This window comes from Chenopodium album, chromosome 13 (assembly GCF_948465745.1).
Source record: "Chenopodium album chromosome 13, dcCheAlbu1.1, whole genome shotgun sequence".
NCBI lineage: Eukaryota > Viridiplantae > Streptophyta > Magnoliopsida > Caryophyllales > Amaranthaceae > Chenopodium > Chenopodium album.
Genome location: NC_137846.1, coordinates 48634827 through 48706915, shown reverse-complemented (window position 1 = coordinate 48706915; position 72089 = coordinate 48634827). Strand labels below are relative to the sequence as shown.

General features: G+C 32.0%; 1 protein-coding gene and 1 non-coding gene across 2 annotated transcripts; both read left to right on the top strand.

Moving 5' to 3' along the window:
- The first annotated feature begins 41528 nt into the window (after positions 1-41528).
- Positions 41529-41600, top strand: TRNAE-UUC (transfer RNA glutamic acid (anticodon UUC)). The gene has a single exon. It is a non-coding gene; the product is annotated as a tRNA-Glu (tRNA).
- A 5605-nt stretch (positions 41601-47205) lies between these two features.
- On the top strand, positions 47206-52169 carry LOC145576783 (CBS domain-containing protein CBSX5-like). The gene is made up of 3 exons (XM_081634487.1): positions 47206-47362; positions 47429-47612; positions 51180-52169. The coding sequence occupies exons 1-3, from the start codon at positions 47206-47208 to the stop codon at positions 52036-52038; spliced, it is 1200 nt and encodes a 399-aa protein (XP_081490613.1). The 3' UTR covers positions 52039-52169.
- The last annotated feature ends 19920 nt before the right edge of the window (positions 52170-72089 follow it).

The window sequence follows — 72089 nt, the reverse complement described above, 5'->3', positions numbered from 1 at the left end:
AACTTAACATAACCTTAGTCTTATTTCAAAATTAGTAAAAAATAAGTTAATTTCAATAAAATTCATTAACTATATATATAAAATAGAAATTAAGTAGGAAAAATAATTTAAGTTTAGCAAAAATAAAGTAAAGTACAAGAAATAATATTATATTATATATACTCCCTCCACCTCCAAAACTTTGACCCTTTTGGCCTAATTTTAGTCCAAAAATAATCGACCTATTTGCATTAAAATACCCACCAATTTACAACAATATTTGTGCAAAATTAGCTATCCCATATAAAATTTTGTTTTTTCATGTATTTTTAATGCTTTATCTCTCTACTTTTTTACAAACCCCATGTAAATTTATCTTTCCAATGTGTTTTTTTTTTTTTTTTTTTTTTTTTATATATATAAGTTTCTTAATAACCGCGAAATCAACCCAAAAGGGTCGAAGTTTTAGGGACGGAGGAAGTAGTATATATATAATTGGCATTTCCACTAGATTAACTCCTTTGATACATATAGAATAAGCTGAAATGCTGAATTGATTTGGACATACTTTTTTTGGAATGAAATTATGATACTGTAATACTTACGAAATAATTACTTATCAAGTTATGGTTTGATAATTGATAGTATAAAACTAATAGTACGTACTTCGTACATTCTAAAATGGGAAGGGTAGTTTTTACCTGATTCATGGCGGCTTCCATTTGATTTTTCAGGTGAGAGAAAGGGATAGAGGATTTGCAGCAAGATAGAAGGCAGACACCAAACACGTTAAGAGGTATTGAGCTCAGTGATGAGTGATGAACGAAAACAAATAGACAAATATATAGGACAGTTGCAAGTGAATGGGAGACAACTCAGACAAGAATATGTACCCACTAATAAAGGAAGGTAATACTTAAATGTCAAATTAACTGATACACGAGAGATAATGTGACTATGTGAGTGATTAGTGGCCTATAATTACTCGTGGGAAGCAGTGATTGGATTCATGAAAGTCATTCATGATGCTTTTTCCCAATTTAATTTCAACATCTTTACTTAGGTAATATTTTGTTAGAACAACTAGCTAGTATTTTAAATATAATCGAGGAATATGTACTGGACTCCACTAGTAAAGGAAGTTGGGGAGGTTTTATGTCAAATTAGCCCCTACAGCCAGAACCATAGTTAGTAGAAAATGTGTCATTTTTAACAATTTGGGTAAGAAAAAGAAAGATGACACCTAGGTATTGTAGTGGATGATATCGGTGCCGATATGATTACAGTATAATCAGATCGGATTTTGACTTTTGAATCACTTTTTATAACAGCATCTTATCTATATCCATATCACGGCGACCACGTGGACAATTGCAATTGCATGACCACGTGGACACCCACCACTCACTTGACATACAAGTCACGTGGACCCACACGGCCACACGTGGTACCCGCTTGGTTATCTTCCTATAAATACTCATGGTACATTCATCTCTAACATACAATTCTTTTCTCTCTCTCTCTCTCTCTCTCTCTCCCTAGAATTCTCTTATCTCCTTTCTTATTCTTATAAACTTTAAACTGACTTTATCATCGGATCGGTTATTCCTGAATGCATCCCGAGGTTAGCTAATCCATGTTGACTTTGTAGGTACTCAGTTGGACGCTAAACAAAACCGATCCCAAACACGAGTTAACGTAGCTTATCGGAACAATTATTATACTAACGTGGTGTAGGGTTTAGGTACTATAAGCATAATTACATTAATTATATTCATAAGCACCTAAACAGGATCTACAAGCATAACACGAGTGATCGAGCAAGAACAATAAGGAGAATAAGAACCCTAAACGTGATTCCTATACTTAGTCCAGGGCCAAAGATTGAACCTCCACTAATGCAAGATAGTTGTGATTGAACCCTTCAATCAACCATCTACGGAGAGGAGAGGAACGAACAAACCACGAACCACCACCACCGAGCAACCACTTTGCGCCGACGTCTGTAATACAGACAGGGAGGAGGGGAGAGAGAGGCGTGTGAGAGAGAGGGGGGGTTGGGAGTTACTTGCTTGCTTCACAACTTACTATATGGTTAATTTTGACTTATCATCAAAACCTAGGTAAGGACTCTATTTATACATCTCATACATAACTAGAGTCTATGTGAAGCCCAAACTCCTAATCCAATCCAATCTACTCTAGCCCTTCTACTCACATGGCTTGTCATTACCTCATGAGGCCCATTAACGGGCTTCATACTTGTTCAATCCAATACCCTTGTGTGTGACCTCATAGGATCCATTGTATTGGGCTTTGGACTATTTGACTAGCCCAAAGATCATTTATCATATCTAACAACAGACAATGACGACCCAAAAGAATGAACTAATTATCTCCATAATAGTGATCCTTGATATATCTAGTAATTGCATTTGATGAAGACATAGATCCTTCACGTGGACCAAGCAATTGGTACTAAGGAGCAAGAGTTGGATTATTTTGTATTAGGTAGTATACCATAAGGCCATGTCCAGGCTAGGTATAGTGTTTACATTTCTGATGAGGCATCGTTGGGGTTGAGCCATTTTGTATTAGGTTCAAGTCAATATATAGGTAAGTTAGGTTAAGTTTTTTTCGGATTATTTCAAGTCAGGACACTTTGTGTCAGGTCACTTCGGATCGAGCCAATATTAAGGTCAAGATATTAAGTCTAGATCAAGCTGAGTTAAGTTCTAATTATTCCATTTTAGGATGAAACTTCAGTTAAGATCCGAACGATAAGTTTAGTATTGTTAGTTTTTTTGAGAATATAATTATGGGTTAATATTGAAATAATAATAATAATAATAATAATAATAATAATAATAATTATTATTATTATTATTATTATTATTATGGGTTATATTCGGTGATCACGCAGTGTCTTTTGCTGGCATTGTGGGCATTAAATATCGGCATAATGTTGTTCGGGATACCCTTGTTGATGTTTGCTATATGTCAGGGATTTCAGCTAAAAATAAGGTGGACATTGGGTTATCTGGAGGGAACGACGAGGCTCTCAGACTTGTAGATATGTTACTTTATTCCTGGGATCGTGGTCATGATGTATGTGTTGACTTGACGGGGTCTTCTCCATTGACACAGTCTGGGCTTTCTGACTTTGTTCCTGGACAGGTAGTGACTGATGCGGCTAATCGGAAACGGGTCAAGTACGAATCCAATTGTCGGGCAATTGGATATGGCTTCCTTCCTTTCTCTTTCTCTTCTCTTGGGGAGTTAGAAAAGGAAGCTGTTGCATTAATGAAGCCGATCCAGAAGTTCTCGAAGACTCAGGACATTGGGGCACATGCTGCAGCTCATATCTTTACTAGAATCAGTTTTCTATAGCTAGAGGAGTGGGGGCCTAGATTGTATCTCGGCTTCCCACTAATTTACTATAGGTTGTATACCTTTGTCTGTTTTTAAGATAAAGTAATAATAATAATAATAATAATAATAATAATAATAATAATAATAATAATGACTATTAAAGAGTTAATAAATAATAAATAATAATAATAATAATGAAAATAATAATAATAATAATTCTAGGTCTTCGGTAAAACGTCGGCATCAAGAAGAGAGTATTTCCCGTGCTATTTGTTCTTGGAGTGCACCAGGTGGTAATTTTCAGCTTGTGAGGGATACTTTGGTAGAGGATTCTCCTACTTTCTCAGTAGTTGATGATGAGGACCTTGATTTGGAGGGGCGTAATATCAAGCAGTGTCGTAGGAAGATTTGTGATGGCCATTACACTGCTGCAGTCCGGGTACTTTCTTTTCAGACGTTGCTCCTTATAATGAGGCCACTTTCGTGGATTTATGGTATAAAAACCCTACTTCTCTAGCTCTAGCCAAGGAGTTTGCCTGACGTAACTTCAAATACACACTTTGCTGGATTCAATCTCATGTTGTATTTGCGGAGTCTTTCAAAGAATTTGCGAAGTGCAATGATGTGGCCTGGTCGATCTTTTGATTTGACGATCATATCATCAACATAGACCTCCACCTCTTTATGCATCATATCGTGTAACAATTGCTCTTTGGTAGGTGGCACCCGCGTTTTTCAACCTGAATGGCATTACTATATAGCAATATGTACCCCATTGTGTGATAAATGTGGTTTTCTTCATGTCTTCCTCGGCCATCAATACTTGATTATATCCAGCGTAACCGTCCATGAAGGAGAGGAGTGCATGGTTTGCTGTGTTATCGACTACAATGTCAATGTGAGGTAGAGGGAACCCATCTTTTGGGCTTGCCTTGTTGAGATCCCTGTAATCAACACACATTCCGACCCTTCCATATTTCTTTGGAACTGGAACCACATTAGCTATCCACTCTGGATACTTGGATGCTTTGATGAAACCTGCAGCCAGTTGCTTTCTTATTTCTTCTTTGATTTTGAGAGCCACATCCGGTTTCATACGGCGTAGCTTTTATCTGAAAGGCTTCATACCTGGAATGAGTTGTATCGTATGCTGAGCTATATCCCTGTCGATACCTGGCATAAATACATCAACAAATTCACTAAGCAAGTTAATTAGCTCTTTGCGTTCGTCTTGACTTAGTAATAATCCAATTTTAACTTCTTTGATAATCGTATCATTGGAAATATTAACTGTTTCTGTATCTTCAATAATTGCAGTTTTATTTTCATGCTCTTCCATTGCTTTTATTATTTCTTTGTCATTTTTATCATTAGCAAAGCAATATTGATTAGGATTAGGGGAACGACTCGCATCGTAAGCAAAGGTACTCATCTTATTGAATTCATTAAACATTACATCAGAGAGGGCAAGGTCAGCTGCGACCTCACCGGAATTATTTGGGATAGAGGGAGAAGGAGACTTGACAAGAGGCTCAACACTAGGAAGAACTACAGAAAAAGACTCAACAGCAGAAGGGGGTCGGCCTTAGATCCTACACACTCATCAACAGACTCAAACTCGTACTCTGACCCAGATGATTCAGATTCATCAAACATAGGGCCTACGCCAGTGGTTACTTCCAGCTTTTCTCCACTCGGCGTAGTGATCTTCACTGTCTTGCGCCACCCCTTTTGAACACAATCAGATGGGACAATTAACTCAGTGGGGTCGAAATCTTTGCTTGACATGATAGCTTGAATGAGCTCAAAATTATCATTGTCAATGTGCTTAGGTTCATTCCTTTCCAGCCCAAAAAGAAGATTAATATTCATATCATCAGAGCCTAGACTAGTTGGTTTCTCATCTGTTGAGAACACATCGCCTTCGTCGATGAAATCACAATCCATGAACACCTCGAACCCTGGCTCACGTTTCCCATTGTGGATGAAAGGCTCGAGAAATTCATAGCATGGGAAGTCTTCCCCTTCTTTGATGTACTGGCCATTGAGAGTGAAGGGATAAGGATCCATAGTCATTTCTATCTTCATGGTTCGAGCATTGTTGCGAGCCTTCGTCTTCAATAGAGCTTGTTTTGTATCTTCTTTTGTTGGCTTGAATCCCAAGCCAAATGTGTCTTTCTTGGGTGCACTTGGGTGGCCCTAAATTTCAGCTATTTTCTTCTTAAGCCCAAGGGTCATTCCAGGGAAATGCCCTTGCTTCTTCATAATTGCATTTATGTTGGTATTCGGATAGGGATCAAAGTCGAGATGACACTTCTCCTCTTCTTCGATCATGAGAACGTCTTCTAGAGAGAAACCCTAGAGATCTTCATCTTCCTCATCGTGTTCGACATGTACGATGGGAGTATCAATGACTTGAATACACATAGGAGAGGCATCAATGGTGATTGGAACCCCTCAATTTATGGCTTTGACTTTCTGGTGCAGCGAAGATGGGATCGCCTTTAGCTCATGAAGCCAAGGATGACCTAACAATAGATTGAAAGAAGTTTTAATGTCCACCACCTGAAACTTGGTGCGACGTTCAATGGCTTCAGTAGTTATGTTTAACATGATGGTACCCACGGCCTGACAGCGGGTATTATCATAAGCACGAATCCCTTGAGTAGGGGGAATCAATTCTTCATCTTTTATGCCCAACTTCTTCGCAGTGCGTAGTGGGCATACATTGATTGTTGAGCCATTATCAACTAGGCTCATGGGAACATTCATCTGCCTACACACCAAAGTGAGAAAGCTGACTAGCCCTTGAGGAGTCATGTCACTATCAACCCCTATCTTCACAAGAGCATTCATTACAGCCTTTCGATGCTCGTGGGAGGTAGCCAAAAGCTTCCAAACATTCATTTCCACCTTAGTCTTTTGCAGTTTCTTAATCACATCGTTTCTTATAGGGTCGATGGGATCGACTATTGGTTGTGCTTGCGGTAGAGGTGGAGGTGGACTAGGTTGATGTAACCTTCCATTCCTGGTGAGAACCTTGACCTCAAGGTCCCCCAAACATTTTTGTTATCTTCATGGTTGACAGCGCCAAGAGATGAACCGACTATATCTTTGAGATAGACGTCTTCGTCATCACTATCCCAAATTCCATTAACTTCTTCATAGCATGAAACAAAAACAACTTCTGGTAGAGGTTCATCCACAGATTGGATGAGTAGTGACAGATCAAAGGAGATTTCATCTCCCGTGATAGCCAAAGCATCAGAAAGAGGACCTGTTTGAATATTACGCTTTTTGCCCCCTAGAGGAACAGGAAGCTGATTAGCATCAATCAAGTCTTGAATCGCATCCTTTAACTTCCAACATTTCTCAATAATATGACCTTTGCCTTGGTGAAACTTACAATAAGTATTGGGGTCATAGCTAGCAGTTCTGTTATCTGGTCTGGGTTCTGGAAACGGCCCAATAGGCATGATCAATCCTTGACTGTGCACGCGATCAAAAGCAGCGTCATAGCTCATTCCCTAAGGTGTGTAAACCCTCCTTTGCCTTTGGAATCTCTGAGTGGGAGCACTAAGTGCCAACACATCATTGAGGTTAATGTTATTGGTAACATTATTGGGCTTGCAAGACGAAGAAGAAGGACTATCGTTCTTCTTATTTTTCCAAGTGTTGTTGTTGTTATTGTTGCTACCAGCAGTCTTCATCAACTCATCCTCAATATTAATCCCAATATCGTACACATCTTCAAAGGTGTTCAAAGGAAGAAACTTCAAATGTTTCTTGTACTTATGGGTCAAATTCTGAATGAAGAGACGAACCATCTCCTTTTCTTTGGGAGGATCCACCAAGAGTGCAACTGTTTCTCTCCACCAGTTCAAATATGTAGTGAAGCCTTCATTCTCTTTCTATTTGAGAATGGAGAGTTCACGTCAAGAAGTCTTGGCTTGGATGTTACATTTGTAACGAGTCATAAAGCTTTCAGTAACATCCTCCCAAGTCGTAGTATGCTTGAAATCCAAAAAGTAAAACCACTGTTGACAAGCATCCTCAAAGGAAAGAGGGAACATAGTAGGGAAGAGTGCTACACCTAATCCTTTGAGAGCCATAATTGTAGAAAAAGCCTTCGAGTGAAACATGGGGTTATCAATAGGCTTGAATTTTAGGATGTCAGCAGTAGAAAACATCTTAGGAAGCTTGTCCTTGACATTCAGAGAAGTGGCAGGTTGCTACACATAGGTGAAGTCTTCAAAAATCTTACTCACTTGTTCTTTGATCTTGTCCATTGCAGCCATAGTGACATTATTATTTTGTTCCATGGTGGAGACTTTAGTAGTAAGCGTTTGCACCATAGCAGCGAGTGCTTCAATGGTCTTGTTGAGGTTCTCGACGTCTTCCTTACTGGCCATTGGAATGAACATAAAATGAACCAGAGACGAAGGTGGATTCTGTGGAGATGATTGTGCAGGTTTCCTTGTATGCCTCTTAGGTTTAAGAGGTTGTTAAGGTATGATTCGAACCATAACAATCTACCTTTGCTTCTCGACTAAGTGCTTCGATATTAAAAACAAACGCACCTTTAACGACCTTGACCCATCCGGAAAAGAAAAAAAGGCAAGAAATTTGTCGAATTTTTTTTTTTAAAGTAAAAGTATGTACAGGAGGATACCATCCAACTTACTCCCTAAAAAAAAGGGAAAAAAGACAAGACCTTCCTAATGTACGGTCATGAACGAAAATGGTGTGCGACTCAAAGTGTGTGAACTCGACTTGACTTGTGTGTGTTTAAGTGAGGTTATGGACACGTGTTATAACCGTACGGCTAGACATGGTACTAAACCAGACAAACGAACCACATAATTACGCACAAAAACCAAAAAAGGACTGACAGAGGACTGTTCCTGGGCACCGTGTCACGGTGCTAACTGTCGTGACACGGTGCTCCATACCGTCAGACGGTACAAGGCACCGTGTCACGGCACTGCACACCGTGGCACGGCATATCTGCCGTGACACAGTGCACGATTCCAGGGTCCAGTTTTGTGATTTTCCAGATTTTATTCGATTTAAGTCCGTACTAAATTCTATGTGGAATTAAAAAAACCCTCGGTCATAGGTTAGTCCAAAAACAAAATGAACAAACACATATGGGGTTAGTTACAAATAAACCACGTAGCACTTAGTCACGATGATACGAAGTAAGTTCGCAACCTAAGGTCAAGATCTATGTTCAACTATGGTCAAGCTTTTTGGTGTCAAAGGGTACCATGGTTAAGAGTTTGGACGCGTTGGCAAGGCATCCCTCCCTTGAGGGTGTATGCCAACGGGCGGCTCCACGAGTTCGTGATGAAATCGAACTCGACTCCATGGTTTGGGTGGATTTAATAACTCGGATAAACCCTTATTGCCATGAGCGTTTTTAGGTTGATAGAGCTTAAATCCCTCGGGGCTAAGACGTATGTAGAACACACATGTTTTTTCAGAAAAATCAAAGGAAGTTGACTGTGAGAAGAAAAATAACGCCACTAGAAAGATTTCAGGACTGCCGCGACACGGCAGAATATACCGTGTCACATTGCTAAACACCGCGTGACGGTTCCCAGCGCCGTGACACGCCAAGCTCTACCATGGCGCGGTAGTCAGGAAATCTGACTGGTGCCCCAATTTTCTTCGTTCATGACCAGGTTATCCAATTTTTCCTACGGGACAGACCTGAAATACGACGTTAAAACGTCTATGCATATGCAAAATGCCAATTTAATCACAGCAATATTTTCAAGAATCTTTCAAGTCTCATCCACTCATCCTAATTAAATACCGATCACTCAAATCAATAAATAACCAAGAATCCTCCCTAGTGGAGTCGCCAAATTGTAGGCGTCGTTCGAAGTGCGCCTACGTTAAGCCACTACTAAAATTCGACTAAATTGCGACCGTTTTTCTACGACCGTCAAAAAAACAGTCGCAAAATATGAAATCTGCGACCGTTTTTGAAACGGTCGCAATATTACGACCGTTTTAAAGGCGGTCGCAAATTTGCGACTGTTTTGCGATCGTTTTTGGCTTTTAAACGGTCGCAAAGATGTTTGAACAATTAAAAATAATTCTAAAATAAAATAACCCTTTTGCGACTGCCAAAACGGTCGTAAAAATAATCCTATTACGACCATTTATCTGACAATCGCAATTTTGCGACCGCTAAAAGCGATCGCAAAAGGGGTTTTTTTTTTAAGAAAAAAAAAGCAGGGTATAAATAAAACGCCTCATATTCCCAAACCCTATCTTCTTTACACGCAGCCGCTTATCTCTTTCTCTTTCCTTTCCGTCCTCTTCTCTTTCCATTCTCTCTCCTCTTTCCCCTCCATCTCCCCTTTCTTCCTTTCCTTTCTCACATGCCCCCTCCATCTCCTTTTCTTTCCTTTTCCTTTCTTTCTCCTTCTTCTCTTTCGTTATTACAGCACCATTTCCTCCATTTTCGTTCTCTTTTTCTTCTTCATTCAATTTCTTTTTCTTTGATTTTTTGTAACCAAACGATTTTGGGTGTTCATACGAAGAAGCTTTGGAAATTCCGTCACCGTCACAAGCACGAGCCCACCGCCGCGATCTCCGCCGTCACAAGCTCATGACTAAACAATTTAACGGGTTTTTAAGGTCATATTCGACCATGGAAAGTCTAGATCTAGACTTTCCATGGTCGAATTTGGCCTTATTAAACCAAATTCGAGGTTGAATTTAAAGTCAATTAGGGGTTTAAGCCTTTAAGGTATGTTATCGTGTTTAAATTTTTGTTTGATTTTTCTTCGAATTTGGTTTGATTTTCTGTTTGAATGATTTTTTTTGTTTGATTTTTGTTCATTTTGGGTTTTTTTTTTTTGTTAATTTTGGGTTTGATTTTTGTGGTTTGTTTTTAGTGGGTAATTTTGTGAATTTACTTTTATGGGTTCTATTTTTTGTGGTTTTTTATTTGTTAATTTTGTGGGTTTTATTTTCTGAATTTTTTGGGTTGAGGTTGGCGGTGGGTAGAAGTGGTTTAGGGTGGGAGGTTGGCGGTGGTGGTGGGTAGAGGTGGTTTAGGGTAGGTTGGTTGTGGTGGTGGAGAGTGTAAATGTATACGTGATGGGTTTCGATGGGTACAGGGGTTAGGGTGCTGCTGGGTTTCTAGGTTTCTTTTTTTTTCCTGAAAACTTTTAGCAACCGCCTAAAGCCATCGCAAATGGCAATTTTTGCGACCGCTTAAATACCTGTCGCAATTAATTTGATTTGCAACCGTTTTGGTACCGGTCATTGAAAATAAAGGAAACGGTCGCAATAAAATTGCGACCGTCAAACAGTCATAATATTGGTTTTCTGCGACTAAGGGAATAACGACCACCGCTTTACGACCGTTGACGGTCGTAATTAGTTTTTGCGACCGTTTTTGCTATTTTTACGACCATTTGTGGCTGTCGTAAAAACCTTAATTTTTAGTAGTGAGCATGTGTGAATATCCTTGGCACTCATAGGAAGTGGGAATTGACGTATACGATTAGGGACAAATAAAGTAGGGAGCCGCCAACAAGTTTTTAAGAAACTTGTAAACCGTTCACGAATCATAAAAGGCAACCACAATTAGGGGACAACGATTGACCCGTGAAGGTTACACCCCATTCATATTGGCCTCTACTCGATTCTTATAGCGAAAAGTATTCCTGCAATCTCAAAGGCATGCAATCAAAGATTCAATTTGCTCCAAACTATTATTATGCTAAATTGGTTGAATATTAATGAAATACATAATTCTAAAATATTTGTAATCACTTCAATTAACAACAAGATTAAAAAGGAACCTAAACCGGCTGTTCAAATTATCTTATTAGGCGTGATTTTCAATTACATATTCCCTTTAAACATGCAATATGGTGATCAATAATAATAACAAAATTAACATTAATATTGGAAGCAATTCAACAATAAATTGTTAGTTAAATCAAATATAAATTAACCTAATCATGATACAAGCAATATAAAAATAAAATAAGTAATTAATTAATTACTCACATTTCGCGCGCTCCTTTAAATTGCTACATCATGAATAAATTGTTAGTAACTTCAATAAAAATATTAATCAAATAGAAATTAAATTACATAATTGTAGAGTTGATTTGGTCCAAACCCTCAGTTATTTGTACCTTTCACGCCTTGGTTTAAGGACGGAACCTCGGATGTTGTAAGGACTCCTTGGAGTGCTTAAGGAAGGAATGATGTAGATAGGAATATAAGTTTAAGGCTTAGAGTATGAGAAAGAGAGAAGAGAATGATTTTTTTTTATGTAAAAGAGAGGAAGAGAGAATGATTTGGTGCCCCGAACTGCATAAATTAGGGTCATATTTATAGGGAAAATGAGTAGAAGGAACACACGGAACCCTAAAAAGATAAAACCCTTGTAGGGAATATTTCAAGCCATTAACCCCAAGCTTGAACCCCAGTATGATCATACACTTAAGCATGGTGGCGTCCAAAGGGAAGGAAGCTAGAGCAAAAGAGTCGCCAACAAGTTTTAGGAACTTGTAAACCGTTCACAAGGTGAAGATTACACCCCTTAACAATCCATGAGATCGTCAACTCCAAAAGGTCTTGAACCAAATAGGGTTCAGGGATGAAGGTACAAATCCAACTAAAAGAGATTGAACCTGCCCTAAATAGGCCTCTACTTCATTCTTCTCGTATTCATGTGTGCTTTCTGACTAACATGAAATCAACAGATTAACCCTAAACCTGTTTATCTATGTTGGTTGAATTTAATGCACAAATAAAACTATTATTGGCAATCACTTGAATTATAATCAAATTAGCCCTAAACAAGATTATTAATTATCTTATTAAGCGTGATTACAAGTACAAATTCCCTTTAATCCTGCAAGATAGGGCGTGATCAAGCAATAACAATAAATAAGCATCAAGCAACATAATAACAATCATCATAATCATAAAATAACAATTATAATCAAAATAATAATAATCATAATTATCATAATCATGTTAAAGCATAATATTAATTGCAAGATCCTAGGCATGATACTAACAAGATTAATAACAAATCCTAGCATGTCACTAAGCAATAAAGATCAAAGCTTTAGCCCTAACATGATACTAACATGATATTAGGAAAGAAAATAGGAAGCATCCTAAACATGATTCTAGAAAGCAATAAAGACATCCTAACATGATACTAGGAATTAAACAAATTTAAACATGCTTTCTACAAGAAAGAGCAATAAGATTACATACTTTGATGCCTCGTATCTCTTTCTAATAACAAAATACACGCGTTAGTAACTTCAAGGAAAATAATAAAATCAAACAATCAAATTAAATAATTGAAATAGAGATTAGGGACCAAACCCTCAAAAATTATAACCTTTCACGTCTAGGGCGAAGGCAACTTCGAACTTGGCTAGGTGTTTCTAAATCTCGTGAATGCGGAATTTTGTTAGAGGGAAGGTTTAGAAAAAGAATAGAGAGAGAAAGCTTCTAGCTTTTGAGAGATGATGATTGTTGATTATTGGTGATTGTAGATGATTAAAAACGGAGGTTTAGGACCCTATTTATAAGAAAACGGTCCGGAAATAAGTAGAATTTGATAAGGAATAAAACTTCACGCTGTCGCTGCAAAACCGACCTTGTCGCCAGGCGACAGGGTCTGTCGTGTGGCGACAGGTCTGTCGTCTAGCGACAGGCCTGTCGTCTAGCGACAGCCTGGATTCCTACGCGCTTTCAAACACGGAGTCCTCATATGAATCAAAATCGATTTATAAAGTCCGTATGAAAACCGAAATCGTATTTTTCATAAAATAATATTTTATTCCAAATAAAACTTATCAAAATATAATTATTAATTCTAATCTTATTAGGATTAAAGAGAACCTTCTAAAGAATTCTAGAAGACTATAATCAATTCTAATAACTTTAGGAATAATAATTATTGGGCCCTCCCCTAGATCATTGGGCCGCATGTAAAGATCAAACCGGGCCTAGTTTAGTGTTTTGGCCATAACTTCCTCATTATTCATCGGAATTGGGCTTATAATATATCGTTGGAAAGATCTTTGCAAGCCCCATCCAACTACACTATTATTGGACCCTTGTCGTGGACCAAACTAAAATGGATTGGCTATTTTCCTAAAATAGAGTTGTTTTTCGAAAACAGAAAGAAAGAATTTTTAATAAAAACTAACAACATTAGACTTTTCACACTTTCACCTTATTCGATAATCATTCGACGCAAAAGGTATTCATCACTAGGTTCGGTTTTGGGGAGACACATTGGGTGTCGTGACACGTTAGAGGTTTGTTGGACACGACAAATGTGTCGTCGGATAAAGCGCGTGCAGGTTTTACGCGGAAGAAACACGGGAAAATCCCGTGTCGCGGCATGGGTTCCGTGACACGACAGAATATGCCGCGACGCGGCAAATTCCACCGTGGCGCGTCACGTGATGCCGTGACACGGTGGACATTTTTTCCATTTTTGCGTCCAAATTCATTTTTAACCTATTTACACTCAACATTTTTAAGTGTCGTTTCATAATTTCGGACTATTTAAGTTTATTATTAATAAATAATATGAAATGGATTAAAAAGGTTCGGGCCAAAATATAAATTGGACTTAACATTAGCACTGACCCGTTGACTATTTTGTGAACTAAGTTTAATTGAACATGGATTTTAAGCACCCCTGGGATTAAATACTCAACCCGACCAATAATGGCAGTGAAAGATTGTTCATCATCGGGTTTGTTTTCGGGGAGACATTTTTAGGTGTCTACACTTGGTATTTGGATGACGGCACTGTTAATGGTGACACGTTGGTGAGGAAGGGGCTCGTTTTGGGTTACATCTTTAAAGTGGAAAAAAATGAAGTTTTCTGGCCTACGGAAAACCCTTGAAATAAGCTTGTGGGTGTCTTTTCATATAATATTGCTCGTCCTTTGCATGGAGTTATGTTGCTTGGTGGTCCCGCTAGTTCCGATTCTGGTTTTAGTGGTGAGCTTTGATGCAGAGGTTTACCAAGACCATTGCGCTTATGGATAAGGTTGCTATGCTGAATGATCCTCTGTAACACCCCCCTCCCCCAAAAAAAATTACTCTCCAATAATAATTATTATAAAAAATATGATTTAGAGAGTAACTTAGGGATATTACCGCCACGTTATCACGTAAGGCTTAACAGATACATACAGCAGAAGAAAGTATTTATCTTTTATTATTATTATTACTACTATTATTATAATAATAATAGTAATAGTAATAGTAATAGTAATAGTAATAATAGTAATAATAATAATAATAGTTCAAAATATTTCCGAAATAACTAAATACTTAGACTAAGCTTCAACATTAAATTAAACTAGGTGATCACCGCCTGTATGGAATATTTCAAGCATTAACCTCAAGCTTGAACCCCACTGTGATCATACACTTGAGCATGGTGGCGTCCAAAGGGAAGGAAGCTAGAGCAAAAGAGTCGCCAACAAGTTTTAGGAACTTGTAAACCGTTCACGAGGTGAAGGTTACACCCCTTAACGATCCATGAAATCGTCAACTCCAATAGGTCTGGAACCAAGTAGGGTTCGGGGATGAAGGTACAAATCCAACCTAAAAGATATTGAACCTGCCCTAAAAATAGGCCTCTACTTCATTCTTCTCGTATTCATGTGCGCTTTCTGACTAACATGCAATTAACAGATTAACCCTAAACCTGTTTAGTCTATGTTGGTTGAATTTAATGCACAAGAAAACTATTATTGGCGATCACTTGAATTATAATCAAATTAGCCCTAAACAAGATTATTAATTATCTTATTAAGCGTGATTACAAGTACAAATTCCCTTTAAACATGCATAAAAGGTGTGATCAAGTAATAACAATGAATAAGCATAATATCAAGCAACATAATAACAATCATCATAATAATCATAACAATAATCATAATCATGTTAATAATAAAGCTTAAATATAATAGCAAGATCCTAGGCATGATACTAACAAGATTAATAACAAACCCTAGCATGTCACTAAGCAATAAAAATCAAAGCTTTAGCCCTAGCATGATACTAACATGATATTAGAAAAGAGTAAAAGGCACCGTAAACATGATACTAGAAATCAATAATAACATCCTAACATGATGCTAGGAATTAAACAAACATTCTTTCTACAAGAATAGAGCAATAAGATTACATACTTTGATGCCTCGTGCCTCTTCAAGGAAACCCTCAGAATAGAGCAATAAGATTACATACCCGTTAGTAACTTCAAGGAAAATATAAAATAATTAAATCAAGTTAAATAATTGAAATAGAGGTTAGGGACCAAACCCTCAGAAATTATAGCCTTTCCCGTCTAGGGCGAAGGCAACTTCGAACTTGGCTAGGTGTGTCTAGATCTCGTGTATGCGGAATTTTGTTTGCGAAAAGCTAGAGAGATGATGATTGTAGATGAGAATTGATTGTAGATGAGAATTGATGATAATTGATGATTGTTGATGAATAAAAATGGAGGTTCAGGACCCTATTTATAAGAAAACAGTTCGGAAATAGGTAGAATTTGATAAGGAATAAAACTCCACGCTGTCGCCGAAAAACCAACCTTGTCGCTTGGAGACAAGGTCTGTCGCATGGCGACAGACCTGTCGTTTGGCGACATCCTGGATTCCTACGCGCTTTCAAACACGGAGTCCACTTATCAATCAAAATTGACTCGTAAAGTCCGTATGAAAACTGAAATCGTATTTTTCATAAAATAATATTTTATTCTAAGTAAAACTTATCAAAATATAATTATTAATTCTAATTTTATTAGGACTTAAAAGAACCTTCTAGAGAGTTCTAGAAGACTATAATTAATTCTAATAACTTTAGGAATAATAGTTAACATTGGGCCCTTCCCTAGATCATTGAGCCGCATGTAAAGACCAACCGGGCCCAGTTTAGTATTTTGGCCATAACTTCCTCATTATTCATCGGAATTGGGCTTATAATATATCGTTGGAAAGCTCTTTGCAAGCCCTATCCAACTACACTATTATTAGACCCTTTTCGTGGACCAAAATAAACTGGATTGGCTGTTTTCATAAAATAGAGTTGTTTTCGAAAACAGAAAAAAAGAATTTTTAATAAAAACCAACCGCAACACCTGACCTTTCACACTTTCACCTCGTTCGATTATCATTCGACGCAAAATGTATTTATCACTGGGTTTGGTTTTGGGGAGACACATTTGGGTGTCTACACCGCCCATCGTCCCCAATGCAGCATTTCGTTCACCTTGTCCGATCGCCATCACCTATCTACTCATCGTTAACGATAAGTAGGGCCAAACCAAAACAAAAGAGAAAAATGTATTAGCCAAAATGCTAAGTACATACAAATGCTAGACATGTAAAACCAATTTAGTTAATTAAACATGCTTTAAAAAAAATTCAACTTCAATAAATCATAATTTATCCAAACCACTCTTGAGTAGAAATTCATGTATAAAAAATTGTCAAAGAACAACTTTCTTGAAATCAACGACTTTCCAAAGATAATTCCGAATAGAATGGATCAAACCACATTTTTATAGACCATTTTACCTTGCACACCCCCCAAGCTAGTAACTCCTTTACATAGTTGTAGGGAATATTTCAAGCATCCTACACTTGAGCTCCACTGTGATCATACACTTAAGCATGGTGTCGTCCAAAGGGAAGGAAGCTAGAGTAAAAGAGTCGCCAACAAGTTTTAGGAACTTGTAAACCGTTCACATGGTGAAGGTTACACCCCTTAACGATCCAGGAGATCGTTAACTCCAATAGGTCTGGAACCATGACTGGAAGTTTGGGGATGAAGGTACAAATCCAACCTAAAAGAGATTGAACCTGCCCTAAATAGGCCTCTACTTTATTCTTCTTGTATTCATGTGCGCTTTCTGACTAACATACAACCAGTAAATTAACCCTAAACCTGTTTAATCTATGTTGGTTGAATACTAATGCACAAACAAAACTATTATTGGCGATCACTTGAATTATAATCATATTAGCCTAAACAAGATTATTAATTATCTTATTAAGCGTGATTACAAGTACAAATTCCCTTTAATCTTACAAGAGAGGGCGTGATCAAGCAATAACAACAATATAATAAATATCAAGCAACATAATAATGACAATCATTATCAATCATAATAATCTTCTCAATCTCAAAGCATAATAATATTAGCAAGATCCTAGTCATGATACTAACAAGATTAATAACAAACCCTAGCATGTCACTAAACATTAAAATCAAAGCTTTATCCCTAACATGACACTAACATGATATAAAGAAGAGTAGGAAGCATCATAAACATGATACTAGAAACATACATGATATTAGAAATATTAGTTAACCCTAAACATGATACTAGAAATTAACAAAATAATCTAAGCATGATTTCTATATCAAAAGATCAACAAAGTAATTAAATTACTTACTTCGATGCCTCGTACCTCTTTCTAATAACAAAATACACACGTTAGTAACTTCAAGGAAAATAATAAACAAACAATTAAATCAAATAATTGAAATAGAGATTTGGGACCAAACCCTCAGAAATATTCAACCTTTCACGTCTAGGGTGAAGGCAACTTCGAACTTGGCTAGGTGTGTCTAGAACTCGTGAATGTGAAATTTTGTGAGAGGGAAGGTTTAGGAAAAGAATAGATAGAGAAGGAAATCTTCTAGCTTTTTCATAGAGAGAATAGAGAGAGATGATTGATGTGAATCCTTAAAAACGGGGAAATACGACCCCTATTTATAGAAAAATAGTTCGGAAACGATAGAAAATACTTCAAGTTCTATACGGAATAAAACTGGAATATGTCGCCAGGCGACAGACGTTAGCGCCAGGCGACAGACTTTGTCGTTTGGCGCTAATTAAAAGATAAAACGCGCTTTTGTACGGAATCCTCTTCTTAATATGATTAAGCAGCAAATTCCGTGTTTATCAGATTAAAATCAGGTTTATCATAAAACACTTATTTTATTCCAAATAAAATTCTTTAAAATATAATTATTAATCCTAATATTATTAGAATTAAAAAGAACCTTCTAGATATTTCTAGAAGATTAAAATCAATCATAATAACTTTAGGAATAATAATTAATAGGTCCTCCTCTAGATCATTGGGTCGCATATAAAATTCATTTCGAGCCCAATTTAATATAATCCATAACTTCCTCATTATTCATCGGAATTGGGCTTATAATATATCGTTGGAAAGCCCTTTTCGAGCCCAATCCAACTACACTATTATTGGACCTTTATCATGGACCAAACCAAATTGGACTGGCTATTTTCATAAATAGAGCAAGAGAAGAAATGTTTTCAAAAACAGAATGAGAGATATTTTAATAAAAACATCCACATCACTAGACTTTTCACACTTTTACTTCGTTCGATAATTAAATGACGTGAAAGGTATTCATCACTGAGTTTGGTTTTGGAAAGACACATTTGGGTGTCTACAATAGTGCTATCAAGAGGAAAGACTAGGTCATACATAGCCCATTGTCTTCAATTTTTATCTCCGCATAGTGGGATTCATAAATCCAAAAATCCAATAAATAAATCCGATAGATAAACTTTCCAATATCTCATACTCGGAATAATTTAAACAATAAAACTTCCTTTTAAAACATCTCAAATATCAACACGAGTTTACAATCAATCATATAAAATATTTAAACATTTAAGTTCAAACATTTAAAACATGCTACACCGAAATATATATTTCATAATCATTCAAACATGGTTCAAAATCATAAAAGATCTAGCCACATGTACGTACCTCGATCTTTGCAAAACAAACACGGAGTTCCTAGTTACGAACCGGAAATTCCTCCTACATCAAACCAATAATCCTAATCAAATACTTTTCAACCCTTAGACACCATGACTTAAAATACCGACTTTAACTAGTTGTGCATGAACAATTGATTATTTTAAACCCCTTTATAAATTTAGTATTTGCTTTTATTAATAATCCATTAATAATAATAATAATAATAATAATAATAAAAGGTAGTAGTAATAGTACGTAGGTAGGAGTAGTAGTTTAGGTGTAAGTAGTAATGAATAGTGTTAGTAATTATTTATAGTAGTTGTAAGTAATAATAACAATAATAATCATATTATTAATAAGGATTTTTTGACTTTTACCAACAAAAAAAAAATCAAAAAATTGTTTATTATCACCAAAACTTCTAAAACTTTTATTTTACCACCAAATAAATAATGAAAAATTATTTTTTACCACATGTCATTAAAAACCTAACGGTATTTTTTAAATTCTTTGATTTTCATGTCAAACACATGCTCTTTAGGGGTTTGGGGGGCATTTTGGCCCTATGGATCCAATTTGAGGTCAAAATTGACAAAAAAATTATGGAAAATGCCTCATTTGGCGCGTTTAAAAATACCTCGATTTGCGTGAAACACGCAAAATGAGGCATTTTCGATCATTTTTTTAAATTCTAACCTCAAATTGGGCCCTTTGGGCCAAAATGCCCCCCTAAACCTATGAAGAACGTGTTTTGTACACGAAATTCGAAGAAATTTTTTTTAACCGTTAGATTTAACGGTTTTCTAGACGTGAGGTGGTAAAAAACAATTTTTAGAATTTTTTTTGGTAGTAAAATAAAAGTTTTAGAAGTTTTGGTGGTAAAAAACATTTTTTTGATTTTTTTTTTTTTTTTTTGTGGTAAAAGTCAAAATTTCCTATTAATAATAATAGTAAAAATATAGGAATATGAGATATTAGGCCATATTAATGAAGAGTTCAGCTTATGCTTTCATTATTACCAAGGAACAAAGACCCACTTGGTCTTTTGGTTGAAGCAGGTGCACGGAGGAAGAATAGGGGAGGAAGGAGAAGGGGTTGTCGTGGGTAGATATCCAGCTGGTGGCAGGGCAGCAAAGAGTAGCCGGCCAGGCGGTGGTGGTGTGTGACTGGTGGTGGTGCGGAGGAGAGATCAGCTAATAGGAGAAGGAAAGTGAGAAGAGGGACTTAAAGAAGGAAATGGAGTGAAGTAGTGATATGTTCCCATGGCTATTTATAGCAATATTTTGGTACTATTTCATCTATAATCTTTAATATAGAAGGCAAGTGGATGGTTAATCCCCCCCCCCCTCCATGGCTATTTATAACAAAGTGAAGGGTATGTGATTAAGGATAGGAGAGAGAAATGGGGATAATTAATTATTCAAGGGCCACCACTACCAACTACCATCCTCTCCCTGACACCACCTTTACCACCAATACGCCACCAACACCACTAGAACACCGTAGCACCAGAACACCAATCAACCATATTATAACCACTCTTAGCACTACCACCCATCCCGTAACCACTTTCTCACCACCACCATGATATGAAATCCCATCATAACCACCCAAAATCCACCCCAAACAACTCACACCAACACCACAACCCGTAATCCAGTCACCACCACCAAAATCTGAAACCCTAAATCAGCCAATTCACAGCCACAACCAAGATCTGAAACCCCTCCATAACCACCGAAAACCAACCTCAGCCAACTCGCAGTCACAACAAAACCACCCCTTAATAAGGGGAAAATGAGCCGGCGACGACTTTGACAGGGGAAAAGGAGGCTGTTGACTCAATCGGCGATGGTTGTGAGAGAAGATCAAGTGAAGAAAGAGAAGATCGGCGGTAAGGCGGTTTTGAGAGAAGGTCGACAGTAAGGCGGTTGTGAGAGAAGATCGGCTGTGGTCGGAGGTTTTCTGGAATTAATTTGGCGCGGCAGGGGTACGTTGGGGCGGCAACTCGGTAGGGGAATTCGGGGCAACAGAGGTGGAGTAGAGGTGGATGGCCGGCTGGGTGGGGGATTTCGGGCTGGATGTGGGTTAGGGTCGTGGTAGTGAGAGGAGAGAGGGAAAAGTAGTGGTGGTTGTGGTGGTGGTGGTGGTGGTGGTGGCTAAGAGGGAGGTGAGAGAAAACTTGGTGATGATGGTGGTGGTGGCTGTGGTTGTGAGGGAGGAGAGAGATTGAGATTAGGAGTTAAATCATAAATGAATTAATTTAGTTTAACATGTTAATAACATATAATTTTATTCATTTAATGTGTGTTATTGAAGTTAAGTAAGGATACATTGGTCATTTACACAAAAATATTTACCGCAAATGGAAATTTTTACTTTGTTGCATATAATGTGTAACTTTCGTTTTTGGAAATTGTTGCACAAAATATGAAATAGAGGAATTAATTACTTCCTCCGTTCCAAATTCAATAACACGGTTTGACTTTGAAATCGTAATGTGATTTCGTGTTGGGAAAAAGTATAGTCATGTGATATTTTGTTAGATTTGTCTCAACATCTATTTTTTAAATATCAATTTTTATAATTTTTTTTTAATATGTAATCAAGGATATTTGCATTAGAAAGTATACATTAACAATACATACATAAATGAAAGTGTCATTTAATATGAAATGGATGAATTATTAATTATTACTTCCTCCGTTTCTATTTAGTTAACGCATTTGATTTAGGCACATATATTAAGGAGAGGAGAGAGAGTGAGAGAGAATGATAAAGCAAGTGGGGTACCTTGTAAATGCAAGGTAAAAAACTTACCCCAAAAGGAAACTTGTCAACTAAAAAAAAACTTCCTAAAAAGGAATACGTGTCAACTAAAAAAAACGGAGGTGGTATTAATTATGAAGCATTGAAGAGTAGAGAAGAGTACATCAAAACAAGTGTTCAGCAACGTAAAGCAGAGCAGAAAAATAAAACTCATTAGAACAAGGCCAAAGTACATGTAAATGCATATCAACTAGATTTCCATTTGAAATCATGCTTCATTGTCAATCGTCAAGATGATCATAGATTGGAACTCATGGACTAAAATCTAGAGGTGGCAATGCCGCAGTAAGAGCTAGCACTAACTTAAGTAAGGGTCTGTTCACATTTACTGAACTGAGCTGAAGTGAACTGAACTGAAGTTACTGAACAAAACTGAATTGATTGGAGCTGAACTAAACTGAACTGAAATGAATATTTTATGAAAGAAGGAAATTAGGAGTTAAACTTAACTGAACTGAACTGAAATGAAATAAATATTTTATGAGAGAATGAAATTAGGAGTTGAAATGAATTGAATTGAAATAAATTGAACTGAACTGATTGGAGCTGAGCTGAACTGAACGGAACTAAAGTGAACTGAAATTAAGTTGAAGTGAACAGACCCTAAGTGTTGGGTTCATTCATTTAAGTTCATTTTCAAATAAGAAGTCTTTTAAGTTTGAGTTTTTAAGTTTAAATTCGCGTTTGGGGTGAGTTAATCTAAGTTATGTGAAGAAATTTATGAGTATTGTTAAACCTCAATTATACATACCTAGTTACCTAACACAGAAGTCGGTCAGTCAACTTTAAATGATCTTGTTTAATACGAAGTAGTACAAGTGTATCATTCATTCGAATTGGGTTAGTTTTTCAATGTCTAATGATGATTATCTCTATGCTTTGAAGTTACTTTTGTTGACCATTTATGAAGTACTAGTACTTGTATATACTAATATGGGCTCAAATCATGGATCAACAAAAAAGTTAAATTTGAACTAGTCCAACTTAGTCATATACGATGCTGGTTTTTCCAAAGAAAGCAGCCCTATCCGTTTGAACTTTTGCATTAGCCGTTAAAACAACGTGGGTTATATGCCTAAAATAAAATTGAATAATAATCTCAATTTAACCGGAAATTGTCATTGGCGGGCGATTAAAATCTAAAACAATGTTAAAGAGTAAAGACGGCTTTGTTACATTTTGCTTTATCTTTTACTCCGTACTTCTTGAGTTCTTGTCAACATTTATCATTTATTTAATTATTCATTAAATTTAATTTTTATTATTTGGATTATATATTTTACTAACCAATGTTGACCACCATTTAATAATGAATAAAAAAAAATTACATTTATTAGATACATTTTAAACAAATTTGATACTCCCTCCGTTTCAATTTGTTAATCTCATATACTACTATTTTGGGCGTTTAAAAAAGATATACTCATATTGAATGTATTTCACTTTTAACTTAGTTTTTATTTCCTATTTTAATCATATTAAATTTTGATTGGTTAAATTAATTGATTGTGAATTGATGACATGACTCTAAGTAAAGAAATTACTCTCTTGATTTATGCAACTATGGCTAACACTTTCCTTAAAAAAATCAAAAAATTTAAATAAGGAAAAATTATTTATGAATTGTTTTTTACTTTAATGTTAGATTCCAAATATTCTCCTTTTTTTATTTATATGACTGATTCAATGTGGGACTATTATATTGAAATGGAGGGAGTACTTTGTAATTTGTAATACAAATTTGTAATACAAATTTTTATACATAGATGGTCACAAAGTGTGATCAACCATCATACGAGTTACTACGTTAGTCTTTTAGGAGTTACTCGGCCAGTATTACTTCGTCAGTATTATTCGATTACTCGATCAGTGATATAAGAGTTACTTAGTCAGTATTACAGGGATTACTCGGTCAATGTTGTTGAAATTACTTTATTTTTTACAAGCGGCCACATGGTATACTTATCAGCAAACAAAACATGTTTACTTTATAAACTAAAAATTCTAAAGGGATAGACTTTTTTCTTTTAAATCTAAAAAATTTCTAAAAAAAAAAATTCTAAAAGGGTCCTTTGGGACTTCTTCAAAAAAATAAAAAAATCTAAAAGGAAAGACTTTTTTTCTTTTAAATCTAAAAAAAATGAGCTGTTTGTAGCTTAAACAGTAGATCCATCACTTCCACTGTAGTTCCACATTCAAAATGTAAAATCTGGATCCAAAGGGTCTAAACAAAGATCTACAATACTTGTTTAAATTAGTCTCCTCGGAGACATCTGATACTTGTTTAAATTACTCAAAATCAAAGACTTTAATTCTAGCCATATTTTTAATTTCTAATGAACCACTTGTCACTATTAAAACTTGATTTGATGCCATTTAATTTTTACAACTAGTTGAACCAGTCTGATTGAGCGACATTTATGCAGCCTTATGTTAGGTGATAAGAAATTGATAATACTTGTATTTTGTTTTGTTTGATTTCTTTATCTGTTAAAATTTTTCTTTTTCGACCACCAACTATAGTAGTTTAGACTATGTTCAAGTCATCTTTTTAAATTGATAATTATTTGTTTCACAAATAAGCAGATCAGATAATAAGATCTTACGGAGTATTGTTTTAATTTATTTGCACTTAATAGAGTTGATTAGAGGAGTATCATTAATTTTTAAAATCAAACAATTATAAAATTTATTATTTAAAAAGTGTATTTTTTTGAAAGAAATTTTTAAAGTGCATATTAATACAAGACATCTCATTTGATAGTTTTTACTTTTTAGTTTACGAGTTACCTTTTTTTTTTTTTTTGAAGGGTAGTTTACGAATTACTTTATGAGCTCGATATTTGGTTAAATTTGAAAATTGGATTAAATTTGAAAATTTCAGATCAAATCAAATTAAACCAAAACTAAACATAACCTTATAATCTATATAGTCATTTTTAAGAAATTGTGCCGAATTATCTCAACTACTTTTCATATTGGAACTTTTACCTCTTCTCAAAATTGTGGGAAGAGGGGGCAAGTACCAAAAGCAGTTCCTTACTAAAAACTTAAGTGATATAGTTTGACAATAAGTGGCTTCGTATTTTATTACTAGCTCCATGTATCATACACGACACATATACTACAAATCTACAATACAAACTTTAATTAGTAATATCTTTAATTATCAATAAGTATAAAAGAGTACAAAGTATAACAATTGAAAACTAATAATCTATTCATTAAAACAATTCCAATAAGCCACATTATTTTTTTCTTAAAAAATCCTACCTTGAAATTTGTTGTTGAAAAGAAGTCTAATGAACAATAATTTATCATAGGCTGCTAGCCAATCCATCTACATATATACAGGGAAGGGAAGGTAACAAAACCCCTTATCCCAAACAAGTATACAGTATAAATAATGAGATTTATATTTGTACGTGGGTGAATTTCCTACAATATCCATCAAATGTGATTTAATTATGGGTAAACCTTTATTCTCTCTCTATCTCTAAATTTTTATCCCATCTAATTGTACACGGTCTGTCCCATTTAATTGTGCACAGTCTCCAAGACACATCTTAAAACGCTAACTTTATTTTCATACACGTAAAATTAAAAACGTGATATTAATAAAATATACAATGAGACGAATCTAACAAGACCACTCATGACTATATTGTCTTTTATAAATTAACGGTAATTTATGGTCAAAATTTTCAAAGTTTAACCCCAAAAAATGGCAATGAGGCAAAAATAGTGAGATGAAGGGAGTAGATTGTAAATGTCAATTTAACAAATGCATGACCCATGATAATAGAGCTGATGTATATCGATAACATCGATCATTTTAGGATCATTAAAATGATCATTAATCATAGTCCTTAAATAAAATCAACATTAATACATTATCATCGTTCATGACCATCATTCAATCAATCAATCATATTATCATACTCATTAATTTAATTAAATATATTTAATGATACAGCCAAGAGGCCAGGAATAATAATGAAAGATAAGCAAGTGCCCATTTCAGTACTCCGTATTTACGTAACTACCGAGAGGAGAGAACTCCGTATGAAAGATGAGATTTTCTCTCTCCTCCTTTTAAGATGAGATGAGAGTACAAATCCCACGTGAGATCTGAGATGTACGGTCACTCCTTTCTGACAAACAGCTCAACCTCAATTACTGTCCAACCAACTCAACAAGCCCCCAATTGAGTCTTTTGTCTTGTTCACCTCTCATGTGATGCTTTCAAATTGTGGGGCTTTTTTTTTTTTTTTTTTTTTTTTTTTTTTTTTTTGGTTGTGGTGTACTAGTCGTCATTCGTCAACTCGTCACAAAGGTAGGTAATACTCCCTTTGTCCCCAATTGTTTACCCCAAATCATAAATCTACTTTATTAAGACTTTGGGCAAAAAATAATATATATGGAATGACACAAATATCAATGAGGAGAGAGATAGAGAGAGTGCAAGTGGGAAAACATGTCAAAATTAGTATAGGGCAATCTTTTGAGGACACCTTAAAAAAGAAAGTGGAACAAACAATTAGGGACAGAGGGAGTAACAATTGATTCTAAGATCCTGAACTCGGGAGGCAACATCTAGCTAACTAAAACTCCGTTTTTTAGAGCTGCTCTGCTCTGCTGAGTCCTGCTCTGTTCTATTGAAATCTGTTATTGCTCTGTTTTGTTCTGTTTCAATCTTCTCTGTTTAAAAATAATATTTAATATTGAATTATTATTATAATAATAATTAATATTTAATAATAATAATAAATAATTAATATTGAATTATTATTATTATTATAATAATAATAAATATTTAATAATAATAATAATAATATAATATTAAAAACTAGGTTAGATTCCGTCCGATGCAAGGTTTATGTAAAATCTATTTTTATAATTTGTACGTTTAAAAAAATGGATAAATATTAATATGAATTATCTTGTACAAAAATATTTGTAATTTTAAAATTTTAGATTTTCATCAAAATTATTATATAATACCTATTCAACGTCGTCTAATATATATTTCAATGTAGGAGTCCATATTTATTAGTATGCTATTTACAGTTGTTTCATTTTTTGTAGGGTGAATTAATAGGTTGTAGTTGTAATGTAAAAGCTTTTAATTTTCAAATTTTAAAATTGTTAAATATGATAGCTCCACAAAAAAGATAAAAAATAAATAAATAAATAAAGATGACATCATCCTTGAATTTAGGCGGAATTTTTTTTATTATGAGAGTGATATGTGGATAGTGATGACGTTAGCAACGTTTTGTTTTAGTAATAGTTAATATATTAATATTTAATAATAATAATAATTAATAATTATAATAATAATTTATATTGAATTATAATAAGAATTAAAAATATTTAATAATAATAATAATAAATATTTAACATTTAATATTATAATATTAAAAACAATATTTAATATTATAATATTAATAACAATAATTAATATTTAATAATAATAAAAATAATAGTAATAATAATAGTAATAATAATAATGATAAAAATATTAATAATAATAATATTAAAAATAATAATAATAATAATAATAATAATTGATTTTTTATAATAAAAATTAATATTTAAAGATAATAACTAATATTTACGGATAAAAATAATTATTAATTTTTAATAATAATAATAATAATAATAGTAATAAATAATAGTTATTAATTTTTAATAATAATAAAAAAAATTATTATTAATTTTTAATAATAATAATAATAATAATATTTAATAATAATAATTATAATAATAATTAATATTTAATAATAATATTTAATAATAATGCGATTATAATAATAATATATTATTGTTATTATTATTATTATTATAATAGTAATAATAATAGAAATAGTAATAGTAATAGTCATAGTAGTAGTAGTAGTAATAATAATAATAATAATAATAATAATAATAATAATAATTAACTCTGCTCGGCTCGGCTCGGCTCTGCTCTGCTTAGGGTTGTAAACAGTTTGTTCTAAACCGTAACCAAACCAGGCCAAACCGTATTTTAGCGGTTTGGTTTGGTTTACGGTTTATAAAATTACGGTTTGGTTTGAGTTTTTTGTAAATACGGTTTATGGTTTGGTTTGGTTTTTCAAAAATTATAAACCAAACCAAACCGTAAACCAATAAACCGTATTTTAATATTTATATAATTTTAAAATAAAAAAAATTTAATTGTTATATATTATAAAAAAAAAAATTAAAAACAAACAAAAAAAAACATGAAAAATAAAAGAAAGACTACAGCCAGTACTCAATACTTCAATAGGTCATATTTTGCTGCCAATTTGTTGTTGCATGAATTATGAATTTATGATTGTTATGTATTATTTTTATTATGTGTTAGCACTTGATTAGTTGATTGTTATTTTTATTGTAACTTTGTAGTACAATTTAATCCCTTTGGGCTAATTATTTAAACTTTATTATGAATAGATGAAATATTATTTGACAATTTTTAGAAAAAAAATGTAATGCCATTATAAACCACAAACCAAATCGCACCAAACCGTATAATTACGGTTTGGTTTGGTTTGATTTCAATGCTAATATGGTTTGGTTTGGTTAGAAAAATTGACCAAATTGTATTTTGCGATTGGGTTTGGTTTAGACTCAAACCGCACCAAATCAGACCATGTTCACCCCTAGCTCTTCCCAGAAGCTCAAAACAACAGGGCCTAAGCAAATTCTCACTCTCACCAACCCTTAATTCCTAATGGCTACACCCCCTTGTAGCCATAACTACTTACCCCCCTCGAAATTACAATAAAACCCTTACCCACACCCCACTAACCATGCAGTTACCTACAGTTACCACCCACTAACCATGGTAAATGCAAGTAACCACCCATTCCTCACATTTATATACAAAAAAGAAAAAAAAATTCAAAACCTTCATTTCAAACCCATTTTTGTGAAATTCTCTCTCATCAAAACCAACATTTCGCATGAAATTCACTACAAATTGCTTCAAAATTACTGCAAATTGCATCAAAACGTCTAAAAATGTCTGACATTCGAGATGAAGTTCGTCAATTGCAACTAAATTCCGAAAAAGAAGAGTAAGAATTTGTTCATTTAAGTAGAATTTTTAGTGTAAACCCTAGATTTTATACTTTTTTTGCGTTTTGATATTCTAAAATAGACTAAAATCTACTATATTTGGTGGTATTTTTGTAGAAACGAAATAGAGAAGAACACTTCGAAGGTTCCGTTGGAGAAGACGGTTGCTGAACAATTGTTCACTTTCGGTAAATGTTCATTTTCATTTTGATAGATGTTCATTATGATATTAGTATATGATCATTTACATTCTTAACTTACATCTACTAGGGTGCATTCTTGAGAGAAGATTACCCTAATTTTGTTTATGATCTTTACATATTAATGAATGTTTACTGGTATTTAAACATATGTTTATTGAATGTAAACACGTACATGTTCATTTTCATATTAAAAATATCCACATAGACTATAATAATACATGTTTAACTTCATATTAAATTATATGTTCATGAGCGTCATTTGAATATTATATTACATACATTTTAGCTCTAATATTGATAGATGTTTATTTGAATTTGATACATTGATGTTCATTTGGATATGTGTATATTCACACATATATTAATCTATGTTCATTCAAATGTCAAAAAATGTTCAAAAATAAATCACATATTGTTCATTCATCATAAACCTTTGATAATACTATTTTAAAATATTATTCTATTTTAAAAAAATGTTCAAAAGTAAATCACATATTGTCACTTACATTATGGAGTTATATAATTTTTAATTGAATTTTTTTTAAAAAAAAATGTGTATAAACAGTGATGACAATGATATTTCTATTCAATCAAGAGTGAATAAAATACAATTGATCCTCAACTCTTAAAAGATATAATAATAAGTGTTCCTGTTGAAAAAGACATGTATACAATTGCAATGTGTTATAATCATTAATAATAGATTATATTTTCATTTTGACATGATATTTTTTTTTTTTTTTGAAATTCTTTTGATACATATATATATGTTTATGATTGTTCATTTAAGTATACAAAAATGTTCATTTCACTAACACTTTGATATAGATTCTTTATGTTCATGTAACATAATTGAAAGATAATTAATGTTCATTAATATATATCTTCTTGAACATGTATATTTTGAATTTTGGTTAGAATATATATGTTCATGTTATTTGTGATAATTTGTTCATTTACATAAAACAGAATGTACATATTTGTTTTGCCAATTGAACATTCATTAAGTTTGTAATATCAATATAATGTTTATGCATATACATTGATATACAAACACAATATATATATTGTAGTGATGTTCTATATAGAGTGAAACACACGTTGCAATAATTTAGAGATGGAAACTCTAATCCTATATTTATACAGGAGATAATGCCATCATTTATATTGAAAGATAAAAATGAACAACATAGTAATTGGTGGGAATCATATTTTGATAGAAACATATTGAATCACAAGTAAGTTAATTTGACATATAGCATAATGTTTATTTTCATAACAATGAATACACACATTGACATTGTAATTTGTTTGAATTGCAGATAAACCAAATCAAGAAGCTGAGAATATAGTACATTGCTCAATTGATGCTAATTGGATTAAACAGAAGCTAGAGGCAATAGAAAAAGAGCAAGAAGATTTATGGAAGCTTAGATTACTAAAAATATTATTCTTTCGGATATTTGATCATTTATGGATTTCTAATTGATCTAGTACATTAATATTCATATTTTTTTAATTCATTAGTGCTTGTTATATACATATACATATATATACATATACATATATATATATATATATATATATATATATATATATATATATATATATATATATATATATATATATATACATTTTTTTACTGGAATGAAAATGTTTATTATCAAGAAGTCATATGTTCATTATCAGAATAAAATATGTTCAATTACGTAACAGTTATAACGAAATACAATAAAATGTTCATAATCAAAAAGGCAAATGTTCAGTGTCAAAACAAAATATGTTCAGTTACATATCACTTATCAGAAAAAAAAAATTAAGCTCGAACAAATATATATTGTTTCAATCCAAATTCTTACGTATTATTATTTACCAACCTATTCGCTATATTAGTGTCGAAAAAAGCTAAGAACCTATCATACTTAGAAGAAAGATGTTGACTAGCTACCACGTTGAACACTTTGAACATCTCTTGGAACACTTGGAGGAACTTGAAAATTTCTTGGAACACTTGGACGAAATTGAACCTTTTTTCTTAGCACACTTAAAGAAACTTGGACATTACTTGGAGCACTTGAAGGAACTTGGCCTTTTCTTGGAGCACGCACTTGGACAATACTAAACTCTTTCTTAAAAGCATATTCATTGTATCTTTCATAAGCTTCTGCTTGTTTACCAATTAAGTAACTCAAATTTACTTGCTTCTTCAACAACAATTTCATCCTTTTTCCCACTGCATTTTAAAAACAAATGAACACAAACATTGGCATACATGTTCAATATTTAAACATAATCATTATAAATGATCATTTATCATTACCTATTTGATCATAATTATTAAAATTAATTTGTTGACATTATGAATGAACATTTGGCATTATTAAAGTGTTCATTTATCCTTATCATTTTGCATTATAAATATTCATTTAGCATTAATAAAATTGAACATTTATCGACTATGAACTTTCATTTAACAGTAATAAAAAACTCTAGATGGGTGTAGAAAATGCTAAATGTGACCACTATTATTTTCAGATTATCTTTTCCTAAGATTAATTATCTAGTTACTGATTTGCATAAGTTTGGGTTAGGTAATTTTATATATAAAAAGTTTTCTTATGAAAAGTTATCTAAGTGGTTTAGTCAATACATTGTGTAAGAAATAATTATTTTTGTATTATTTCTGCAAAGAAATAACGGAAGTTAGAACACAAATAATGCTAATTCTATCTTCATAGGATAATAAACCAAAAATAAAAATAATACTAATGCATATTTCTTACCTGACTCTTCTTCGTGGGATACTTGTATTTCAGCATTTGGGTACAAAAAATAAAAAATCATATCCATTTCATAAAAATCAAATATTCCAAACTTTATTATTTAATTTAATTTCTCATTAATTGAGTAGATGTTTCAAATTCATCCATCTAATGGTCTAAGCGTGTTTTGTGAAAAAACAAAAATGAAAATCCCTAATAAAATTACAAAATAAGGTAAAAAGGTAAACAAACATTTTGAAGGTCATAAATGTCCGTGCACTATTCATAAGTGTAATTTTCTACTTTTTATAAGGTAGGAAGGATAGGAAAATTGTACTGTAATTTGTGGTGTATTGATTGAATGATTATCAACTTGAGTTACCGAGAAAGTTCTCTGGTTCAATGATCCAAAAAAGGGGAAAAACAAAAGCTTCGTTCAATAATGTCTCAAATTGGATGGTCTACTACTAATTTAGCACTCCCTCCTCTAAATTAAAAGTTTATTTCTCTTTATTATGTGAGTAATTAATACTAGAAAGAGTCTTTGTATTAAGGGAAGGAGGGAGTAATTTACAAAAATAATTGCATGAAAGCTAACTAGCTAGATGCATGCATGTTTATACACTGTATTCCTCCAATTAAAAAGTACTCGTATTAATGTTTGTCAAAAAAAAAAAAAAGTGTAGTAATCTATATCTATACTTACTATATATTAAAAGGCGTTCTTAATCAAGAATACACGCCACGTGTCACCCCTCTCTTCCACCAAGAAGATGCCACATCATACAAAAAATATGCACGGTACATCTATCTAAGGCTTCCAAACGGAGGGTTGAGAGATATATAGAAGTGTCTCGTAGGGGTAGGTTGGTCATTTCATGCGGGATATAAATTTTGCCTTTGTAGATTTAATGGTACAAAATACACTCTCAATGGTACAAAATATAATTTCAGTGGTATTTCAAAAATGGTTCAAATGTCTCATTAGACTGTTAAAATAATACCACTGGAGCTTCACTGGTACAAAATACACTTTTAGTGGTACATAATACAATTTCAATGGTACTTACAAAAATCCTCAGTGGTACAAAATATGCTCTCAATAATTGTGATCCAAATTCTTTTTTGTCTTTTTTGCACGTGAAACCATTTCTGACGAAAAGGTGGCCCCTACTCCACCCTTTTTTTTACTATCTCTATCTCTATCTCTCTCTTCCTTTCTCCCTCTTTCTAATACATTTGTTATATTATTTTATGTTGCGAGACATTTTATTTTGTCTCACAACCTTTCACTTATACTTCCTCCATCTATATATACTAATTCCTCTGTTCTTTTTTACTTGATCTGTTTCTTTTATCACGCTTGCCAATGCAAAACTTTAAAGATCAATAACTTTAATTCTTGATAAGTAAAAATTATAAAAGTTATATATTATGATCGTTCTTATTTAGATGAGTTCAAAAAGATCCCACATGAATATGTTTTTCCTTATATATTACTCACAAAAGACAGTCAACGGAGGGGTGATGAATAGTGTAAAAGTCAAAGCGGATCAAGTAAAAAAGAACGGAGAAAGTATGTATTAGAAGGCGTTCCTAATCGAGGATAACATGTTAAAGTTATGATAAAAAGTATGTTGATTACTATGAAACAAAGTACTACATAACTATTATTATAATTTATAAGCTTTCATATATGGGTACAACTCTTAGGATAACATGATGTACAAATTATATCATTTTCCTCAAATGTGTTATAGAACTGTAATAACTAAAATTTTGTATTGTAAAATATGAAAGTCAAAATATTGTAAATACATAAAATTTCATGATTTTTTTTTTTTTTTTTTTTTTTTTTTTTTTTTTTTTTTTTTTTTTTTTTTTTACCTATCTAACAACTTAATTTTCCTCCAAGTACCAACTTATCAAGTACTCATTTTGTTTGAAGTAGCTAATCTATAAAAGCTATCTTGAAATAACAACTACAAATTAAAAATATCAAATACAAGTACTTTTGTGGAACGATTGTTTGACAATTGGAATATCAAAGCAATGGCGGCTTTGTACAATAGTTTCTAACACATACCGAATAACACAAACGTGTTATGCGAGCTCTATTTAGTGTTTTTGGAAGATTCACTTAATCATTGCAGTTATGAGTTTATGACTTATGAGTTAGTGAGTTACTGCAAACAATACGTAAGTTCACACTCCACACAGCATATTTTCAAAAGAAAACGACTAAGGCCTATGTTCTTTTGAGCTTCTGGACAGAGCAGAGCAGATTGAAGTAGAGCAGAGTCGAGACGAGTCGAGCGGAATAGAGCATATTTCATTATTATTATTATTACTATTAATATTACTATTACTATTACTAATAATAATAATAATAATAATAATAATAATAATAATAATAATAATTAGTACTACTACTACTACTACTACTACTACTACTACTACTACTATTAATATTATCGCATTATTATTATAATCATTAAATTTTATTATTAAATATTAATTATTGTTATTATAATTATTATTATTAAATATTATTTAATTGTTATATTATTATTAAAAATTAATAATTATTATTATTATTATTATTAAAAATTAATAATTAGTATTATCTTTAAATATTAGTTATTATCTTTAAATATTAATTTTTATTATAAAAAAACAATTATTATTTTTATTATAATTAATATTATTAATAATAAGTATTTATTATTATTATTACTATTATTATCATTGTTATCATTACTATTATTACTATTATTGTTATTATTATTAATATTATAATTATTAAATATTAATTATTTATTATTATTATAATTCAATATTAATTATTATTATAATTATTAAATATTAATTATTTATTATTACTATTATTAAATATTAATTTTTAATAATAACATTATTATTAAATATTTTTTATTATTATTATTAAATATTAAATATTAATTTTTAATAATACTATTATTATTATTATTAAATATTAAACATTTATTATTATTATTATTATTAACTATTAATATTTAATAATATTATTATTAATAAATATTTATTATTATTAAATATTAATTATTAATTATTATTATTATATAATATTATTTATTATTATAATAATTCAATATTAATTATTTATTATTATTAAATATTAATTAATATTATAATAATTCATTATTAAATATTATTTTTAAGCAGAGCAGGGTAGAGTAGATTGAAGCAGAGCAGAGCAGATTTCAGCAGAGCAAATCGGCTCTAAAGAACGGGGCCTAAGAGTAGATTAGTTGAAACTCGAATGCAGAGTAATATTTTTGTAAAAGAATAAGATATAGGAAAAAAGATTAGGAACATCTTCTCAGCTCATTATATTTTGCCCTAATCTATCTAGTGGTAAAAAACTAAAAAATAAGAAAACTTGATATTATTAATGAACCAATTCAACCAAAAGCTTAAACTAATGGTTTAGGCACATGAATATGTTTTATACTCTATCACGCCCCCTCACATAAGAGTTCTTTGGGCTTAAAATGTGGATGCAACATGGGTCTCTTGCATACCTTGCGTGAAACATTCTACTTTAAAAGGTGGGGTGGATGAGATTCGAACCCCTGACCTTTGTGTCACTCTAGTTCTGATACCATATTAATGGACCAAGTCAACTAAAAACTTAAACTAATGGTTGAGGCCCAAGAATATGTTTTATACTCTATAATGGGCCTTAACCAAAAGCTTAAACTAATAATTAAACCCAAAAATTCTATGAAGGGATCGATATCTTGGTGAGTTAGTGTGGAGTAGCTTAGAAAGGCCACATAATCTATGGCTCCGTTTCCCTTTACAAAAGACGTGCTGGGAAGGCAGAAAAAGAATTCAAGATTGTGCCTTCGTAACTGTCATCCCCTAGATTCCACTTTTTTCCATGGAACCTTAGTTCATTAGTGTTATTTATGCTAATATGTGCACCCACTTACATAGTTTGTGCTGTGGACCACACCTTTAAAAGGTTGTACTGCTACACGTACCTCTATCATAACTTTACTTGGAGTAAAATTTTGTCACTAATAAGGGGATGATAGTTAATTTAGGGCTGATCATGACGTAACACAAGGGTTGTGACTTGTGAGCAGGAGAAGGAGAAATTTAAAGTTTTAAGGAACTTTTGGTGGTAAAATAAAATAAAATTTATTATAAATGGTAATTATTAACACGAGAAAAATAGTAGCTAGGTGATTATTATTACATTATCAAATTTCCCTCTCAACCCAGATCCAAACTCCATTTTACAAGACAGCGACTTAAGATGTATAAAACCATTTAATTTGAGAACCCACCTAATTCCTCTCCAAGGACTCTTACTCTTCTCTCTATTTACACATTTGACGTTTGCTAAAAAGGCAATTCAAGACAAAAATAACTTAATTTACATAATGAGAAAAAATTGTCTCACCTTTGTATTCTTATTTATTGATCGAATACAGCTATTACATGATTACATCATATCTTATAAATGATGTGCATTATACAAGTTAGGAATATGGTATATTCTTTCATGTATGTTCAAAAACTAATACTAAGTTAAAAGGTCCATAATTTCAACTGTTTCTTCTTAATGAAATGACAAAGAATTGTCACATTAAGAGGTGTTAAAAACTGACCCAACTGATCTAACCCAAACCAAAAAGGAAAAAAAAAAAAATCAAATTAAATTAAATTTTGACTTTTATGGACACAATATTTTAACACAACTCAACTTTGAAATAGACTTAACCTGACTCAACCTCACTAAACTTGGCCTAGGTACCCAAATTAACACTTCTAGTCACATTTTCCTTACCAAAAAGTTCTAAAGATGTGTTTCTATATGAATGAGATGAAGAAAAAAATAACAAAACAATTTTGTATGATTTAATTTAATTTTGGTAAGGAGATGAGCTCTAATTAATGAAGTGACACAATTCTGTCTTCAAGTGCGAATGATACATACAAATGCAATTGTATAAACAAGCTTAGGTTCCAATTTTGATGGGCCTTCACTCATTATATGATACTTCGTATTGCCTAATTATTATTTCGATGGGGATTGAGTGAGAAATAGAAGAATCCAAAAAAAAAATTCTTACACCAACATGTCATACAGAAGAAGAAAAAAAGAAAAAAAAAAAAAAAAAAGAAGAAAGAAGGTTTTGCGTAGAACGAAATCTCATGAGTCCGGTTTATGAGTATGAAGATAATGTAACGCGCTTAAAATCTGTCTACACCAATTCTTGATCGCTGTATTTCCTACAAGATTATTCACATGTTCTCTGTTGTAGTCTGTCAGATTTCCGGAAGAACAATACTCAGTAATCATGTTGACGACTTTCTGGTCATCATCAATCCAATAATGGTAGCATTTCGTAATGTTTTCATGGTCTAACGACTTCAGTAGTCTAGCTTCTACACATAATTCCTCAAGATTTTCCCAAGACTCTTCTTTTCCTGGTAATACTTTTATATATCTTACTCCAAGCAATTTCAGTACCATATATAACAGTGTCAGCTCCTTCTTCTTTGATTTCTTCAGCGAGTGTTGGACGGTACTATATCAGTTGATAGGATGGGTGTTTGGTTTTGTTTACCCTACCAATATAATTTAATGCCTAAGTAATATTATCTAATATCTGATCAATATTATCTAAAATATGATATTTATAATCTAATTTCTGACCATTATAATTTAATTTTTGAACATTATAATCTAATATCTGATTATTATTATCTAATTTTTTATCATTATAATCTAACATCTGACTATTATTATCTAATTTCTGACCATTATAATCTAATTTCTGATTATTAAGATTTATTTTTCTCAAATTTTTTTTTCCTGTTTGTATGACCGGACTGACGTGAGTCCGTTCTACACAAAACTTAAAAAAGAAAGAAAAAGAGTTAAAATGAACATAGATTAATTAAAGCTCAAATCAAACAAGCAACCACAGATACACGAATATTGTAATTTATATGGTGATTTGTCCTCTAATTAATTATTTAGGCCAATTTTTCAAAAAAGATGACAAATTGATATGAAATATAAGTAAAACATTTAAAATGAGCAAAAAAAACCACTATTTGGAAATGAGAATTCACAATTGTTAGACAATTATTAATCATGGTTGATTGAGTTTGTAAACTTCTCCCCTTCTTAGACCAATGGAATGGAATGGCTATATAAGTAGCTTTTAAGTGGGTTAAACCAATACCATCAATGGACAATGGCCATCTATCTTACAGTATAAAAAATCACACAATACGTTCACACAATTATTGGTTTGTAGGTTAAGGACCATTTAGGGAATCATATTACTAGTCGTATATATAATTTAGGTTCTTGTCCAGCTTTTCTTGCTGAAGCCACTGTCCTTCATAATGGTCTTCTCCTAGCTAAGAAGCATAATATCTCCCATATTTTTGTTGAAGGTGATTATCTAATAACTGTTATTAATATTTTGTAAGGTCTTTATAATTGCTCGTGGAAGCTTTAACTGTTGATGGATGATGTTAAGAACATTTTGGATTCTTTCTCGGCCTTCAAGTCCTAGCATACATATCAACCGTGAAGGGAATCGGGCAGCAGATTATGTTACCTGTCTTGGATATTCCACTCCGATACACCAAGATATAGACCTTTTTATGGATAGCAAGTTTTTTTATTTTTTATTTTTAGATAGATTAGGGCACGGTTTTGCGAGAAGACATTCCTTTGGTAACAAATTCCATGCATGTATCTTACTTCTTACCAAAAAAAAAAAAAAAAAAAAAAAAAAAAAAAACGTATTGGCTTGTAGGTGTCAAAAAATTTATTAGCTTATAATTCTCGTGTCTCTTCTTCTATCTAAAATATGCATGTATCATTGTATCCCTCTGGATCTCTGAATAGTTGATATAGACTATATGGTAATTTTATATACTTATTGATTCACTTTTATTTGTAACAATACAATTTGACTATTATACTTGCCGACAAATAATTATGATCATTGTAAACATTTGGTTATAACGAATTTAAAATTTGAAAAATTGGTATTCTTAAAATATATAGGTAAAGAATAACTTTTGTAACAGCCGGTGTACAATAATTTACTGTGTATCGGGGTCACTTTTACAATTTTTGGATAACTTTAATTTTATCAATAAAACATAAATACTTTATAACTTTTATTTATACCAGAGTAACTTTTATTAATATTAGGGTAACCATATAACGGATGTACAATATTTATTGTACATCCGATTTATTTAAAATTTTGTCATACGTAACATAAATCTAACAAGGTTCCAATGTTTATATACTCACATATAAAGCACGTCAAAAATAAATAAATAAAAATAAAAGGTTATTACTCCATGAAAGAGAAAAGGTCATATATTGTTGCTTAACAGTGGACATAATCTATTTATAACAGTAATAACTATCAAAATGTAGGCCAAGTTAATTTAGAGTGTTGTACGCTTTATCATCTTTAATGAGCTAGCAACTTCATAAGTACTAAAGGGCTGACCCTATGCTAATTTTACAAGGATCTATCCGACGAAATTATCGTCCTCACTTTTACAAGTCAACTGACGAGATAATTCAACAAAAGTTCAGATATTTTGTTCCATAAATAGCTCTTTATGAAAATAATTTAACAAAATAGACATTTTGGATAAATTGCTACTCCTATGATTTTTTTGTTTGTTGGTATGTCTACTCTATATTAGGAGATATAACTTCTCAAAAAAAAAAAAAAAAAGAAGGGAGATATAAAGAAATACGGAGTAGTCTGATTTTATAAATAGTTGCATGTCTCCCCTTCTATTCCACAAAAGTAAAACGGAGAATAAAATTATTTAAATTGTGCATCCCGTTTACAATTAACAGTAAAATATATAAACATCTGATCAATCAAAATGCTCATATAGCATGCCTCATTTGAAAAGAACAAGTCATTAAAAAATTATAAAAAAATAAAAAATAAGCATGAACCAATTTACCTCCCTATATTAGGTAATAGTAGTAATAAACGAGAAATAACTCAATAGTAGTAAAGACTAAAGTATGAAACAAATTTGGGGTTTATTCTCATTTGATTGATGTTTGTTTATTATAAATAGGAATGTTAATTATTTTACTTTGAAATAAATTTAGTGTTTGGATATGACTTTTTGTGGTATGTCCTTAATCTTAATATTGAGTTAATGAGCTAATTTTTCTTCAATTCAATAATCATTCATAACTTCTCAAGTCATTAATATAATTTGTCTGGGTTGAAGTTCTCAAAATTTTTTTCAAGGGATATTGACTTCTAAGTAAGTTAAATTTTGAGTTGTAGATGATACATTTGAGGAATTTTATAAAGATTTGGTGAAAACAAAAAGGTTTTGATATATGATCTAAATTAAAATTGAAGCAAAAAGATAGATTATATATATATATATATATATATATATATATATATATATATATATATATATATATATATATATATATATATATATATATATATATATAAGTGAATGACTTGATTAATGTGCCTAAATGTCTTTAATTTTTTTTAAATTTAATAATTAATTAATTTATAATATTAAGGTGATAAAATAAAATTTTATTCATTGTAATGGATGTATGGTGTAATCTTTAGGTTGTGCACAATGAGCACCATGCACCCAGATGCATAATTCAATGTTATAGTTGGATAATTGGTTGGTCGAGTAATTAGTTTCGGGCCAACAACCCTTAACTTTAACAATATTCCCAAAAAAGATTTGGTTAGAAGGACTTGAATAATGATTAAAAATTAATTAAGTACAAGTAAAAGATAGTGACACCAATCCAAATATTAATGTGTATAAAATAGTTCACCATTATAAATTATTAAATCAAGACATAAAAGTGCAATTATTTATTTATTTAATTTTAATTTTTTGTATTTGTTTAATTACTTTCTCCTTTTTATATTAATCAATTGACATGTTTTTACTTCACTATTCTCGTAACTTTTTTACTTTATTTTATGATTTATATATATATAATAAAATATACAGTACTAATATAATCTTTTAGGGTCATTGTTAAACTTGCATAATGCAATGTGTGTCGATGATACAACGGATTGGAAGAAGTATGATAATCCATATAAGGTTGGTTTTGGTGGCTTAGCTAAAAATGTCATCACTTAACCCAAGAGACCAATTTAATTGGATTGGATTTAAACCTTATATCTTAAATAAATGAGCTCATTTCAGTTTTCATGCACTAATTAAAATTTAATGGAGTAAACGTTATGCTTGTCAAAAAGATTTAGATGTTTAAGCTTTTGATTATTCGGGTTAATCGTTGAAACGGCGGGTTTTAAGGTGATAGACAAATTATTTAAGATACTAATTAGTAAATTTGTTAAGACATAAATACCAACAAATCCGATGTCGTCCAGCGGTTAGGATATCTGGCTTTCACCCAGGAGACCCGGGTTCGATTCCCGGCATCGGAACTTTTTGTCCAATTTCCTTTTTTTTTTCCTCTTTTTTATTTCATGAGCTTCTTCCTTACTTTTTCTCTCTTCCTTTGTTTGTTCGTATATTGTCATTTTGTCAAGCTACTATTTAACAAAATATATACTACCTTCATTTTACAATATAAATGTAACATTTTGATCTTTTGCATTATTCATTTAAATTTATTACTCAATATTAATTTTGACTTGTATACACATATATAAGTATAATTATATATTTATGTGCAAAATATTGTTGGATTTGGATTAGTTACAATGTGTATTTTCAAAAAATTAAAAAAGATAATACTCCATACTTTATATCTATTTATTGTTTCCCTAGCTTAGGAGTAGTACCATAAAAACGACCTTATTTGATCTCCGATCCATTCCTTTAATATTTTTATTTATTAATATCGTACTTAGAAACCATCAAAGATCATAAAAATATGACTCTTGTAAATTCGTAATTTATAGTATTGCCCTTAAGTGTTCACCAATGGTGAGTGTTAATCAAATAAAAAATTACTTGATACTCCGTACTACCCCGTAATTACCCTTCAAGTCTTAAACAATAGGACAGGAAGTGTTGAGAATTAATTTGGTCAAAGAAATTAGGTTAATCATAATATAATTAGCAAACAAATCACAGTTTAATATAAATAATTTTATTTCTTAATTAAAGCAACCACATGCATGCAGGTTTATTTTGAACCACACATAAAAGCATCAATGTTTTGTCCTTTTGTTGCCTTAAAAAAAAATCAATAATAATAACTTAATACTAAAACAGACACTTGGAGTGACACGTGTCACATCATAGTGTTGTTTTTTCCCTCCAAAACTCCCCTTCCCTTTTTAACTTATTTTTTTTAAATTTTATTTTTATGTTAATATTTGATTCTATAATAATATCATTCCAAATCTTTTATATTATGTTTATGACAAATATATATTCCTTTTTATTTGGTGTTCATTATTATTCTATATACATTTACCTAAATAATTATTTCAACTTCTTTAAAAAGAAAATGAATTATTTTAACTCCTTTTTAACTATCTTTTAAATGGAGTATTATTAGATTTTGCCAAAAAAGTTATAATAAATTGATTCATTTAATAGATGTTAAATAAATTACTTTAAAACATCACTTAATTTTTTTTTTCAAATACCTCTAGCTAATATTTTATTTCAATTTCAATTCGATATAACTATATATTCAAGTTAATTTACAATTTTGTTTATGAAATTTTACTACTATAAGTACACATTATCACAAATTGATTTATAGAGTATAGTATAAAATAAATGTTGTGTTTTACAAATGATTTTTTAGATATAAAGGTGATATATTATTTGTAATTTTGGGTATGTTTGCACTTTTGCTAATAACTTTGGTGGAGATTTTAGTTTGTTGTTCGATTGGTTTTTGATGTTTATTAAAAATGCATTTATAAATAAGTATTCACTAATATGACCACTAAACCTGATCAAGCACTGCCTGGAAAATTCTCGAGTTCGGGCAAACTACAAAAAAAAAAAAAAAAAAAAAAATCCATTTTTAGATAATTTGTTGCTTTGCCTATTGATATATATTATGACATTATAATTCACTATATATGATTTGTATGTTTTATTAAATTTTATTTGTTGGATATAATTTATTTTTTTTATAAAAATTTGACTTACTGTGCATGGCACGGGCCTTAAGCTAGTAAAGAATAATACCGAGTACTCGTTATTAATTACTTTAATTAAACTCGTATTACTTAATTTAACGTTTAGGTAAATAGCTTATCAATGATTAATTTCTTAGATCTAAATTTGACGGTCCTTCTAGATGTGCTAAGCATGTGTTTTCACTAATTTAAACTAAAGTTTATTACTCAATTAAGAATAATTAATTATTATGTCATATTGTCACGCTGCTAATATAGACTATGTATTGTTGTTTGATGGGAAATTTGTACATTTCAAAATTATTTAATTAACTTAGTCAAAAAGTTAACATGTGACCACTGATCTATCTCTAATTGGAATATTAGTAAGAATAATTAGATCAATGCTCATTAATAAGTTGCATATGTTATCATGGATTTAAATCATGTAACTTGATATCTTATCACAATTTATAATTATTGTGTTTAAGTTGGACCTTTTTTAGGACAAGGACAACAAACAATTTGCAATGTGGAAATATACTCCTCAGGACTAAATTTTGTTTGTTTCTTACAGATTGAAAATTAATTGATTAATTATTAAAATTGAATTTATTTTTATTATATTGCTTATTTGTTATTCTTTTCTTGGAGAAAATTTAGATCTTGTAGTTGAACAATATGGTGCTATGGCGGCCTTGGTACAATGATCTTATGTAAGTAAGAAGGATTTGAAGACTACAATAATCAGAGATATTAGATCTTAGATGTGTTTTTTTCATCTTATTTTGACTCATCTAGACATATTTAAATTTAACTACGGAGTATATTAAAATATCTAAATTTGAACTTATATAAGCAGCTTGGTTTATTGCAATTTATTATTTTATTACAGCACATTTTATTTTTCTAAACTTACTCTAGAATATTATAGTAGCTTAGTTAGGACTTAATAGGGCATCAAATGAAATAATGTAATCCATTGCTTAGTTGATCATAATCAATGAAGAGAAATTATGATTAGGTGAAGTAGTAGTTGTAAAAGGGTGAAAATTAGATCAAGAGGGTACTCCATGAACAAAATATATATTTTTATAACCATATATTAAAATTCATGAATAGTTGAAAGTCCTTGTATAATCAAATTGATAATGGCTTTTTTTTTTTTTTAATTACTACAGAAAGAAAGTATGACGAATTACAGTGAAATATAGTATATAAAGATCATACTGTAAAAGGTCATCAGAAATTTGGAAATGCAATACGGTTTAGCCAATTTTCAACTAACAGAACTTAAAGGTTAAACTAATTTATGTACAAAATATAATATCATCTATAATTTGAGTGAAATTTGTTTATAATATCGAGCCTAAAATTTAAATTACACATTCGGTACATCCTAGATGTTGTAGATGATTAGCGTTTTTGTAATTCTTTAGGATAATAACGAGCCTATATATTGTATTGTTTATTTAAAGTCAAAACATATATAAGATTCAAAACCCTCTTTTGTAAAATATTACGTACGAAGTACAACATTATCTTGATATTGAACTACGAGCATGAATTTTGTTGGCGCTTTGTATTTGGGAAAAAAAAAAAAAAAACATATTTATACCATTATTATTATTAGTATGTTGTGAATTATTTAATTTGTCCCAAATAAATCATATGAATGATAGGCAAAGTTTATGTCCAAATTTTGAGTTGTATACAATTTTAAATCTTATAAAGTCGTCTTTTTAGCAGGCAAATTTGAGATTTTGGCATGAAAACTTTATTATTATTGGTAACTTATTGTTTTGTTTGTCAATGAAACTTTATCCCACTAGATACTTGAATGATCTTCTTTGTCGATGTGCACCACCATCTTATATATATGTGAACTTTTCATTCTTAGCACTTACCCTCAATAACATTCTAAACTTTCACCATGAGATCAAATTACATAACATTGTTGGAGTTCATGCATGCTCTAAACAAGTAAACAATATTTTAAATCATCTCCAATGAATTATATGGGGGTGTTTGGTTCGGAAAATGGAAATGGAGTGGAAAGAGAACAAATAACCGGGAGGGGGGAGGGAGGAATCATTTAGCTATTACCTTTTCATTTGTTTAGTTTAACCATAGAAATGACATTTGTTAAGAGGAGGGTAAGGGTATTTGTTACCCCAAAAGTTTTTGAGAGGTAATAAATAGGGGTGAGCAAACCGGGTACCCAGTCAAAATTTTAGGACCCGGACTTGGAATTGGTTGGAACCGGGTCCTAAAATTCGGAACCGGAATTGGAATTGGTTTAACCGGGTCCTAAATTTTAGGAATTGGAATTGGAACCACCGGGTACCGGTTCCGGTTCCGGGTACCCACTTATGAATGTAATTGTTAAAATATAATACAAATTATAATTCTTATTTTAGTTAGTATCATTATTAGTGTTTAATACTTATATTTATATATGCATTAAGCTATTTGTATTCATGTTAGGTATTAATAATACTTTTTTTATTGTACAAATTAGATACATTTAACATATTTTTATTATTTAAAATTTATTTAGTTTAGGATATATTGGATAACCGGGTACCCAACCGGTTCCGGGTCCAAAAAGTTGAGAATTGGAATTGGAATTGGTTATAACCGGGTCCTTAATTTATTACCCGGAATTGGAACCACCGGGTCCAATCTCGGTTCCGGACCCGCCGGTTCCTAACCGGTTCCGGTTTCAATTTCGGGTACCCGGAATTTTTGCTCACCCCTAGTAACAAATGAGGATTAACCATTACCCTTAGGTAATGGACTAATGGTAATTGTTACCATGCATTCAAACCAAATAAACACATGATAACAGTATCGGTTTAATCAAATTCGTTTCCGATCCAAATAATACACTAACCAAACGCCCCCTTTATGTGTATTTCCTATTCTCTGATGTGATTATCAATGACCTAATTCATCATTTGCTATAGTACTAGTAGGATAGATAAATCCTTTTACTCCCTTAGCACATTCTTAATGCTTTGACGTAAGACCGATAGAATTTCATCTATGCTCCAAACAATTCTACGTATCCTCTCTGAGTTTTTGGGATTTTCACTTCTTTGATTAAAGATGCCTTAAATTATCATCTCAGTTATTCAAATACTAGAATAAATCCTTGTTCATCTAATTAAGATCGACATATGCTTTATAAAAAAAAAGAAAAGCCTGACTATATACAAGTTCAAAAGTATTTTACTTCAAATCAATTATCAATAAATAAAACAACTCAAAACTATCACTTATACTACATATATGTTAGTCATCATAACCTCTCTTTGTCCTTCATTATTACCGGTCAAATCACATTCATCTTCTCTTTAATATTTTACAGTAGGAGTTATATATATTAATTAAACTCCACAAAACATCACTCTAGAAAATTAAATTTTAGGTGACATACTAGACCAATATATATATATATATATATATATATATATATATATATATATATATATATTTTTTTTTTTGTGACAATCTTTTGTTTGAGAATGGTTGAACTAATGATTTGTATAACACTCACATCCTCCAATCCTCTTCATGCCACTCTTGACTAATAACCCTTTTTCACTTTTACAATTTTGTTTAATATAAAATTAAAATAAAATAAAATACCTCTTCAATGGACCTTTTCCATTAAAAAAATCAAGACCCCACTTCCATAATTAAAAAAACATAAAATTTAGAATATGCCCCCAAATTTTTTGTATCATAGTACAAATACCTCACCACATGCCATAAACCCTTAAACTTTTGTAACATCCCAAAATTTTTTCTCAAATTTATAAATACACCCTCAATTGATATCATTTTTACTTACTCACAACCAAAAATTCCCAATTTTCTCTCTCTAAAAAAACTCACTTTCTCTCTCTAAAAGTTCCATTTTTTTTTATCTTCTTGCATGGCAATCAGCTTGTTAACCCATGTGGTATCTGACCTTTGCTTGGGAAAACCAGCCATAAAATCACTTTCTCTCTCCTCCACAACCACCATTGCTGATGCTCTTTCCGCCATTAAAGCTTCTAAAGAGAGCTTCATTAGCATATGGTCTTGTGAGTGTGATGAACTCCCCTTAAGTAAAATTAATAATCATAATCATAATTATCATAATAATAATAATAAAGTTAATTATGATTATGAATTTGGGTCGTCATGTAAATGTGTTGGGAAAATGTGTATGGTAGATATCATATTATTTTTATGTCAAGAAAAGAATTTGGAATCTCCTTCATCTGCCCTGCTTTCCCCTGTTTCTGCCATTTTGCCTCAAGATTCTGCCTTTATCAAACACGTGGATCCTTCTACTAGGTATGATTCACCTGCTTTAGTTTTTGAACTTTATTTAAAACAAATTTGATTGTAAGGTTTGGCTTTAATCTGAATATATTTAATTTTTTAATTACAAAATGTTATGTTGTTGCCTCTTGGACTCTTGGTACCTTGATGTTAACAATATGGTCGATTTATATGTTGTTTAATATTGGACACGAACAGAGTTAGGTGTATCTAAGGGTAATTTATGTTTATTTGAACGGACTTGATATTGTAAATTTGTAAGACATACTCCTTCCGTTTTTTATTTTATTTTTATTTTTATTATTATTTTTTATTTGTATCAGTTTGATCGGCACATTTATCAAGTCATAACTTTGACCATTAATATCTTTAATTGTTAATTAGTAAAAATTATAACAAAATTATATTATGAAATTAGACATTATGACTAATTTAATGATATATTATATAATAATATTTATTTTATTTTATAGAGGTAAGAAAATTAAGTCAACCATGATATGTGAATATTGTAAAAATCAAAGTGATGCATTTAAAAAAAACGGAGGGTACGTAAAATATGAAAATATCTAAGGTTGAAATGGGGAAATGGAATAAAAATAAATCACTTGAACTTGTATGCATAAAGCATGATTAATTAAATTAGGTTGGTTTGTTATAATTAGCAAAATTTGAACATTTTGTTAATCCATTTTAATTATGGTCCTAAATTTCCTCATAATTAAAGCTATTTTTGGGAAGAATTTGTACTTGAGTATATAAATTTTCTAAGGGGTGTGTAGAATCATGATGTAGCTAGCTTCCTAGATGTGCAATTTGTTTTATTCAATTGAGTTTAATTTGGTCTATATGCTTTATAATAGTTGCTACAAATCTACATCTTTTAACTTTTATAATAATGCCTTTAATTTATAAAATGTACTTTACACATCATTTTTCTTTTTCTTTTTTTTTTTGAGGGAAAAAGAAAGTGTACTTGTACTTGAATTTCAGTCACCAATTCACCATAAATAGTTTTTATTATCAGAAATAGTAAAATAAACATGGTTAGGACAACCATCTCCCAAATTGAGTTCCTTTCCCTGTATGAGGTGAAAATTGAAAAAGTGTAAATTTATACGTACCTTTAATAGAAAAGTTGATGCATGATCATCACTAGTCTATTAACTCTTGCTTAAAATAAAATTTCAACCTTATTTACATAAATCTGTCTCTTGTAGGACTAAAACTTATGAACTTTGACCATAAATTGATTAAATTCTCATCTACATAGTAAACGTACGTAGCGAGAGTGAGGAATAGCTCTAGTGGTTAGAGTTTTTCTTCCGATTTCAAGAGATCTTGGAATCAATTCTCACTCCCGTCCTTGTGGCTCTCTAAACCCAAACAAAAAAAAAAAAAAAAAAAAAAGTAAACGTACGTAGCAAAAACAAAAATGTGGCATTTGACAAGGATGCGTAACAATATGTTATGTCTTTCTTTGTTAAATTTTAAGAGTGTTTTTTCAAGATCCTACGTGATTTGGTTTCGGTTTTATATTACTAGGCTGAAAATGACATCCAATATTATTAATAAGGCAAAAATTAGCCTCTATTAATTATAATAATAAAAACCCAATAATCCAAAAAAAACTAAGAGGGAAAAAAAATCCAATTTGTGAGTGCTACCTTCCTCTCTGGTTCATGCAAAGTTAATAAAAAATAACTGTAGTAAATTACTTTATATTGATAATATTAAATGATAATAAATCTATTAATAAATGGTTTATTATGCATTGCATGTAACTTTTTTGTAAGTTTGTACTCCAAGTTGGTTAAATGCAACAACTTGACATTAATCTAAAATAATTTTATTTAAGGCATGAAATGCATGGTCAAACTAATTTAATTCATCTTTGACTATAGTTACTATACTACCACTACTACTTCAAGCTACTTGATAGTTTTAGATTAGGGAAATGTCAATTATAGGTAGCTGTAAAATTTTCTTTGTATTATAAGGATAGTAGTAGTAATTAATCTAATCTCTTTGTAATAGGAAAGCGGCCCGGTGTAGCTAGTAAAATATAAAAATGTCACTTATCACGTCTATTGTCTCGATAGATATTATTATTTTTTATAATGTACTCCGTAGTAATTAGGACTTAATTAATTAATAGGGTATTGTAATTTCTTATGGTCATAGACAATGAATTGTAAATTTGATTAGGTGAAGTAGTTGTTCGAAAGGGTGTAAATTAAGCAAGAGCTAGTCAAGAGGGTAATCCATGAACAAATTTGTACAAAAGCATATCCAAATTGTAAAGTATACACTCTTTTGGTTTATGTTAATGGACAAAATTGTACTAGTGGTCAATTCTCATTAGATTTAGTGTAGGAGAATACTATAGTACCATTGTTCGATCTCATAGAGACCAATCGGTTTAGCCATCCATTTCGAAATTAAAGACAAATGATGATTTCAATTTTATCCATTTATAGTCGGTAATTGTTATAGTCTTAGGGTTAAAGTAAACAATAGAAGTGTCGAGACTTACTGAATGAAAATGATGGCTCGTGTTTTTGTTTGCATTACAGTATGTACTTCTTTATAGGGTATCTTTGTTAGTGTCGGGAGTTAAGTTGATGAAAACTTGAGTAATAAATGCTCTTGAATTGCTATTATTTGCAAGGATAAAGACATGTGCTAATAGAGGTACATACCCCAACTAATTGGTATTTAATTGAAGACTATTTACAAGTGAGGCGTGATTAGATTCAACGAAAGAGGAAAAGAGCTGACCTAATTTAAAACTCGCCACATGCGACTTATTAGGATTTGTTTTTGTTTGGCCACCACATAATATAGATCTTGTTAAGTGTTATTTGTTATGGTTGAGGGGTGTATTGACTCTGTTGAGTCCGTACTTGTAAGTTGTAAAGGAGTAGCTAGATGTATTTATGAAGTGGTGCATGCATATATGAAATCTTGTTCTGCGGTCAAGGCTCCGTGGCCTATGAGTTTCTTTTTAGCTCAATTTAGGAATGGCAGAATTATTGCTGTCTTTATTTTAAGCCGATTTGTTAGTGTAATTAAACTTAAAAGCTATATATGTTGCGGCTTTTAAGGGTGTTTTTTCCTCTGTTTCCAAGACGTACTCGATAAAAAATTCTCGACTTAAAAATATGTAACATAAGAGAGAATTTTTGGTGCATAGAATTTTGACATCTCTATTAGGTGCAGAGTATAATACAACAGGACTATCATCAATTATTATCGAATGTGCTAAGGGTCAATGAGACGAGTATAACACAACGGGAAAACAAGCATGTAAAAATTAGTAGATAATTTGTGGTGTCAGATATAAATTTGGGGTACAATGTCACCCCAATGTATGTAACAGGACATGACCAAACTCTTGGACATTTTGGCAGACAAGGCGAAAATGAATTTTGTTCTATGATCCCATGTCCTGCACTCCTGCATTCTGTTTAAAGTGTCGCGTTACAATTGAGTATGTACTAATTTGTTTCCTAGCAGAAATATTTTTCTAGCCCATTCCTAATTGTTTCCTCTTGGTTTGTTTTTATTAATCTTCAGCTTACTAGAAGCAATTGATCTGATCTTGGAGGGTGCTCAAAATTTAGTGGTGCCCATACAAAATACAGCTAGCTCGAATTCGAGAAGAAAGCAGCAGAAAGCCAAGGGACCTACGATCCATAATGGTCGTGAATATTGTTGGTTAACCCCGGAAGATGTGATCCAATTCATTCTAAGCAGGATTGGCTTGTTTACCCCGATCCCAAGCCTCTCAGTTGAGGAGCTTGGGATCATCCAAACCAACATTCTTGCTGTGGATTACCATGCTCCAGCAGTGACAGCACTCGAGGCGATTGCTCAATCGTTAGTTGAGCAAAGCTCTGTTGGGGTGGTGGATGAAGACGGGGTCCTTGTTGGGGAAATTTCCCCTTTCACCCTTTCTGCTTGTGATGAGACTGTTGCAGCGGCGTTGATGACCTTATCTTCAGGGGACCTCATGTCCTACATTGATTGGGGTGGCCCTCCTGAGGACATCGTAAGTGTCATGAAGGCGGGTTTGAAGGAGAAGAAACTAGAAGGGTTGTTAGAATTGTTGGGTGATGAGTACTCGTCTTATTCTTCTTCCGCGTCCTCCTCATCAGACGACGAGTCAGTGTCATCTTCATCATCTACCTCAAGGCTTACACGGTATAATAGGTCATGGAGCTACTCGGCTAGGCTAGTCAGGAAGGCGGAGGCAATCGTTTGCCACCCCAAGAGCTCATTAGTAGCGGTGATGATCCAAGCTATTGCACATAGGGTAAACTATGTTTGGGTCATGGAGGATGATTGTGGCCTTGTTGGAATGGTCACATTTCGGGACATGCTAGAAGTTTTCCGAGAGTATTTGGCATCAATGGTCGACGAATGGGGTGCTTAGCAAGAGTTACTTGGAAGCACAATAAATGAATAAGGAATGCCTGCTTCTGTGGCTTGAACACCCAACCGAAACTTGGTTTTGTTTTGATACCCATGTAATTGAGTAAAAAGGCCTTAGTTTTTTTTTTTTTTTTTTTTTTTTTTTTTTTTTTTTTTTTTTTGACCTTAGTAACTTAGCTTATATCAAAGAGTTATTAGATTTTCAATTTGGATTTCGGCTTCTCCCCTTTGGACTTGAGGTGCACAGTTGTGGTGAAGAGAACCTTAATTAGCCTTTTGCTTTCGTAGGAGAGTTTAGCTGTATTGTGAACTAAGGATTAGCATCTTGTGTTATTATTTCGTTCGTTTTAAATTGTATTTATCTCCTTTATTAATTGATTATGTTTATGTATGTTATTTTCAACAGTTAATATAAGATATTTTGGCCTTATCTTGCGATGAAAAAGATTTGATATGATGTAACGTATGTAGGCCTTTATGATGTAAAACTTGCACACTTAGTCAATGTATAATTGGATCAAGTTTTGGTCATTTTACGTTGTTTTCCTAAAAGATTATTACAACTGGAACACAAAAGTAATGTCAACGGACAAATAGGTGCGATTAAGAGGGTCCCCTTCGATTTAGCGTATTGTGCTCATTGTCATCTGAAAATGAATCCTTATCCACTCCAGATTTCCAGTGTTATACATACTTTGTAAGATAGATTTTGGTACATAACATGCATATCAAAGCTGTTGTATAAACCCGTAGCATTTTGAGATAATTGATACTCATATCAATTAATTTAGTTGGTTAAAAGTGAGGGTGGTATACTGGTATATAAGACATGGAATGAAATCCCATTTACATTATGAGCCTTCAAATCATATTCAGATATAATAAACTTGACTAATTACAGAAAAGCACGGTTGTGTGCATGCATCTTTGAAAGCATGTCACGATTTTTTACTAAAATCTGATATTCAAATCTTTTACTAATTAACAACTTAGATAATAAGTGCAGTTTGAGATGTAAAATCGATCACTTGATCATTTAAATAATGAGTAAGCTTAACAATAATAACCCATAGACTATTTGAAGTTTCATGATACGATTTTGGTTTATCCGGACTTCAATTGAATCAACAATAGTTCGTTTCTAGTACTCATATTAAGTTTTTGAAAATACTTTATTAGCAATAACGTTTATTGATCTTTCTCAAACCTAATTGAAACTACTTCAAATTAAATGATTCCTTAATTGAACATTGCCCTACCTAAACAAGGTTTTAATTTTTTATTTAACAACCTAATTGCTACCTCTAATCGCATCCGTACATCCAATAACTGATATGCATCTTAAACGCAAATAATTTTGTTAGTTCAAGAAGCAATGACTCTTCATTTGTGGTGATAATTCTTTTCTCCATTTTTTATTTTATTTTATTTTTTATTATCTCACAATATATACAAATTTTTGGTAGAATACTGCAGTGTTCTCTTTACCTACATGTCACCTATCTTATATTTTCTCCAATTTTTTTAGTTGGCACATTAAATTTCTTTTAGGGCGATTACCAACGCACACTTTTAACGATTGATATCTCTGATTATCAACATGTAAAAATTATAATAAAAAATTCATATTAATAGAATTTACATTAACACAATTGAAATAAGATTTCACATGACTATATTTTATCACTGTTATAAATTACAAAAAAATAATCAAACTGAAGTTTAGGAGTACGTAGTGTCCAGTCAAAATGTATCATTTAAAAAAGATGGAAGAATTATCTTTCAAACTACTTTGAGCCTTACATAAAATGTTATTAATAGACCTGTTAACCTTTATACGGAGTATTAACTTATCTTATTTGAATTTATTAACTGTTACATATGTTTATATGAGCTTATTACTCAGTATTATTCTTTTTATTATATTTAATCTTATTTGACTTAATATAAGTGAATATAAACTGAGGAGAATGGACCTTAAGTTTATCTACTAATGTCATAATCACTCTTCTCACTTTGCCCGTTTTGCCGTTACTATTGCAGAAGGGCCTTTATAATTTGAGGGATCGGAGGAGCCAAAATACTGTTTTAAATAAGCACTTTTATGCGCTTTTTGCACTTAATTTATTGACTGATGATGACTTGGCAACCACCCTTTTTTGCAGAAAAAATATGAAAAAGTTCAAAAGGTCCATGGAAATTATATGCCAGGTGGAAATTTTGTTGAGAAAGTGCTATTAATATTTTAGCTAAATTTTTCTCATGTTAGGTCAGCCATGATTTTCTGTTTATTATTTAGAATCTTATGGAAATTCTTTTTATGCTCATCAAACGTCAAAGTCTAGGAAGAAATGCAACATGATCCTTCTTAACATAATTTAAGAATGGAAAATGATGTATATGGACATTTTATTTTTATTATTGTGTAAATATAAGATGTTAAAATAAGTAATACATAATGCAAATAAGATCCTTCGACTTATTTTGACTTATTCTAAATATAATTAAATCTTAATTGTTTAAATGAGTTCATATGTCATGTAATAAATATTTTTCAAGATATTTTTTCCTATAATTATATTACTCTATAACTGATACTTCGTATATTTCAACATAATACTCCATATGACTCCGTTTTCCATAGTTAGGCCCTGTTCTTTTCATCTTGAAAAAATAATATTAAGTAAAAATAATTTCAGTTCAGTAAATAAGTTCAGTTCAGTATAATTAATTTCAGTTCAGTAAAAATAATTTCAGTTCAGTAAAAATAAGTTCAGTTTAGTAAAATTCAATTTTCTTAAAGAAGAATTATAATAGAAAATCAGTAAAAATAATTTCAGTTCAATAAAATTAATTTCAGTTCAATAAAATTAATTTAAGTTCAGCAAATATAATTTGTTTCAGTAAAAATAATTTCAGTTTAGCAAAAATAAGGTGAAGAGAACGGGGCCTTAGTATCAACGTATAAGTTGGATGCCAGGAAAACTAAAATATCTAAAATTCACTTCTTTGGCCAATTAGTTGATTATTAATTTATTTACAAAGTATAATCCGTTTATTTATTTTCTATTTGTTTTAGAGAATAGGGTAACTTATGGATCTAATTTACCAAAATAAGTTTCAATATATAAGTATAATTAGAGGCTTAGAGCTATAAAATTTCATCATGTGAAATGTACGATGAAAATTAGTACAGATAAGGTCAAATTAAGTTTAATAATAAGTTAAGTTTAGATAAATTTAATGAAGAGAACATAACGTGCATGTTGCTCTTTTTGAAGCAAGTAGTAGAAGGGTTGCATCATAAATTTCAAAATCAACAATAATATACAAATATACTCCCATCTATAACTAATACTTAATTATAATTGTTAGCGCGTTCTCGAATAATAACACCCTCTATAAAATAACCTCTGACTCCATAAGTGATGCATAGTTTTGTAGTCCTCATCAAGGGTAGTTTGCCACAATATACAAGTTGCACCATGTCATCTTTTGTAAATTGTTTGTTGGTTTGTTTCATTAGGAATAAATTTCAATAGATTGTCAATTTTCTTCACATGCCATGGATCAGAGTTAAACAAAGCATTAGATGCTGACAACTTTGTACTTTGTACTTTTAAATTGCTAGTGATCTATCGACTGATTCGTGTTTGTCTCCCCTAATTACGTCTTAAACAATCAACATTTTTTAATTACCACTAGCAAAAAGGACACTTAAGATAATTAATTAAATTATAAACCACAAGCAACTTGCGTTATTTTCATTATCCTAAAGTTTGTAAATTTTTTAGGGTACAACTTACAAACTACTCCGTATGAAAAAGACGCTATAAATGAGCATTACAACACCTTTTGATAAAAGATTTGACAAATAATGATCTTAAATCGCCCCCTTAATGATATGCTAATAAGGTAGTTAGTTCTATCTAATCCATATATCAACCTATTTAATTTGCCCTATGAGTTGTGGTAAGGTCATTTGTTTTCCATACTAATTATATTGGAAAATTAGCTTCCTTTTTCACATACTACCTCACTTAGACACATAATTATTCCACTTGAAATAAATCATTACTTTTGAGATCTATAATCATTATTTTCTTGCATAGTTGCATGAATATGTAATATTGGATCCTTCTTTCTCATATCATCTTTTAGGCTTTTACTATGATTCATAACTAGTCTTCTGGCCCGTGCAATGCACGGCTTGTTCACAGAAAATTGCACTGAGAGATGAGTGAGAAAATACCAATAAATAATTATGAGTGTAATATGTAAATGAAAACATAATTAAACAAATAAAAATTGTGGGACTTTAATTGAAATCAGACTTAATAGAAAGAAGATGGAGGGACTAAAATCAATGAGAGAAATTAAAAAGGTTGAATTAAAGAGGGGAGATGAAGATGAAGTGTTTAATGAAAGAGTTAAGAAAAATTGTAAAATCAAAAATAAAAAAATGTAAAACGACATGTGGCACGTTGAGTTGAAGAAGAAGATAAGGAAGTATAATAGCATGATGACACATGTTTTTTTTTGGTTTGCTTTTTTAAATACTAAGTATAGATATAGATATAGATATCTATCTTTTACTGTGGGATTAATTCGGGGGTAATTAATGTTGTAATTATCTCAATTTTTTTTTTCGTAAATTATTTCATTTTATTCATGTTCTTGTTAATTTTAGCCATCCTATGCTCTCTTTGGATCGGTGCATTTATTTTGACCCTTATAAACTTCTTAATGACATGTATGTGTTATTTTATTTCTGCTTCTGTGTTCTTTCTGGGTTTATTTGTCGTATTTTAAATTTAGTTTCTATGATATTATTCTGAGCTCGTATTGATTTGAATCAACTCTCTTTACTATTGAGCTCATGGTTAATGACATGTATGTGTTATTTTATTTCTGCTTCTGCATTCTTTCTGGATTTATTTGTTGTATTTTAAATTTAGTTTCTATGATATTATTTTGAGCACGTATTAATTTGAATCAACTCTCTTTAGTTTATTTATTATTGAGCTCATGGTTAATGTTATTTATATGCTCGTTGTTGGCTAATTTCAAGTGCACGGTGATTATCATGCACATACTTGAGCTAGTGAGCATGATTCTTACACTGTAGTTTTACTCCTTTTAAATTATACTCATATATATTTAGTTTGAGTAAAGTGGAAAATGATTAACATAACTTTGGACACGAGAAAGCCTATTTTAAGGATTACAAGCACATTAATATATGATTTTCTAGCATATTCTATTCAAAGAAGAACCAATAATTGTAAATGTTCCTCCCTCTATCCCTATTTTATAATTCTCCTACTTGTTAGGAAGTTTGTTTAAGTTTCCTTATTCAAGCTAGTATATTTATGTATAGGTTTTGAAAGTATATGAATTTTTATAAATATGAGTTATTTATTTATGAAAAATGGAAAAGAAAAATTCAACCTTTGAGCGGTCTTCTCATAAAAATCCAACCTTTCATTAATCTCATAAAAATCCAATCTTTATACCCCACCTTCTCCAAAAGATCCATTACCTGTTGATGACCGATTTTTGTAAGTTATGTGCCATGTGTCATCCATTAATTGGTCAATTATTTTTTAAATTATTTAAAAACAAAAATAATTAAAAAAAAAAACAAAATAAAATCAGACCAGCCAACCCCACCCTTCTTCCCCGACCACCCCATTCTCACCGTCCCTGACCAAACCATCCCCACATGTAACACCCTAGAAATTCCTTTCTTTTAAAATATCTGTTTTGTCCTGTTTAAAACTTTAAATAGGAATATCTAAGATATTACCGCCACTGTGAGAACGGCTAAGGCAACTATCAAAGACACACAGCGGAACACTAACTTCAAAACCTTTCAAAACAAGTCTACTTGAAAAGTCAATCCACGAAAGTAAAGTCAAACAAAAGTCAAACGAAGTAAAATAAAATCAACCTACAACTTGGAACCATTATAGGCCCTTATTAAAACCAAACCAAATTCAAAACCTTTTCGTTAGTCACGCATAATAATATTATCATAAATAATTAAAGCAGTAAACACATCATATACTTATGGAAACTAACATAATACGCTCTTCACTCATGCCTATTCACGAAAATGTTTCATCACCTGAAAAGCTTATCTCTACCTATTTCCACTACTCTCCATTAAAAATGGGTCATCATAGGGCCAAGATAAAGACAAGGCCAACAAACACACAAAACACACAATCAGTAAAGCTGAGTACATAAGCGCAAATAACACACTAGCATACAATTCTCTATCAACACACTACTTACCTTGTTGCACCTATTTTTCAAGCATACCACATTCAATAAAAATTCCCACTAGACACTAAATAATTTATTTAGCGTTGATTACGCATCGAACGAGTTTTCCACTAACCTCCCCCAATAAATTGAGGTTACTGACACGGGAGCTAACCGTGCCAGCATCAAAAACCAAACATAGGTGGCGGAATTCCTGCGCATAACAATAATAAAAGGAATATACAGCGTCCTGTACTCCATTAGAAGTTATGGTTAAATATAAAACCCCATATCTCCCCCCATATATTCATACTCAAGGTATATACGTTCCAAGAGTTTTGGTGCGTAATCTCTTTCACTTTACGTTATTTACCGATTATTAAACTTGGTGATGACTCTCAAACCATAATCATTCAATCAACAATAATTATTCAAACAATAAAATATATCAATTTAATTCTTGAATAATCAGTGACCACATAATATTTAATGTTGAACCCTTTTTAATTCTACCTCGGTGCCAATGACACCTTAAACGCATAAAGCGCCACAAATTCTATCCATCGGTGTTAAAAACACCTAAAGTGCACTAAGGCACCAACATACAATTTATTCCTCGTGTACATAGACACTTATATAGCTCCTTTCCTCATGCTTATAGTATCAATAAAAATTATATGAACCATAAATAAATTCTTTTTCAATATTCCAAACAAAATTAAACATTTAGTTTAATTAAACATGCTCTCTATCATGCCATAAATAAATATGTGGTTCATAAATAATATTCCAAACTATTATTTTCTATCCAATATTCCATCACAAATAAATCATGCTTCATAATCCAATCACCAATGACATCCAAATCATAATTTCCAAACCAAACCTAGCATAATACTACTTGAAATCAATTAAACACCTTTAGCATGCTACTACATCAATGTAATTATGCTAAGTACGTGAACGTACTTCAAATAAGCCCTTAAAATAGCCGATTACACTACAACAACTCCCGAATCAAGTCTCCTACATAAAGGGACAATAATACTATATTAATTCTCCTTGTATACACAATTTCCAGCAACTTAAATTTACTTTAGACTACTTAAAAAAATCTGAAAATTATTTAAAAACCCCTAATTAAACTACTTTTTAATGGATAATCACACCCTTTCATTAAAATCACAATTATACTACTTTAAATAAAATTCCAGCATTTTAAACTAATCAAAAACCCTTTAAAACTCAAGGATAAAATTTAAAGCATAAAAAAAAACTTCGTTAAAAATCAAAAACTGCTCGAAAATCATATTTAGAGGCTGAATTTGGCCACGAGAGGGTGGTGATCACTACCAAACGTAGTGAGACTTTCTTAAAACATTGTTTCCACATGGAAAACACTACTTTTTTTTTTATCAAAATCGAATGAGTTCAGAACCTAATTGGGATTAATATTAACGAATGAAAATCTAAGAATTAAAACACGAATTTACGTGTTCAAAATATTTAGGGATTAAGTTAAACTAATCAGTAGTTATAATCACCAAAATTTCAAACATCATTACTATAAAATCCCTAAATCAATTGTTCGTAAATACCCTAAAATCGTGATTTTCAATAATTAAAAACCCTAGGTTATAAAATTTACAAAATCTAAAAATTATGACATTTATAAAATCTGAAATTATAAAGTTTAATCATCAAAATACAATTTGATACTAATTAAATTAATTTCAAACAATAAAATCAAAACCCATAAATCAATAATTATAATTACACAAATTAATAAAACAAAGGAGAAAATAAGACTAACCTTTTTGTGTGGGAAATTTTTGGGGATTCATGGTGTATTTATAGAGTAGAGAGTGTAGGGTTAAATTTGGGCTTATAAAGATGTGGGCTTAAGTTATGGGTTTTGGAATGGGTTATTCCAATAAGAGTATGTAGGAATAATTTACATTGCCCAATAATTAATAAACGTTTGGCCCAAAATATATTTTACTTTTTATAAAACCTTATATTTAAAATACTTTAACCCTTTAAAATATTTAATTAAAATACTTGAGCCCTTAATAATACATTTTATTAATACTTAAATATTTTATAAAAATACATAAAAATACGGGGTATTACACCACCGCCCACCGGCCCATCGGAACCCAGCGACACCAGCAACACAATCACACTACACCGTTGCGCCACAACAGTCACAGCCACCAATCAGCAAATCCAGCTGGCACCGCCTACCATATATCCCCATTTCCACCCTCCATTTCAACAGCCTCGCAAACCGCCTAGCCATGATCACGGCCAGCCAATATTAGCAGCCCGAAATCCCAAACCAACCACCAGTTATGCTGCTGCCGTCGCACCTACTCCAACCCACACCAATTAACAACCGACCACCACAGGTCCGCAACGATTCCAAACCTCAACCCGCACCACCAATCGATCATCCACCATCAATTGAAAACCGCAACCACCGAATCCCAACCAACATTTATCTCACGCAACAATCCACCAACCCAAAGGCAACCTCCACAACCATTATTGCCTCACATTGCCACTGATTGCAAACCGCACCCAACAACTTCCATTCAATCAACCATTGATGCCCCAAAATCAGAGCTAATCGCAGATTTAACCGACTCCAGGCTTATGGTTTTGAACCTAGGTAGGAGTGGGAGAAGGGTTTCGATTTAGGGTTTGGGTAGGGTTGGGTAAGTGGTGGCAGAGTTGGTGATGGTGGAGGTGGTGGTGGTGGTGGCGGTGGAGGTGCGTGCTACTCTGTTTCAGTTTTTGAGGAGAGAGGGTCTGATTTGGTTGTGAGAATTGGGAAGCCTGAGAGGGAGAATGAGAGAGAGGGAGGGGAAAGTTGTGGCAGAGGTGGTGGTGGCGGAGGTGGTGGCAGCGGAGGTGCGTGCTTTATACTCTGTTAAAGTTTTTGAGGAGAGAGGAGAGAGAAAGAGGAGGAGTGAGAAGGGAAAGTGAGAGAATTAAAAAAAAAATAAAAATTGTTTAACCGGTTAAGGGTCAAATGGATCTGTTGGAGAAGGTGGGGTATAAAGGTTGGATTTTTATGAGATTAATGGAATGTTGGATTTTTAAGATAAGACCGTGCAAAGGTTGGATTTTTAGTTTCAATTTTTCCATTTATTTATTTTTTTAAGAGGAAAGGTACACAACAGTCAATAATGATAAATTGGAGCTTTAATTTTGAGCTCACGTACTCTTAGAGACAAAAGTTTTGAGCGATGTCACTTGATGTAGATCATAGGAATTGAAAATTGAATTGTGTATAGATCAGTGTTTTTTTTTCTTACTTTGTTTTCTTGCATTATTCAATCTCTACGACAATGTTTCACCTAAAATTCAAAAGTATCTCACTGATTTTTACTTTGTTGTGTTACTTGATTGTTTATGTGTTATAGTGTGTTAAATTACAAAGACTTTGTAAAACATACACACACTTCACAATATTTTCTATTATTGAAACTTAATACGAGAACGTATACACTTCTTTTATGACAAGTTTAGCTTTTAATTCATCCCCTATCTTTCATCCTTTAATCTATTTCTGATCCTTTTCAATTATTTGCGATTGGCTATCTTTACCACAGACATGCCTAGGAGCCCTCGACGGTACGAAGTAGCATGCATTACTCTTATTTTTTATTTTTTGTGTTTCACCCAAATACCCAATTCACCCTTTACGCTAATAGTCATCCTATAAGATATATGAGAGACTAGCATTTATCTAACCTTTTCCGATATTGATTATGTCTCATCATCATCTCTCTAACACAGATCATTGCATCCTATTTTTCCTTATTTTCTTCCACGCGAGAAAATTCGCACTTGTGTTAAATGATTTTCTCTTAGCGTACGCCCAATCAAGTGGTATTTTTTGTTTCATTAATTGAGTTTAAATACTTAAACAATAAATTACTCGACATAATTCGTGTGTACACATAATACACAATGAACATATTATTCGTTCACGGCATCACATTGTCCAAATTTTTTTCATATATAAAATCTCGATCAACAATGTAATCCCAATAAATCACATGATAATTTCATACTAATTAAACCTCGGTATTGATACTAGTCCTAATCTAAGCTAGTTACATACTGTTAAACATGTATGCATGATGATTATCGAATACTAACTTTAGTGCCATATTGTACACCTACACATGCTAAGTTTAACACGACAACGAACTAGTTAATCAAAGTCAACCATTTATACCTTACTCTATAATTTAAGTGCATTTAGCCAAGCATAATGATTTGCTTAATCACCTTGATTTCCTATAAAATTACACCCCGTGACTTGCATGTAAACAAAATCATACATGGAGTATATGATTATATAGGTTGTGTTGAAGTACAAACTTCATAAACAACACATATAAGTGTCTTACATTGAGAAAAGAAGAGATGGTTAAACAATTTATAAGGTTAAGGGACTACTCATTTTATTGCGATATAATTTTAGGAAGAAACTTTATTTCTTTGGTTTTATGAAGTGGATTATCTCTTGATACCGGGTGCGGGCCGTGCGGCCCAAACCCAAATGAACAATTAACACAACTAATGTACCATAGAGCATTAAATGTAAACATGACACTTTTGATTAATATGTACCTATATTTAATTTTATGAAAGTGACGAAAATGATTATGATATTGCTTTGGATCTTGCTAATGAACGCTCTCGGGGCATTGGATAAGCATTTAAAATATTACCTAAAATGGTATTAATTTGGGAAAGTATGACAAAATCACGTGTCGATCGGTGTAATTAATGTTCATTTTAATTTAATCTTTTTACGTTTAGCTAGCTTATCCAACTCCCCAACTCCCCCCGGGACGTTCATTAGCTTTTTCCTATTGTTTTTAAGAACTTAGGGTCTGTTCTCTTCAGCTTATTTTCAGTTCATTTCAATTCAGTTCATTTCAGTTCATAATTTCTTTCTCTCATGAAATATTTAGTTCACCTCAGTTAAGTAAATGAAAACAGGCCATTAGCTTGTAGCTAGACTTTGTAACAATTTTTGTGTCATGCAGACGTGATTTTAATCCTTTAGTACATTACTAAATTCACAACAATATGCAAATTTTGCAATCCCCTGAAATAATTAAGTTGTGGCATTAGGAGCTACCCTTGAAAAAAAATAATGCAATTATAGTGAAATGGAAGAATTTAAACTTGATTGTTTATTCTGGATTGGTCTAATTAATAAAAAGAATATGCATAGCTAGAAGTTTCCAAATGACCTAAATTAAACTAAGCTTTTCATGAACCTATTACTCGTGTTGACTGTATTCTCCTTGATTTTTAAAGACATAATTTTAATTGAATTCTTCAAAAAAACAATTCATAACCTCATAAACTAAACAATTCATAATTTTAATTGGCTCTAGTTGATGTCCACGTACATTACAATGAAACTATGAGGATTCCTAACCTCATAAACTAAACAATTCATATGATGATAATTCAAGATTTTATTATAATTGGTCCAACAAACATTTACTCAATATTTTCATAATTACGATGCCCCCCAAACCCAAGCATATAGAAGATGCAATTGTAACAAGTAATTAAGCTCACGCAAATAATATTGGGCACCGACCCAATAAATTATGATTAACTTGATTTAATAACTTTCCTTTTATTTTTATTCTATGAAATATTCTTTTTTATTGCCTTGATTATGTGTTTGACTAAAGTTTCCTATTTTCATAGCTTGCTTGGTTATATATACTCGTATTTATTTTGAACTTTTGATACTTTCTTTAAAAAGGTTCGGTTTAGATTGACTTGATTTAATGTATACTTAAGTTTTGCTGTATTATTCTTTTTTTGTCCCTTATTTTTATATTTTAGGAATGTTACAAGATATGCTCCCTTAATCAGGAATTAAGTTAGATATTGAAAGATGAAAACATACTTTCCATCTTAGAATGTTTTCGTGACTTGACAATTATTTAATTATGCAATATGGAGTACTGGTATAATTTTAGAAGAGGAAAATAATGATAAATAACATAAATATACTATATAGCGGTTTTGAGAATATTACTAATATTGATATATATAAGGAAATTAAACATGGAAACAAAATATACACATTATGGAGTGATAGATAGGTTGAAAGAATCTGATACCATGTAGAATAATGTAATTCTTCTTAGCGGAGGCTTCTCATTCATTCAATATATATAGGATTTACAACCTAACCTAATTATGAGATAACCTATTATCTATCACGGAGTATATATATAAGACATAACGATAGTTTTGTAGTTAAATTCTTTTATTTTATAATAACAAATTGCTTGTATGAGTTGAAAGTTTTCTAGGCAAATTCGGCTGCTAGCTTTAAGATATCAGTAATTTGGTATAGTGTTTTACCATTTATTTTGGTTCTATACAATATTAAATTTAAATTTCAATTTATTTGAATTATAATAAATTTTATTTGTCTGTTAGGAGGTTAATTGTTACATATACATTGCAAGAAGCAACGTATCGATGGATCGATCAATGAAAAAGAAGGCAGATAAATTAAAGAGTCCAGTTGTTGGGGAAGTACCTTGGCTTGTGTATATCCACGGAAGTAATAGAAGCAAACAAATTCAGACATTCTGTAACATATTTTCTAACGAGTTGTACATCAAAAGCATTCCTGAATTGCGAGGCAAAACTATACGAGCTTGTTGTCAAGGATGGTTAATCTTACGCGATTTTTCAAAGAAGAACCTATTCTCTATGAAAAATATAATCACTTTGGAATATTTTCTTCTTCCGGAATTACCAATTAGTGAAGACGAAGAGTTGTTAAGTTGTTGTGTGATCACTTCGAATTCTCCTCCAAATAATCCTAATGGTTATGTTCTGTTTTTGTTTTTTAAAACCAGAGTCTTTTCGTGTTGTCCGAGTATAGATTGTACGTGTAGTTGGGTGAGTCAGAGTATAGAACTTGATGGTAATAATGCAGAAATAAAATTAGTCGCGGCTTTAAATGGAATTATGTACGGCATGGCTGGTATAAGGAATCCAATTGACTATGGTGGTATAATGGACTATATGGTGAGTATGGAAATCGCGATAGCAGATGATGGCTCCGGATTCTACTCTCTCGCGTTAAAGCCCTTGCAAGGGTTAAAATCTCCAAAGTGCGATCATGGTAGTTATCATCCTAAGCACTACTTGGTTGAATCATGTAGTCTTATATATTGTGTGGGTGTTTTTCAACGCAAAGCGTGGGATACTCGAATCAGTGAAGTCAAAGTTTGGGAATTGGATACGGTTGAATCGAAGTGGGTAGAGACTAAGTGTTTGGGTGGCCGTTCGCTTTTTGTAGGCGATGATTGTTGTACTTGGTGTTGGGGAACTTCGACATCAACTGGAGTCCGAGAGAATTCTGTCTACTTTCTTTCTCCAATTGATGATCGATTCTTTTATGTTTATAGATTAGATGATGATACATTGACTATGCATTCGACATGTGCAGCCTTGTCCACCCCTTTTAGCACGCCTATTTGGGTAAATATGATGCCACCACAACAAAATTATAATTATAATTATAGGTTAGTACTTGTACTAGTTCTCTTCTTTTGTTTAAATTCATATTTATTAGAACTTTGTATTAAACCAACTTTCTCTGTTTTTGTAGTGACAGATTAGTAGCGATCAAGGATATCGAAGGACAAGAATTGATCGACACTATTCTGACTGATTCCACAAAGCCATCAAAAGAAAGAAACAACATGTTTGTCGAGCTCCCTATAGACATGATACACTTGGTTTCCAAGTATATGCATTTGTTCAATTATTGGAATTTCCAAGCTAGTTGTAAGACATTTCACTCAACACTACCTAAATGGAGTGTCGACACCAATAGCAAGCTCCCCTTGTTTATCTGGTTTAAGAGTAGTCGCGGGCTATGTCAAGTGATGGGCCCAAGTCGAGAAGACTCACATAGTATGATCCTTGACTTATCTCCGGATCCTTTTATTATAGATTTCTCCAAAGATGGGTGGTTAGTATTAACTATTGAGAAGACACAATCGATAAAGTTTTGCAATCCCTTAACAAGAGTAAAGGGGGACTATCCCCCAAACGAAAAGGTCAGCCTTTGGGATGTTAGAAGCATTGGATTCTCAACAATTCCTATATCTCTTGACTGTATGACTGTTCAGTTTGTTTACGATGATTATCTAGTCATCTACTACCATCGATATGGAGATGAAAGGTGGACTCGAGTTGATGTCGACAACGATGACAATGAATTTAGTGTTGGGACTAGTAGTCCAGTTTACTTTAATGGAGCGTTTTACGTTCTTGATAGGAAATTTGGGCATCTCGGAGCATTTGAATTGGTAGATGGAGGTGGAAGTTGGAACGTTTACCACAGACCATCTATTCCCTTTGCTCATTTTCATTCATCTCACTTAGTCGAGTGCGGTGGGAAACTTCTTGCGGTGTTCATTGGCTATATGGGATGGAGAATTAGAGTGTTTGAGTTTAACCATTTTAAGAAACAATGGATCGATGTTCAAAATCTTGGTAACCATAGCTTGTTTATCAATCGTTCATCGTGGATTTCAAAACCAATTTTAGAAGTCGGAATGAGAAATAAGATATGTGTGTCAAGGCTTAAAGGTAATGGTATAATTTCTTACTCGCTTGAAACAAGTACGTATCATGTTTATAGGAGTGAAGATTTCATGAAGAATTTTTGTAACACTACTGAACCACTAAACACTTGTTGGCTTTAGTTCATTTTTGATATGTAGTCTATTATACGGAATAATAAAAAAAAAAATCTCTCATTATTCAATTTATATGTCACTTACTTCTTGCATTGTCTGTCTCTATTAATTTTCTTATACTTGGTTACACATAAATCGATCATATATATGAGGATGACAATTGGGATTATTTGAAAATATACTACTTCATCTTACACACTCAACAATACGGAAAATAAACTACGTAGTACATTACTAGTCCAATTTGAAGTATAAAAGGATGCCAATGTGCGTTGTAGTGCACTCCTAAATTATTCTAAGCATGGCATATTTATAAGCACTCAACAATACGGAAAATAAACTACGTAGTACATTACTAGCTAGTCCAATTTGAAGTATACAAGGATTGAGACAAATTAACAAGTGTACGTTGTAGTGCACTCCTAAATTATTTCAAGCATGCCATATTTATAAGCAAAACAATACAAGTATTTTATTTTAAAGCCAATCTAAGTTTTTTCATCATCTTCTACCATACTTGCATTAAAAAGAAAATACAAAGGAAACATCTTGTTTTAAACCAAACTAAAAAGCAAAACACAAATTGATCGAACCTAGTAGATTAGTAGTGACGACTCTCGGGACATTTTCCCTTCTCGGAGCCATGAGTGAAATCTTTGTGGCGATTAACCTCCACTAAAGTGGCAAAACAATCGCCACATTGGGAGCACCGCCACTTCTTGAATGCCCCATTCTTTGTTGATGGGCTTTGGTCGTTGCTAGATGATCCGGCTGGCTTCGTCATAACTTACAAATTTACTAACTAGAATTTTTTTTTTTAAAAAAAATAAGTTTAGTAGTATTGTTGGATGGGGTGAGTTTTGAGTTATGGTTGAAGGGAGGTATTGTTGAAGGAAGTGAATTTTGAGAATATATGGACATATCACATATGGCAGTGGCGCTTTATATACTAAGTGAGTGTGATGTTTAATTTGTTTAATAATAATAATAATAATAATAATAATAATAATAATAATTCAAAATTCAATAAATGTGAGTTTGATCTTTGTTTGATAATGTCCTAGCAGTGGCATATCATGTGTACTTCATCAGAATTTAACATCCTTTATTTGTGAATGTGAATGTGAATGTGAATGTGATGTTTTGTTTCATGATATCTTAATGTAAAGGTTTAGTTGACTTTGTAAGTTCCAATATGTTATTTTTTATTAACTACTAGTCGATGCAAATCAGTTATTGTTTCTTTAACTTAGTTTGTCTTTAAAACAACATTTTTTCTATAATTTTTCAATGAGTCCGAATTAGCCTAAAAGGGTAAATCGGATGGAACACCAAAAAATAAGCTATATTTTTTTTGTCTTTTGTCTATATTCTGATATCTAAATCATTAACAATTTTTCCACATAAATTTCACATCGGATGTTTAGATAAAATCATTAATACTAAAAAATAAGTTTTATTATTTAAATAATTTACATTCTAATATCAAAATTTGATTTTTTTTATATTTTAAACAATACTAGTATAGTACCCTTGCAATTGCACAAATTTGATAGTTTAAAGGTTAAAGCTCACAAAATCGAAACCAAATTTAGTTTAATGCATAATAGTAATATTGTTTACATTATTTGATAATTCGTTCATTCACAAATAAAATGTGTATCATATGATTGCGCATCATAATTTTAATTCAATGTAATTTAAATTTAGAGATATAAAAAGGGTTCATGGCCTTTACATATTTGATCTTTTAGATTGGAATAACGTACTCATGCGAATCGAGTCATGCCTATTCATATATCTCATATATTATTACATAGGGATGACTATGGGTCTATGATCTGAACTAGACCTAGACCTGGTTAGACCCAACCCATATTTTAGGGTTTGGGTCTTAAATGGATTTGGACTGGAAAAGTTCAGACCTAGATCCAACCCATGGACCCGTAAATTTTTTATTTTTATTTTTAAATTACATAATTCATAAGTTATCTAATCTAAAGAATCATATGAAAAGAAAAGCCTAAAAACTTAACTCCAAACTATATAGCCGCCAGTCCGCCACTTCTCTAAAGGCTCCAAGTCGAATGGATCCTAACTCTTACTCTTGTCAAGTCGATTATCGTATGTTTAATAATATTTTTTATGTATTTTTTTTATATGAAGCTTATTTTGATATGCATTATGCAACAAGATAGTTTAATGTATCAATATGTATAGTCAATTAGCCACACAATTAAGTACTGTTTTATTTAGATTCCAACATTATGCAGCAAGATTGTTTAATGTATGTATCTATATGTATAGTCAATTGACCACTACTAAACATTTCATACGGATAATTCGATCAAGATCTTATGATCCAACTAACAACTCAATCATGTTAACTTAATGTTTTCAAAATCCTAGCATTAAGTATGTAGAAGATGCAATGGTTCACGCAAATTATATTGTGCACCTACCCAATAAAATTTGGCAGTAAGCCAATAATAATTAAGGGTTGATTCAGATAATCAATTATTACTACTACAAATTATTATTGATAATGTCTTGAAATTATTTTTACTAACACTATGATGTGTTTTTTTATTTATTTTTTTTTCAAAATAAAATAAAGTGGAGATTTTTTTTTTTTTTTTTTTAATTGATGTTTTCTACGGAGTAATTAGGAAACATTGATTACTTGATTAAATATACTTTCCTTTTTCTATACGGAGTATTCTTTATTATTGCCTTGATTATTTTTACATTCTTATTAAAGTGTAAATTTTATGACTAAATTAAATGTACTACGGAATACTCAAGTTTTGCATTTATTCCTTTTTCCCCTGACGGAGTAGTTTTTTTTAGGAATATTACGACATACATATATACGGAGAATGTATGTTCCCAGAATAAAGGTAGATATTGAATTCTATCTTTATTTATTACCTCCGGTTTGAATTACTCGCAACTTTGGAAAGGTTTGCGGAGATCGAGGAAAAATTTCCTAAGCATGTTTATTGAATGATAAGGTTATACACTTAAGTATTAATCCAAGTAATAAAAAAAAAAAAACAAATTCAACCAAATTTTAATAAAGAAACCCACCACACCTGCACCACCTAGCTGTACAAAAACCACCTACTAGGCCACCACCACCACCAGCCACCGAAACCGGTAAACCCAACACTGACAACCCCCGAACTCAGTCACGACCACCAAACCCTCCGATCTCAGCCACGACCACCTAACCCATCGAACTCAGTCACGACCACCAAATCCTCCGATCTCAGCCACGACCACCGACCTCAGCGAACCCACCGATCCACCAAACCCATCGACTCAACCTCAACAAACCACCAATCTAACCTCAGCAAACCACCGAACCACCGATCTAACCTCAACAACCCACCTAACCCACCAAATCCTCCGATCTCAGCCACGACCACCGACCTCAGCAACCCACCGAACCACCGACCTCAGCAACCCACGAACCATTGACCTCAGCTAACCCATTAACCATCAACCTCAGCACCCCACGAACCCAGCTCCACGACGCCGCCGATATGCAACCACGAAACCCAGCACCACAACGCCGCCGATCTGCAACTAACAACCATGAACCCAGCACCACAACGCCGCCGATCTGCAAATAACAACCATGAACCTAGCACCGCCGACCCACCAACCCACCAAACCAATGATACCAACCCACGACGACGCCGCCGATCTGCAACCCCCGCCGCTCTTAACACCACGAAGCCACCATGAAAATGGGGTTGGACGAGGAGAGATAAAATTAAAGGGGATGAGGGTTTAATTAATTAAGCTTGGGGTATAATCTAATGAAATCAGATTTGTAATTTAATAAGATTGTTTTAAAAAAAAGTAAGGGTACATTGGTCAATTACCACCCAAAACATACTAAAAAAGGAAAGAAAAAGGAAAGTTGCGAGTAATGTGAACCAACCCAAAATGGCAAAAAGTGCGAGTAATTCAAACCGGAGGTAGTATATTTTTTGACGACGAAATATTAGAAGATAGTTTCCATCTATTTAGACTGTTTTAGAGACTTCACAATTATTTTTAACTAGATGAAAGTCCGTGCAAAGCACGATTTTTTTTTACATAAAATCATACAAAAAATAATTTTTGTACTTAGATAATACTCATAATATTTTTATTAATTTTCTATTGTTTATTAAGGATAATTTTTTGTTAATTTTTTGTAATTTAGTCCCCTAATAAATATTTTGATAAGAACATAAAAAAAACACACATAAACCTGTAACAAAAAAATATTAGATACACATAAGTATATATGTAAAATTCTATTTGTACAAAATACAAATAAAAATTAGGAAAATTTAGATTTTAACACCACACAAAAACCCAACAAATGGTTTTTAACACCCCCATAAAAAAAAAATTATTTTAACACCAGACAAATTTCCAAAAAATAGGTATTACCATCACTTAATTGATTCCATTTAGGAATCCGTTAAGTGGACCCATAAAGCCACGTGTCACTTTATTATTGGCCAAAAAAACAAGAAAAATAAAAAATAAAAAAAAAATAAAAACCTAAAACTACCCCAGCCACCCCAGCTCCACCACCGCGCCACCACTGCCCTCCCCCAACCCACCTTTGACGGCGCGTCTCCTCCCCCTCCCTCCCCCAACCCACCTAAACCCCCTCTTCCCTATCCTGCAACCACAATCGGCCCCAAAAACAACCAAACCCACAACGACTACGAATCCCCTAAAACAACCACGAATTCGGCCACAAACGACGGAAATCGGTCGGTTAAGGCCAATCAGCCCCAAAACCGGTCAATTTTGGCTATTTGTGGCCGGATTCGTGGTCGTTCTGGGGAAGGAGGGTTCTGGGTTTGGTGGTTTTTGGGGGCGACACGGTTGCGGGAAAGGGAGGGGGAGGGTTCAGGTGTGGTGGGAGTGCTGGTGCGTTGCTGGTGGTGGGGTCGGGGGAGGGCAGTGGTGGGTTGGGGGGAGG

Bases quoted from the DNA above. Each gene is read 5' to 3' on its own strand.
- LOC145576783 (XM_081634487.1), top strand. From the start codon at position 47,206: ATGGCAATCAGCTTGTTAACCCATGTGGTATCTGACCTTTGCTTGGGA. The intron at 47,363-47,428 runs GTGATGAACTCC...ATAATAATAAAG, and splicing joins TAGCATATGGTCTTGTGAGT to TTAATTATGATTATGAATTT. The intron at 47,613-51,179 runs GTATGATTCACC...ATTAATCTTCAG, and splicing joins CACGTGGATCCTTCTACTAG to CTTACTAGAAGCAATTGATC.